General features: G+C 37.9%; 2 protein-coding genes across 2 annotated transcripts; both read left to right on the forward strand.

The window, feature by feature from the left end:
• The first annotated feature begins 29,927 nt into the window (after positions 1 to 29,927).
• LOC589814 (retinol dehydrogenase 12) lies at positions 29,928 to 39,379 on the forward strand. Its single transcript, XM_030982230.1, has 6 exons — positions 29,928 to 30,058; positions 33,794 to 33,940; positions 35,104 to 35,295; positions 35,708 to 35,986; positions 37,048 to 37,249; positions 38,199 to 39,379. Exons 1-6 carry the CDS (start codon positions 30,025 to 30,027, stop codon positions 38,296 to 38,298), a joined length of 954 nt encoding a protein of 317 aa, XP_030838090.1. The 5' UTR covers positions 29,928 to 30,024; the 3' UTR covers positions 38,299 to 39,379.
• Positions 39,380 to 42,223: 2,844 nt separating this feature from the next.
• Positions 42,224 to 51,699, forward strand: LOC764557 (retinol dehydrogenase 11). The gene is made up of 6 exons (XM_030982229.1): positions 42,224 to 42,486; positions 46,263 to 46,409; positions 48,417 to 48,608; positions 49,545 to 49,823; positions 50,183 to 50,384; positions 50,729 to 51,699. Exons 1-6 carry the CDS (start codon positions 42,447 to 42,449, stop codon positions 50,826 to 50,828), a joined length of 960 nt encoding a protein of 319 aa, XP_030838089.1. The 5' UTR covers positions 42,224 to 42,446; the 3' UTR covers positions 50,829 to 51,699.
• Positions 51,700 to 72,089: the final 20,390 nt, after the last annotated feature.

A 72,089-nucleotide genomic window follows, 5' to 3' on the forward strand; every position in this document is an offset into this window, starting at 1 on the left:
CCAGTCTGTAAACAACTTTACAACATGAATTCAATGATGGGCAAGGTTTTACTCCTCATATGAAAGCGCCCAAACTTCGCGAGATGAAACAAAGGGTCTAGCTTTCAATTCAAGTCTATTCAAGCCCAATATGGGCTAACAACTGGCCTGCATACCCGAGCAGAATCATTTTGTGCTCGACAAAGAGACACAGCCTTGGGTAAAGAGGTCCATTATTATTATTTTTTTTAGTTATATTTTTTCATTGACAGTATACTATTAAATATCAGGAATATTGGATGCTCTGTTTCAAATACAGTCCAGATTGCCGAGCAATGAATTATCTCATGCTTCTTGTCCTTAAACCATATCTAACTGGTTTTTAAAACGGTATCATTTTAATTTCCATTTCCCAGCATTATTTTGAACTGTCCCGAAATCGCTTTCCTTTTTTTAAATGAGACTACAGCCCCATTCTATCCTTTTTCTATTGGGATATTTAAAGTGCGTGTCCTCCATGCAGACAAGGAGAAAGACTTTCTCAGTACCTTTATGGACAATACATCAACATAATGCGGTCATTGTTGCAATGTCATGAATGCTATTATTACCTCTTATGTAATCCTCGCAATTGACAAAAATATTCCGTCAATGAAGGGAGGGTCGGGTTTTTTGCTTCAATGCATTAATTGATGCTGCAGGTGCAAGCTATTGAACACAGAATCGAATAGCCAAGCTTCCCTATTCATTTGTGCCCTGTTACAGAATTCGTAGCATATCCTAAATTGAATAGATCCGTGTTCTGTTCATTATGCTATGTCAGGGCAGTGGCCTATTGTCATATCACTTGAAGTTTAAGTCAGCAGATTGCAAAATAAATGAAAATAACATAAAACCTCACTATTATATCAGAAATATCAGTAACTGAAAGAAAACATTTACGGGCAATCTTGACAACATCGGACTGCAAAAATATGAATAATTATGCATCCCGAAATCGTTAAATCAGTAAATCAACATATTAAAGTCGTTAACATGCAGAAAGTGCTATAAGACCAAGAAGTGAGCCACTTAGTAGCAGTGAGGCAAAGTGGTCTTGCGGATAAGACTGATCGCTTCACAACGCAATGTATGTATGTACTCGGGTTCGACTCCCAGCTTCTTCTTTATACCTCATGTTATTTTTTTTTCTTTACCCCATGATATTGACGTGTCCATCTCCTTTTTTTAAAGGGGACACCCCCCCCCCCCACCTCCTCAACAAAGGAGAAAATAACATGTGATACTCTTTCTTTAACAAGCGACTCTCTGAATTAGTTAGAATACGTTTTTTGCTGCATCTACAAAAATAAGTATCAATATGAAAAAATACAAAAAGATTACCAGTGTGACACATTAGTCTAGTGGAGAGGCAAACGCCTGGCAACTGGAAGGTATCGGGTTCGACTCCCAGCTAGTGCTTTTTTTTTAAAATTTTTATAAATCTTTGAAAAAGAAAAACTGATGTTAGAACCCATTTTCATCTCACTCATAGTTTGGTGTGATAAAATAATTATTGTTGGTGTTGTTGATGTATGGGAAAGGGTTCCAAACCACAATATGTCAATGGATTCCTCAAAAAAAACTTGAAAAAGGGCCTATGGTGAGGGGGAGCAGCTGAGTGTAGGAAAAAAACTGTAATGGAGCCCCTTTGGGGGGGGGGGGTCTTTTTTTTGGGGGGGGGGGAGTCTTTTTTTTTTGGGGGGGGGGGGTCTTTTTTGGGGGGGGGTTTTTTTGGGGGGGGTCTTTTTTTTTGGGGGGGGGGGGTCTTTTTTTGGGGGGGTTTTTTTAGCTGGCGGTCGTCAGCGTAGCCGGTGGCCGGTAGCGTTAGCCCCAAAGCCATGTCCAATTTTTAAACTACATTCAAGAGTCCCTTATTGCCAGGTTAAACAAGTTTTTTACATTTTCAGTACTACTTACATCCATTTATTCAATCTGTACACTCCCATGCTATCCTTTTCCAGTCTTTTAACAACTTTACAACATGAATTCAATGATGGGCAAGGTTTTACTCCTCATATGAAAGCGCCCAAACTTCGCGAGATGAAACAAAGGGTCTTCCAATTCAAGTCTATTCAAGCCCAATATGGGCTAACTGGCCTGCATACCCGAGCAGAATCATTTTGTGCTCGACAAAGAGACACAGCCTTGGGTAAAGAGGTCCATTATTATTATTTTTTTAGTTATATTTTTTCATTGACAGTATACTATTAAATATCAGGAATATTGGATGCTCTGTTTCAAATACAGTCCAGATTGCCGAGCAATGAATTATCTCATGCTTCTTGTCCTTAAACCATATCTAACTGGTTTTTAAAACGGTATCATTTTAATTTCCATTTCCCAGCATTATTTTGAACTGTCCCGAAATCGCTTTCCTTTTTTTAAATGAGACTACAGCCCCATTCTATCCTTTTTCTATTGGGATATTTAAAGTGCGTGTCCTCCATGCAGACAAGGAGAAAGACTTTCTCAGTACCTTTATGGACAATACATCAACATAATGCGGTCATTGTTGCAATGTCATGAATGCTATTATTACCTCTTATGTAATCCTCGCAATTGACAAAAATATTCCGTCAATGAAGGGAGGGTCGGGTTTTTTTGCTTCAATGCATTAATTGATGCTGCAGGTGCAAGCTATTGAACACAGAATCGAATAGCCAAGCTTCCCTATTCATTTGTGCCCTGTTACAGAATTCGTAGCATATCCTAAATTGAATAGATCCGTGTTCTGTTCATTATGCTATGTCAGGGCAGTGGCCTATTGTCATATCACTTGAAGTTTAAGTCAGCAGATTGCAAAATAAATGAAAATAACATAAAACCTCACTATTATATCAGAAATATCAGTAACTGAAAGAAAACATTTACGGGCAATCTTGACAACATCGGACTGCAAAAATATGAATAATTATGCATCCCGAAATCGTTAAATCAGTAAATCAACATATTAAAGTCGTTAACATGCAGAAAGTGCTATAAGACCAAGAAGTGAGCCACTTAGTAGCAGTGAGGCAAAGTGGTCTTGCGGATAAGACTGATCGCTTCACAACGCAATGTATGTATGTACTCGGGTTCGACTCCCAGCTTCTTCTTTATACCTCATGTTATTTTTATTTTTTCTTTACCCATGATATTGACGTGTCCATCTCCTTTTTTTAAAGGGGACACCCCCCCCCCCCCCACCTCCTCAACAAAGGAGAAAATAACATGTGATACTCTTTCTTTAACAAGCGACTCTCTGAATTAGTTAGAATACGTTTTTTGCTACATCTACAAAAATAAGTATCAATATGAAAAAATACAAAAAGATTACCAGTGTGACACATTAGTCTAGTGGAGAGGCAAACGCCTGGCAACTGGAAGGTATCGGGTTCGACTCCCAGCTAGTGCTTTTTTTTAATTTTTTTATATAATCTTTGAAAAAGAAAAACTGATGTTAGAACCCATTTTCATCTCACTCATAGTTTGGTGTGATAAAATAATTATTGTTGGTGTTGTTGATGTATGGGAAAGGGTTCCAAACCACAATATGTCAATGGATTCCTCAAAAAAAACTTGAAAAAGGGCCTATGGTGAGGGGGAGCAGCTGAGTGTAGGAAAAAACTGTAATGGAGCCCCTTTGGGGGGGGGTCTTTTTTTTTGGGGGGGGGGAGTCTTTTTTTTTGGGGGGGGGGGTCTTTTTTGGGGGGCGGTCGTCAGCTAGCCGGCGGGTCGTCAGCTAGCCGGCGGGTCGTCAGCGTAGCCGGCGGCCGGTAGCGTTAGCCCCAAAGCCATGTCCAATTTTTAAACTACATTCAAGAGTCCCTTATGCTAGATTAAACAAGTTTTTTACATTTTCAGTACTACTTACATCCATTTATTCAATCTGTACACTCCCATGCTATCCTTTTCCAGTCTGTAAACAACTTTACAACATGAATTCAATGATGGGCAAGGTTTTACTCCTCATATGAAAGCGCCCAAACTTCGCGAGATGAAACAAAGGGTCTAGCTTTCAATTCAAGTCTATTCAAGCCCAATATGGGCTAACAACTGGCCTGCATACCCGAGCAGAATCATTTTGTGCTCGACAAAGAGACACAGCCTTGGGTAAAGAGGTCCATTATTATTATTTTTTTTAGTTATATTTTTTCATTGACAGTATACTATTAAATATCAGGAATATTGGATGCTCTGTTTCAAATACAGTCCAGATTGCCGAGCAATGAATTATCTCATGCTTCTTGTCCTTAAACCATATCTAACTGGTTTTTAAAACGGTATCATTTTAATTTCCATTTCCCAGCATTATTTTGAACTGTCCCGAAATCGCTTTCCTTTTTTTAAATGAGACTACAGCCCCATTCTATCCTTTTTCTATTGGGATATTTAAAGTGCGTGTCCTCCATGCAGACAAGGAGAAAGACTTTCTCAGTACCTTTATGGACAATACATCAACATAATGCGGTCATTGTTGCAATGTCATGAATGCTATTATTACCTCTTATGTAATCCTCGCAATTGACAAAAATATTCCGTCAATGAAGGGAGGGTCGGGTTTTTTGCTTCAATGCATTAATTGATGCTGCAGGTGCAAGCTATTGAACACAGAATCGAATAGCCAAGCTTCCCTATTCATTTGTGCCCTGTTACAGAATTCGTAGCATATCCTAAATTGAATAGATCCGTGTTCTGTTCATTATGCTATGTCAGGGCAGTGGCCTATTGTCATATCACTTGAAGTTTAAGTCAGCAGATTGCAAAATAAATGAAAATAACATAAAACCTCACTATTATATCAGAAATATCAGTAACTGAAAGAAAACATTTACGGGCAATCTTGACAACATCGGACTGCAAAAATATGAATAATTATGCATCCCGAAATCGTTAAATCAGTAAATCAACATATTAAAGTCGTTAACATGCAGAAAGTGCTATAAGACCAAGAAGTGAGCCACTTAGTAGCAGTGAGGCAAAGTGGTCTTGCGGATAAGACTGATCGCTTCACAACGCAATGTATGTATGTACTCGGGTTCGACTCCCAGCTTCTTCTTTATACCTCATGTTATTTTTTTTTCTTTACCCCATGATATTGACGTGTCCATCTCCTTTTTTTAAAGGGGACACCCCCCCCCCCCACCTCCTCAACAAAGGAGAAAATAACATGTGATACTCTTTCTTTAACAAGCGACTCTCTGAATTAGTTAGAATACGTTTTTTGCTACATCTACAAAAAAAGTATCAATATGAAAAAATACAAAAGATTACCAGTGTGACACATTAGTCTAGTGGAGAGGCAAACGCCTGGCAACTGGAAGGTATCGGGTTCGACTCCCAGCTAGTGCTTTTTTTTTTAAAATTTTTTATAAATCTTTGAAAAAGAAAAACTGATGTTAGAACCCATTTTCATCTCACTCATAGTTTGGTGTGATAAAATAATTATTGTTGGTGTTGTTGATGTATGGGAAAGGGTTCCAAACCACAATATGTCAATGGATTCCTCAAAAAAAACTTGAAAAAGGGCCTATGGTGAGGGGGAGCAGCTGAGTGTAGGAAAAAACTGTAATGGAGCCCCTTTGGGGGGGGGGGGTCTTTTTTTTTTTGGGGGGGGAGTCTTTTTTTTTTTTGGGGGGGGGGGTCTTTTTTTGGGGGGGGGGAGGGGTGGGGGGGTCTTTTTTTTTTTTTTGGGGGGTCTTTTTTTTGGGGGGGGGGGGGGGGTCTTTTTTTTTGGGGGTCTTTTTTTAGCTGGCGGTCGTCAGCGTAGCCGGTGGCCGGTAGCGTTAGCCCCAAAGCCATGTCCAATTTTTAAACTACATTCAAGAGTCCCTTATTGCCAGGTTAAACAAGTTTTTTACATTTTCAGTACTACTTACATCCATTTATTCAATCTGTACACTCCCATGCTATCCTTTTCCAGTCTTTAACAACTTTACAACATGAATTCAATGATGGGCAAGGTTTTACTCCTCATATGAAAGCGCCCAAACTTCGCGAGATGAAACAAAGGGTCTTCCAATTCAAGTCTATTCAAGCCCAATATGGGCTAACTGGCCTGCATACCCGAGCAGAATCATTTTGTGCTCGACAAAGAGACACAGCCTTGGGTAAAGAGGTCCATTATTATTATTTTTTTTAGTTATATTTTTTCATTGACAGTATACTATTAAATATCAGGAATATTGGATGCTCTGTTTCAAATACAGTCCAGATTGCCGAGCAATGAATTATCTCATGCTTCTTGTCCTTAAACCATATCTAACTGGTTTTTAAAACGGTATCATTTTAATTTCCATTTCCCAGCATTATTTTGAACTGTCCCGAAATCGCTTTCCTTTTTTTAAATGAGACTACAGCCCCATTCTATCCTTTTTCTATTGGGATATTTAAAGTGCGTGTCCTCCATGCAGACAAGGAGAAAGACTTTCTCAGTACCTTTATGGACAATACATCAACATAATGCGGTCATTGTTGCAATGTCATGAATGCTATTATTACCTCTTATGTAATCCTCGCAATTGACAAAAATATTCCGTCAATGAAGGGAGGGTCGGGTTTTTTTGCTTCAATGCATTAATTGATGCTGCAGGTGCAAGCTATTGAACACAGAATCGAATAGCCAAGCTTCCCTATTCATTTGTGCCCTGTTACAGAATTCGTAGCATATCCTAAATTGAATAGATCCGTGTTCTGTTCATTATGCTATGTCAGGGCAGTGGCCTATTGTCATATCACTTGAAGTTTAAGTCAGCAGATTGCAAAATAAATGAAAATAACATAAAACCTCACTATTATATCAGAAATATCAGTAACTGAAAGAAACATTTACGGGCAATCTTGACAACATCGGACTGCAAAAATATGAATAATTATGCATCCCGAAATCGTTAAATCAGTAAATCAACATATTAAAGTCGTTAACATGCAGAAAGTGCTATAAGACCAAGAAGTGAGCCACTTAGTAGCAGTGAGGCAAAGTGGTCTTGCGGATAAGACTGATCGCTTCACAACGCAATGTATGTATGTACTCGGGTTCGACTCCCAGCTTCTTCTTTATACCTCATGTTATTTTTTTTCTTTACCCCATGATATTGACGTGTCCATCTCCTTTTTTTAAAGGGGACACCCCCCCCCCACCTCCTCAACAAAGGAGAAAATAACATGTGATACTCTTTCTTTAACAAGCGACTCTCTGAATTAGTTAGAATACGTTTTTTGCTACATCTACAAAAATAAGTATCAATATGAAAAAATACAAAAAGATTACCAGTGTGACACATTAGTCTAGTGGAGAGGCAAACGCCTGGCAACTGGAAGGTATCGGGTTCGACTCCCAGCTAGTGCTTTTTTTTAAAAAATTTTTATAAATCTTTGAAAAAGAAAAACTGATGTTAGAACCCATTTTCATCTCACTCATAGTTTGGTGTGATAAATAATTATTGTTGGTGTTGTTGATGTATGGGAAAGGGTTCCAAACCACAATATGTCAATGGATTCCTCAAAAAAAACTTGAAAAAGGGCCTATGGTGAGGGGGAGCAGCTGAGTGTAGGAAAAACTGTAATGGAGCCCCTTTGGGGGGGGGGTCTTTTTTTTTTGGGGGGGGGAGTCTTTTTTTTTTGGGGGGGGGTCTTTTTTTTTGGGGGGGGGGGTCTTTTTTGGGGGGGGGGGGTCTTTTTTTTGGGGGGGGGTCTTTTTTTGGGGGGGTCTTTTTTTAGCTGGCGGTCGTCAGCGTAGCCGGTGGCCGGTAGCGTTAGCCCCAAAGCCATGTCCAATTTTTAAACTACATTCAAGAGTCCCTTATTGCCAGGTTAAACAAGTTTTTTACATTTTCAGTACTACTTACATCCATTTATTCAATCTGTACACTCCCATGCTATCCTTTTCCAGTCTGTAAACAACTTTACAACATGAATTCAATGATGGGCAAGGTTTTACTCCTCATATGAAAGCGCCCAAACTTCGCGAGATGAAACAAAGGTCTTCCAATTCAAGTCTATTCAAGCCCAATATGGGCTAACAACTGGCCTGCATACCCGAGCAGAATCATTTTGTGCTCGACAAAGAGACACAGCCTTGGGTAAAGAGGTCCATTATTATTATTTTTTTTAGTTATTTTTTTCATTGACAGTATACTATTAAATATCAGGAATATTGGATGCTCTGTTTCAAATACAGTCCAGATTGCCGAGCAATGAATTATCTCATGCTTCTTGTCCTTAAACCATATCTAACTGGTTTTTAAAACGGTATCATTTTAATTTCCATTTCCCATTATTTTGAACTGTCTTGAACTGAAGTTGTTTTCCTTTCTTATATTTAGATACCATTACGTCATATTTCATACGCCTTCCCGCATGCACCTCGAGCATTGTATACCTTTCTGTAGATCAATGTAATGTGCATAGATAGCAATGTACCATACTTGGAACACAAGCCACCTTCAAGTGTAGTTGACGCAAATTAGGCTCCGTCTCATTTCATCTCTCTCTGAGCTTCTGATACCGATCATGTCGAATTATGATGTTTGGTTATTTTGGCACATCTGCTCCTACTTCTATAATATCAAGTTTTCGTTATATACAAGGCTTATGTTTAGGAATGTCACTAGACGTGAAACTAAATGGGAGAGAGAGAGAGAGGGGGGGGGCGAGTTAGAGCGTGAGAGCATTATCACAATCTTTATTCCTAGATCGTGTAAGGGATTTCCTGACTACTTGCATATTTTGTAATGTTACTAATTTTTACATAAAGTTTTCACAATCTTTACTCTTTACCAATATATCAGATATAATGTATTATAAAGTACCGAAATGCCATGTCGTACTGGCCAAGTTATCAAGGTTGCTGGTTCCAAACAATCTTGTTCTAAAACAATCGTGTGATGATCACACAAGCCCCATACCTAGTATGTTTCATTTTGAAGAACTTCAGTTAGTGTTCTCGCTCATTAATTATTAACTCCATAATATCTCCTAGCATGATTTCATTTAAAATTGCCTAGCACCCCCTCCATTGAGCCTTAGAGTTATTAGCTCCATCTATCCCCTAGCATGATTTCATTTAAACTTGCACTAACTACATCCAGCCTAGCACCCTCTCCATCTAGCCTAGCACCCCCTCCATTGAGCCTTAGAAATATTAACTCCATTTCTAGCTAGTTTGCCATTAATGCTAGTTTTCAAAACTAATTTATGTATAATACACCTACGTGTTACTTTCAAGTTGCCTTTGATACCAGGTAAGGAAGTAATGTTCGATAATGTCAAAGTCTTCTGCAATATTTTATCGTAAGTATTGAGATAAGACTGAGTATATGCAGAGCGTCCATAAAAAAAGAAACTGAGAATTATCAATGTTTTATCATAACTTAATCACAATTGTAAACAAAGAAAATGCAATAATTTTTCAATAATTCATTGCATTTCACCCCGGTCCCCAACAGGAAAAATTCCTCTGTAGGGCTCTGCATTATGGTTCATGGAATGCCCACATAGAGGATACTTTTATGTTGGGGGTCGGGGCAAAATGCAATGAATTATTGATAATTAAATGCCTGAAACCCCTTAGCTTAGGCCTAAAAAAAAAATTGATGACTTGGCGTAACCCGCCCGACCCTATTTTTATCGCCGACCCTACGCTTTTTTTTTATTTTTTTTTTATTATTTTTTATTTTTTGATAAAAGATTCTGAAATACTGGAGACATTTTTTTTGTTTGTTATTACAGAGCCATTCACAATTGTAAATATTTTCACAAGTTGTAATTGGCTACTCTTTTCAACCCCTCATTCTTCAAGATTTTGGATACATGTTAACATGTTAACATGTTAACCTCTAGACAAGTTATAAAATGCTAGTCAATACATTGTGAAAATACTAATATTTGTGAACAGCCCCTTCTAAACCTACATATTCACCTGTTTATCCTGTTGAAGACAGTGTCTGAGATATCTCAGGCTGGGGTCTGTTGGAAACCTATTAATGCGTTCGTATGTTTGCATTTTATGTGCATGAGGGTGTATGTACATGTACATGTATGTATGTATGCAGGGGGGGGGCAGGTGTATGTATGCATCCCCCAGGTCCCAAGGTGATCAGGATTTCAACAATTTCTTGCTCACTTTGCTCACACAGTGTGTGTGTCCATATATGTGTGTGTCCATATATGTGTGTGTGTGTGCGTGGAGTTATTTGAACATAATTGTGGTCTACCCCTCTCATCAGATCATCCCCAAGGTCTAAGGACCTATCTACGCCACTGTATGTATGTATGTGTATGAATGGCTAATTTCATGTATGCAAATATAAGCAACAACAAAACAAAAAACAAAAAAAAAAATCGCCCTACCTACCCTAATTTTCAGTGACCCGTTACGCCAAGTCATAATTATTTTTTTTTTTAGGCCTTACTGGGAATCTGCCCTTGACCAGTGGCGGATCCAGAGGGAGCCCGGGGAAAAAAAATCATAGAATTAATGATAGATATGATTCTATTGATATATTATAGAGGTAGAAAATCTAATGATAAGCTTGCTCTAAATAATAAAATAAATGTTTTTTTCTACAGCGAGAAAGACATGTACAAAGTTCATTGGTGTATAAACCATTGAAAAGACTGGAGCGACCATGTAAAACACACCGTTACATCAATCTCCAGAAATATTGGCATACTGTATAGAATAAAATGTTTTGTTTTCGATAGAATATTAGTTATGCTATATAATAGTCTAATCTTACCACATATATCCTATTGTAATATTTTGTGGGCAACATCCAAGTGTGTGACTAATAATATTCTTTTGCTGCAAAAGAAATCAGTACAGTGGCGGATCCAGGGGTGGGCCGAAACGGCCGCGGCCCCCCCTATTGGCGGCGCAAAAAATTGAGAAGGAAAAGAGGAAGTAAAGAAGAAAAGAAATAAAAGGGGGAAAAGGGAAAAGATAAAAAGAAAAGAGAAGAAAAAAGAAAAGAAAAGAGAGAGAGTTAAAAAAAGAGCAAAGAAACAGAAGAGAGGAGCCGGGGAGAAAGAAAGACAACGAAATGGCACTATAAATTGGTGACAGTAACGACGAATAAGGGAAAGACAAGGGGAAGAGGGGGGGGGGGGGTGCGTGAAGGCGGATGTATTGAGGGGAAGGGGGTAGGGGTGACTGACCGTATTCTTATTTTTAGGTTATGCGAAACTGAGTCGGAATTATGCTTTTTTTCCCATTTTTTTTTAGCATGTATCAATTACAGGTCTCCTTGGGGCTGTCATGCTGGCCATATTGGCCAAATAAAAAATGGCCGCCATCCGAGTTAAAGGTCAAGCGTAGTTTCAAAAGGAAAAGGACCAGTATGATAAAAGTTGATGAATTCATGGGTTTCCGGGTCGGATAATCTGATTATGATGTTCTTTTATCAATTTTATTTCACCATCCTGTCCTAAGGCTACAATGAAGTCCATTTCCTGGTTGAAGAAGATGACGGAAGATGCGCCAAATTCACACTTGAGTGGGTTTAAATCTTGGCCTGCACCCATATGTTTCATCAATATGCAAACTTTCCTCTGTGAAATGCATAATAAATTCGTTTTTTGGATTGGCAAGGAAAATAGATAAACAGAAACAGACCATGAATAAAGAAATAAACAGCTTGTTCGATTTGTTTTGAAGCATTATATTCAAAGACCCGGACAGCTTTATCTTTATTATCAATAACGTCTATAATCACTCTCAGACGGGAGATAATATCAATACGAAATGCATTAAGCAACGTCTAGACATAAAGGTCGAATCTCAACTTTAGTTTTCTCATTCTAAGTTCTTTACATTTCGAAGCGTTGCATGGGATCTTAATCCTTTTTTCTACGTACATCAATGCCCCCATTTAAGCATACTTTGAATCCGGTCACGCTTCGAAAAATTCGTGGCCTAGCATTTTGCTTCTGTTGATGATCAAATAGAGAAAGCACTCTTTATAGATCAGGGAGAGTGTGAACAAAGCACGAAGTAGGAGCAGTGAAATTTAAATATCAAGGGATGGATTAGAGTTTATTTCTAAAAATGAAATGAAAGGGCTATTTTATTTTCAAGAGTCCTTTCACTTCATTGACACTTCATTGAAGAAATAACCTCTCTTTATATCTTAGAGACACTTTCTCTTGAAAGTCAATAAACTCGAGAGCATCCTGGGGCTCCGCCCTGGTACCCCCGGTAGGGGCTCTTCCAGGCCCCTAAAGCTGTGCCATATCGTACAAATCCATTAGAAAACAAAATAAGTCCAATAAATAATTCATATATATGTGTATACATACATATATATATATAGATATATATATAGTTCTTCTATGCAAACTTCCTCTGTGAAATGCATACTAAATTCGTTTTCGAGGGTTGGCAATGAAAATAGATAAACAGTAGAAACAGACCATGAATAAAGAAATAAACAGCTTGTTCGATTTGTTTTGACGCATTATCTTTAAAAACCCGGACAGCTTTATCTTTATTATCCTTAACAAATAACGTCTATAATCACTCTGAGATGGAATAAAATACCAAAACGAAATGCATTATGCAACGTCTAGACATAAAGGTTGAATCTCAACTTTATTTTCTTATTCTTCTTTTAAATTTCGAAGCGTTGCACGGGATCTTAATCCTTCTTTTCTACATATATCAATGCCCCCATTTAAAGGTAAAGACCAGTAATGGTCATGCGATTGCATTGTGAAAGAAACGTTGTGGAATCGATCAGAAAAGGTTGATCATCTAGCATCTAGCATCTGCAAGGTTCTGGAATCATCAAAATGATAAGAAATTTGGCCCATTCTTCGTAAAGTTACAAGCACTATACACAGAAAGATGTATATGGGACTACCCTATATCTCTCACACTACCATGAGAGAAACAAATTTACTAAATATATGAATTAGTAGGCGGTTTCCCGGCAAATTTTTATCATCATGTATTAGTCAAAACATATTCTTTCACATGATTGGTAATGAGAGCTTCCATTTCATTTTTTGAAATTGGGGCATTTCCAATACTGGTCTTTACCTTTAAGCATGCTTTGAATCTGGTCACGCTTCGAAAAGTTCGTGGCCTAGCATTTTGCTTCTGTTGATGATCAAATAGAGAAAGCACTCTTTATAGATCAGGGAGAGTGTGAACAAAGCACGAAGTAGGAGCAGTGCAATTTAAATATCAAGGGATGGAATAGAGTTTATTTCTAAAATGAAATGAAAGGGCTATTTTATTTTCAAGAGTCCTTTCACTTCATTGAAGAAATAATCTCTCTTTATATCTTAGAGACAATTTCTCTTGAAAGTCAAATAAACTCGAGAGCATCCTGGGGCTCCGCCCTGGAACCCCGGTAGGGGCTCTTCCAGGCCCCTAAAGCTGTGCCATATTGTACGGATCCATTAGAAAGCAAAATAAGCCCAATACATAATTTGTATATATATATATATATATATATATATATATATATATATATATAGTTCTCCTATGCAATATTCCTCTGTGAAATGCATAATAACTTCATTTTCGAGGGTTAGCAATGAAAATAGATAAACAGTAGAAACAGACTATGAACAAAGAAATAAACAGCTTGTTCGATTTGTTTTGAAGCGTTATCTTTAAGAACCCGGACAGCTTTATCTTTATTATCCTTAAAAAACGTCTATAATCACTTTGAGATGGCATCCTGGGGCTCCGTCCCGGAACCCCCGGTAGGGGCTCTTCGAGGCCCTAAAGCTGTGCCATATTGTACGGATCCATTAGAAAGCAAAATAGGCCCAATAAACAATTTGTATATATTATGTATACATACATATAAATATATATATATATATATATATATATAGTTCTCCTATGCAAACTTCGTCTGTGAAATGCATAATAAATTCGTTTTCGAGGGTTGGCAATGAAAATAGATAGACAGTAGAAACAGATCATGAATAAAGAAATAAACAGCTTTTTCGATTTGTTTTGAAGCATTATCTTTAAAAACCCGGACAGCTTTATCTTTATTTTCCTTAAAAAAATAACGTCTATAATCACTCTCAGACGGGAGATAATACCAATACGAAATGCATTAAGCAACGTCTAGACATAAAGGTCGAATCAGACGGGAGATAATACCAATACGAAATGCATTAAGCAACGTCTAGACATAAAGGTCGAATCTCAACTTTAGTTTTCTCATTCTAGTTCTTTTCATTTCGTAGCGCTGCATGGGATCTTAATCCTTTTTTTTCTACATACATCAATGCCCCCATTTAAGCATACTTTGAATCTGGTCACGCTTCGAAAAGTTTGTGGCCTAGCATTTCGCTTCTGTTGATGATCAAATAGAGAAAGCACTCTTTATAGATCAGGGAGAATTAGGAAAGCTTAGTTGCAATTTCCCGATTTGTACCCCTCCCCCCCCCCCCCCTTAGCAAAGAGAGAGAGAGAGAAGGAAGGAAAAGAAGGGAAAGGGAAAGAATAGAAAAGGAAGAAGAAAAAAAAAGGGGAAAAGAAGGAGATTGGGGGCCGGAAGGGCCTTGCCGCCCATGCTGTTGGCCCCCCCCCCCCGCAAAACAAGAGAGAAGGAAGGAAGGGAAACAAACAAAGAAGAAAAGAAAAGAAGGAATATCAGTTGCAATTTTTCTGCAAACAAGATGTGGATCGTGGAGAAAGGCCTTTGCCTCTTTCCCCCCCCCCCCAAAAAAAAAAAGAGAAAGAAGGGAAAGGGAAAGAGGAGAGCTAAAATGGAACACCAAAATCTCAGACGGGAGATAATACCAATACGAAATGCATTAAGCAACGTCTAGACATAAAGGTCGAATCTCAACTTTAGTTTTCTCATTCTAGTTCTTTTCATTTCGTAGCGCTGCATGGGATCTTAATCCTTTTTTTTCTACATACATCAATGCCCCCATTTAAGCATACTTTGAATCTGGTCACGCTTCGAAAAGTTTGTGGCCTAGCATTTCGCTTCTGTTGATGATCAAATAGAGAAAGCACTCTTTATAGATCAGGGAGAGTGTGAACAAAGCACGAAGTAGGAGCAGTGCAATTTAAATATCAAGGGATGGATTAGAGTTTATTTCTAAAATGAAATGAAAGGGCTATTTTATTTTCAAGAGTCCTTTCACTTCATTGAAGAAATAACCTCTCTTTATATCTTAGAGACACTTTCTCTTGAAAGTCAAATAAACTCGAGAGCATCCTGGGGCTCCGCCCCGGAACCCCCGATAGGGGCTCTTCCAGGCCCCTAAAGCTGTGCCATATTGTACGGATCCATTGGAAAGCATAGTTCTCCTATGCAAACTTCCTCTGTGAAATGCATAATAAATTCGTTTCCGAGGGTTGGCAATGAAATAGATAAATAGTAGAAACAACCATGAATAAAGAAATAAACAGCTTGTTCGATTTGTTTTGAAGCATTATCTTAAAAACCCAGACAGCTTTATCTTTATTATCCTTAAAAATAACGTCTATAATCACTCTGAGATGGAATAAATACCAATACGAATTGCATTATGCAACGTCTAGACATAAAGGTTGAGTCCCTGGGGACTTGGATCACGATAATGCCGATAATACTTTACCGATGACCAGATTTCAAGTAAAGTTTACTATAAAGAACCAATTCCGACATTCAGAAATGATTTTCGGTGACTGATGTGTCAGATGTGATCATTCACAAAGGAAAGGCCAGCACACAAACAAATTACAGTTTCTCTCTCAGCTCTCTTTATGTTCATGTGACCTTTGTAAAAGTTCGTTCCCGATTTTGGCGCATGCGGAGTGTGCAATTACGAACTCGCTTATGGATAAAAGAACATCATAATCAGATTATCCGACCCCGGAAACCCAATGAATTCATCAACTTTTATCATACTAGCCCAGGGCGAGAGGGTCTTGACCCCCAACCGCCAACAAAAAATGAATAGAGAGAGAGAGATAGAGAGAGAGTCAGAGAGAGAAAGAAGGTAAAGCGGAGAGTAAGGGAAAAGAGAGAAAGAAGGGAAAGGGAAAGAGGAGAGCTAAAATGGAACACCAAAATCGTGTGGATCGGGGGAGGGGCGAAAGGCCCCTGCCACCCTCAGCAAACTTAAATGAGAGAGACAGAGAGAGAGAGAAGTAAGGGAAGTGAAAGGAAAGAGGAGAGAAAGGGACAGAAAACAAGAGGAAGAAAAGAAAACGAATTAGGGAAGATCAGTTGCGATTTTCATTGGTTCTTCTATCATCATTTTACAATTATCATTGTACAAATGTATTTATATATTCATTTATTTATTCCTGTTTGATAACAAAAATATGAATATAAACTCATAAACTCATAAGCAGCAACAAAATTAAATTTAGGAGGAAACTATCTTGCTGGGAGCAAGAAGCGCAAAAATGATCATGCATTTGCATGTACATGTAAGTGTATCATTAATATAATTCATATTGTTTAATTACATCTTGTGAAATAGTATGCATTCAAGCTTTGGAGATTTTTTGTTGGTGTATTTGTATGAAAGAAAGCGTTTGGAGCTTATAATGCACATGTTGCAATTTCAGGTGCAACTTAGTGTTCAAATATGGGACACGCATGGTCAGGCACTAGTGTAGGAAATCTTCAAATGTTAATCAGGTATATGACTAAATTACTTGTCTGTTGCCTTACGAAAAAGTTTATATTTAGTCAGGCCTGAATTGAGTCGCAAAACAATTATTATGTTAAAAGGAAAAAAAAATATTTGATGACATTCGAAATTCCCCAATAACCAATACGATTGGAAAGGGAGTACTCGTTTTGTTTTTCTTCAAAACTTACTCATAGCTGGCCCGGATACTTGAGCCTCTCACAAAACGCAAGTATAGGCCTGATGTGTCGTCAGTGGCGTCGCTAGACCTTTTTTCAGTGGGGGTGGGGGGGGGGGTATAGAGGCCAACGATTCCCGCCAAAACAAGCCACCAATTAATTACCGACAAAATTAAATGTTCCAATATCTACAAATTTAACCCTATAAACCCGGGGCCAAAGCTAAATTGTTATGCGCAAATGGTCATTTTCGTCGACGACATAAATATTCAAATTATTTCTCAAACTTAGTAAGCATCATAGCTATATATTTTAATGCAGGTGCGTAGCTAGGATCTTATTTTAGGGAGGGGCGGTATTGAGCAAGCGAATCACTTAAAGAGCGCGCAAAGCTTTGTCCGATAAAAAGTCACAGTTCTAAGGGGGAAAATTGCTGGCCGACCGACATAATAAAATACCACCGACTTCAAACCCCCCCCCCCCCCCTTAGCGACGCCCCTGAATGTAGAGTGGCCTGAGCGGGTAGACACAGGGCGTGGTTCTAAACTTACAGAAACACTTTGATGAAGACACCCTTATTTCATGATTGCGTGTGTTGAACTGCCATGGGCTTTACAACTTTAAACCTCCAGGGTTTATTTTGCATATACATGTATAGGGATTTACATGTTCATTTATATAATAAAAGGAAATAATGAATATTCAAATATCATAGGTAGCAAATAAAGGATGACTAACAGAGGAATGAAAATAAACAGATAGGAGAGGATGATCAAGCATAATGATGTGCACCAATCTATAAATGTGAATTACTAAGTAGCCTATTCACACTACAGCTCTACAATAACAAAGCATTTGTAGACTTACTTTTAAGCAGTTGAAGAAATTAATAAAAGTAGGCCTACTTGAAGAAATCGTTGAATCATAAGATATTCAGTTTATTTTATTAAGTATGACAAAGTACTAGGTGTTAAAATAACACACATTTAACACCTTTGGAAAAAATAATACCCCAGGAACGTGAAAAACAAACTTTTATTGTCACACATGCCTATAATCGGACATATTTAAAAACTGAAATGTGGCACCACCCAAAAATATAATTCTGAGATCCTCCTTTGTCTTTAATTTGCACCTGAAAATAAATTCTTTGTTCCTCGTCTATGTCATCGCGGCGAAAAAATTCAGACTTTTCTTCTTTTCATGCAGCCTCAGACAAATGTGCCAAAGAAGTTTTGTCTTCTTGTGTTTCTGGAAACAAAGTTTTGGGCAATAGTTTTCAAGTTCAGTTTATCTGTACGAGATTTATATATGTGTAATATTAAGCTTTGGTTGAGCTTTCTTTGGGTCATTGTGCTTATCAGAGAAGTTTTGATCCGTTTCAAGACAGAGAATGTTCTCTCGCAAGTTGCCGTTGTAACCGGGATTGTAAGGTAAATGAGAAGAAGGATGTGCACCTCTGAGAATGATCTCTAATATAGATTGGACTGTTGTTGACAATCTCACAGATTGTTTTAATGTATTTGATAGGTTTACTCTCATCGTCAGACACGTCTTGGAGGCTTGTTACATGTAGCTGCCGAGTTAATGCTACAAAGTCAATATCTCCGGCATACACTTCCCTCAACTCATCAGCACGAACAAAATATTGGGAGGGGGCTCATGATAACCGAGCCCGGCCGAAATATTGGGGGGGGGGGCTCAATGATATCCGAGCCCCACACAAATATCGGGGGCTCCGTGATGTTATCCGAGCCCCACCAAAAACAATTGAGGGGGGGGGGCTTTGATATCTGAGCCCCACCAACATATGGGGGGGGGGGGGGGGCTCAATGATATCAGAGTCCCTCCAAAATATTTGGGGGTTTAAATGATATCCAAGATCCACCAAATATATTTTTGGGGTCTATGATATGCGAGATCCGATGTCTGAATTACAATTCAATGAAGTCTACTTTTTGAAACTTAAAGGGATTGGGTAACTTTGTCTTAGGTTCTGAAACAAAATCCTGGAATGATAGTTAGGGCTAGTTCTGATCGGAAAACGACCCAAATATCGGAGTATGGCTAGCTGACCTAGGGCGGTCCTATATACGGATCAGGGAAAAAATACTTTAAACATTTCGGGGTTACTTTAATGACTTTCGGGGCTCTTTTTTGGCATTTCGGGGGCTAATTTATCCTGATACGGATAAGTGAGTGCCCTGATGGGTCTACTTCTAACTCGTGTTTTTAGCCCTTCTTTCTTTACTTTTTCCTTTCCTTTCTTTTTTCTTTCCTTTCCTTTCTTATTTTTTCAAAGAGGGGGGGGGGGGGGGGGGGGGGGGGTGGGGGGGGGGCGGGTCCATCGCCCCCCCCCCCATATATCCGCGCCTGAGTGACACCCACACAAAATAACCTTATTTATTACCGAACAATAAAATGAAGAAAGAGCCGCTCGACACCATAGGTGTAAGTATTCAGCTAGTTTCTACCCCCCCCCCCCACCAATTTATTGGTTCTAATTTGATACCAGTGATATACAGATGTTGCTGAAATGGTCTAATTTTCGGGATTTTTCATCACTTTTTAGTAAATTATACTTTTTATGCGTTTGTTGGAGAATGACATATCTCACAATTTACAGTCAGGCAAGAAATGTGCTTATTTACTATTTAGAAGCCGACATGTCAGGTCCCGCGGAACGGTGGGCTTGGGGGCTCAAGTATATTAAAGAGAATTAAATAGAAAGAAATAGAAAAGAAAGTATGCTCATGTAACCGTAATTAAATGCCCATACCCCTGAGCTAATTCCGGGGGCTCTGCCCCCTGGACCCCATCTTGGGCCCTAAGGCTGGCCCCTGGATGCTAATCTGACCTTAATTGTAATGCCTAAACCCCCTGCGCTTTCGGGGGCTCCGCCCCTTGGACCATACGCCAATTAGTGACCTGCCAGTGTCATGAATAAGGTATTAAAATATGCTCATCTGACCTTAATTAAATGCCCCTACCTCCTGAGCATCCGCCAATTTTGTGCTACGCTCTACCTTATCTTAATACTCTAGCCTCCCCCATTCACTTTCAACCCCATTTTTAATCAATTTTATTTCCCATTTAACTTCTTCACAGGGGCGGTCGAGCGACTTCCAAAGTGGGGGGGCACCAACAAAAAGGGCACTTTCTGAAGAAAAAAGGGCACCTACAGTGGGAAATCTCAAAGCGAAAATATACAATTTTTTAGACATTGGTACATACCCTGCATTGTGATTACATTATCAGGGATGATTTCAATATTTGTTTCTCTTCATACATCATACAAGATATCGCTTAAGCATCATACTTTACAGTTGGGTGGATGTCTGAATATGCATTTACGAGCGAGCGAAGCGAGCGAGAAAAATTTTAAAGATCTGCGAGGTCGCAGTGCGAAAAATTACATCTTATAAAGAGGAAAAAAGCCAATCGTGATGGGGTTATAAGCACATTCTCTTAACGGAAGACTGAAAAGACCTTTGATAACTAACATAATTATATCATCTTTAAATGCGAGCGAGCGCAGTGAGCGAACTTTGGGGGAATTGCTCTTAGTCGCTTTAAATAAGGGCATGTTTAATGATTTCATGAAAAGGGGACAATTATCGAAAGGGATAAGACACTTATTAGAAAAGAAAAGGAGCACGTGTCAAAGTACAAAGGATAATTATAAGAGGTGAACATGAGGCATTTTTTTCACCTGAAAAGAGGCACTCACCTGATGAAAAAGAGGCGTTTACGAAAATGGGAAATAGGCATTTGTTGACGGAAAAAGGGCACCCATCAGATTTTGATAGGGGCATTTATAAGAGGTGAAAAGGGGACAGGTCCCTTATTAGAAAGGAAAAGGGGCACGTATCATTATTAAAAAGGGAATTATCAGAGGTGAAAAGAGGCACTGACCAGATATGAAAAGGGCACTTATGAAAATGTAAAAGGGGCACTTATAATAAAGGAAAATGTGCATTTGTTGAATGAAAAGGGGGCACCGTTCAAATTTTAAAAAAGGGCCGTTATGAGAAGGGGAGGGAGCTTTTTCTTTTTAATGGGGGCACTTATCATAAGGAAAAGGGGCACTTATTAGAAAGGGAAAGCGGTAGTTATGAGAAGGGGAAGGAGCTCTCTCTTTTTAATGGGGGCACTTATCATAAGGAAAAGGGGCACTTATTAGAAGAAAAAAAGGGCACATGTTAAAATTAAAGGTGTGCTCATCCGAGTTTAAAAAAGGGGTAGTTATTAAAAGGAGAAGGGGCACTTCTTACAAAGGAAAAAAGGGGCAGTTGTCAAAGTAAAAGGAGCACCTCTCAGTTTGAATAGGGCAATTATCAGAGGTGAAGGGGGCACTTATCAAAAGTGAAAAGGGCACTTCTCGTACCTGAAAAGAGGCACTTACTAGAGATTAAAAAGGGCACTTATTAAAGATAATTTCAAGATTTATGAGAATGGAAAATGGACACTTATTGCAAAGGAAAATGGGAACATGTCGAAGGAAAAGGGGCACGTGTCAAAAATAAAAAGGGCACTCGTCAGAGGTGAAAAGGGGGAAGGGGCACTTTTATTTAGTAATAGGGGCACTTGTCAAAGTAAAAGGGGCACTTTTCCTATGTAAAAGGGGCACTTCTTACAAAATAAAAGGGGCACTTTTCCTATGTAAAAAGGGGCACTTTTGGGGTATCTGAAAAAGTGGGGGGGGGGCACTGTGCCCCCCCTGCCCCCCGGGAGAACCGCCTCTGCTTCTTCATTAACCTCGAAACGCCCCAAATACTTGGGGCGGGGCCTGTATCACGAGTATATACTAGTAGTGAGTTGGTTGAAGTACGCAGCCACGATTACAATCGATTACAACAGTAATTGTGGGGCCGATATCACGAGTATGCCTTCATAGAATAAAGGTTTTTAAAGAAAATATTCACTTCTACTTTCAAAAGGACTGGCCCTTTGCTTTAAAAAAATTGTAGAGAGTTATTTTTATGTAATTTCTAGTAAAAATGCTAACCACATGATTTACAATGAGTCTAAATACATTGATTTGCCGAGTTGCTTCCTTTTATCAAATATACACGTAAAACAATGGGGGGACAGACTGCGCGGATAGCAAACCGCACGGATCGTCCCTTGGACGATCCGTGCGAGCAGAAAACCTGCATATTATGTCCGACTGACAAACGAAACTGGTAGGACAAACGGCGTGGTCACACCGGCCGGCCATACGTAAATGGCAGTGATGGTAACGATGATATGGAGGAAGGTGTGCATACGTGAACTGCAAGCGTATTGGGGATGATCATACTATCATTTTAGGGTGTGCAATCTGGGTCGGAATCCAGCATAAATTCATAAAAAAGATTTCACATAAAGCACTCATGATAAAGCCGCGCCCGCCACTATACAACATCATTTTGGATTTTTAGATGATGGGGCGGGTGGCAGGGGTAGGGGGAAAAGTTACCCCCACTTTTCAAGTACCCCCAAAGGGCCACTTTTACTTTGTAAGAAGTGCCCCTGCCCCTTCCCCTTTTTAGAGCTACCCTTTTTAACTCGGATAAGCGTACATTTTATCAACACATGTGCCCCCTCTCCTATCTGATAAGGCTGTTTAGAAAAATGAGGCGCTTCATAAATAGAAAGTGTCCCTTTTCATTCTCATAAGTACCCTTTTTCATCTCTGGTAAATGACCTTTTTCATATACGAAAAGTTAATTCTTTTCACTTCAGTGCGCTCTTCACCTCCGTTGCCCCTATTCAAATCTGAGAGATGCTCGTTTTAACTTTGAAAAGTACCCTTCCCCTCCTGATAAGTACACTTTTTCATCTATGATGGGTGCCCATTTTCACCTCTGCTAACTGCCCTTTTATTTTGAATCGTGCCCCTTTTCCTTTCTAATAAGGGACCTATCCCCTTTTCACCTCTGATAAATCAATTTCTGATGGATGCCCCTTTTCCGTCGACAAATGCCCATTTCCCATACTTATAAGTGCCCTATCTCATTTCTGGTGAGTGCCTCCTTTCAGGTGTAAGAAGTGCCCCGTTTGAACCTTTGATAATTACTCTTTGTACATTGACACATGCTACTTTTCTTTTCTAATAAGTGTCTTTATCCCTTTCGATAAGTGTCCCCTTTACCTCTCATCATTAGTCTTGCACCTAATTTAAAGCGACTAAGAGTAATTTCCCCTAAAGCTCGCTCGCTCGCATTTATAGATGATACAATTATATGTCACTTAACAGAGGTCTTTTCAGTCTTCCGTTATGAGAATGTGCTTATAACCCCATCATGATTTGTTTTTTCCCTCTTTATAAGATGTAATTTTTCATTCTGCGACCTCACAGATCTTACATTTTTTTTCTCGCTCGCAAATGAATATTCAGACAGTCACACCCAGCCGAAAGTGTGATGCTTAAGCAATCATCATCAATAGTGATCTGTCAGTTCATGACAGGTTCAGTGACCCATTAAAAATTCCATATTAAGTGTCTCTCCAAGCCCCTCTCCAAATTCTTGTATAATATATAAAGAAAAACAAATATTGAAATCGTTCCTGATAATTGAATCACAATGAAGGGGTATATACCAATGTCTAAAAAATGTATATTTTCGCTTTAAGATTTCGCTTTGTAGGTGCCGTTTTTTTTTGTGGTGCTTTCCACTTTAGAAAAGCTCCGCCGTCCCTGCTTACACTGTATGCATTAGCGCCAGGACGAGCCAGCGTTAATCTCGCGCTTGCGCGCACAGGGTGACTGTGGGGGGGGGGGGGGGGGGGGGGGTGTCCTCTCTAGCTCTGAAGCTGAATTTTTTTAACTGGATTCGTGCGATTCGGTTAATACTTTTAGAGGGAGTCTGAGGGGGATGTGCCCCCCCCCCCCCCCTCTGAAGCTGACATTTTTTTGGATTTTGAAACTGGATTCGTGCGTTTTGGTTATTATTTTTTGAGGAGTCTGATTTCATTTCAAAACACCTGCAGTTAATGCGGGATGGGTGTGCAGCCTCTCTTTCCCCTAAAATTTAAAAATTACCAATATGCATTTTTTATATCTTATCTCGTATATTTTGGTAACAAATAACACTTTAACAACATACATATGCTCAAATTTCCGCTCGCTCGCCAAATTATGAAACAAGAAAATAGATATTGTGGCAAGAGGCTTCAGCCCTACTGATGGAAATGTCAAAAAGATTGCGCGCGAGCATAACTTAAAAACGGGGAATGTTGATATCGGACAAGAGACGTGACGTGAGCATGTCCCCTTTCCATGTAGGTACCAGTAAGTTGAAATAACGGTCTGCGCGATTTTCGAATTTCCGGCCCCCCCTATTGGAAAATCCTGGATCCGCGCCTGCAGTACGCTATTTTGTACCCGAGTTGGTTATCGTGACCATGCTACCCCACCTGAAATGCTTAAAGGTTGATGATATTTACTTCCTCCAATTTCCATATTCATGTCCCGGGGGTCTCAGTCATGTAGAAATACTGTAAGCATGCATGACCACAGGTCTTCCAGACACCCCGGAAACGAGGCTCTTTAAAGGTATAGACCAGTTTTGGAAACGCCCCCTCTCGAAAAATGAAATGGAAAGAAGCTCTTACTACCAATCATGTGAAAGAACATGTTTTTTACTAATACGTGGTCATACAAATTTTGCCAGAAACCGCCTACTAATTGATATATTTGGTAAATTATTTTATCTATTTGGACCTGATAGATATAACACACGTGTCGCGCACGTGTGCGTAGTCCCATTAACATCTTTCTGTGTACAGTGCTTATAACATTACCAAGACTGGGCCAATATTTCTTATCATTTGATGATTCCTGAACTTTGGAGGACACACCAATACTTAGCCTATATGCTTGATGATCAACCTTTTCTGATCGATTCCACCACGCCTCTTTCATAATGCAATCGCATGACCATAACTGGTCTTTATCTTTAAGTGATTCGCACGCTTCGCTTACTCACCACCGCCCCCAAAATAAGAATCTAGCTACGTGCCTGCAGTTAAATATATAGCTCAAGCCCGTATAAGCTTTTAAGGAGGGGGGGGGGGGGGTTCTTATAGGGTTGCCACTTTTGAGCCAGAGGTGAGAGTGAATCATTGCGAGGGTGTAATGAGCACTTAATTTTTTTTTCGTGAGAAAAAGTTTATCCGCGAATTAGCCGGCGAAAAGGTGGGGGGGGGGGGGGTTGTGGGGGAGGTGGTAATATAATTTTGTACGGGTGTAGCTACGATTTTGACTAAGTTAACGAAATAAATCTTAATATATTTATGTTGTCGAGGAAAATGACCTTGTGCCCATATCGCAAGTAGGCCTACTATACAGTGCGTCCCAGAAAAAACGAAACCGAGAATTAATCACAATTATAATTAATAAATGACACATATTTGTAAAGCATAGATCCTCCTCTTTCATTTGATGTAACTCATATGATGCATATTTCACGCGCGAGTGATTAAAAACAAATTGAAGAGAGGGTACCAAAAGTCATTTGGCGGGCGTTATCTGAATTTCAAAGAGAAAATCACATTTCTAGAAAGTTTATTTTCTGCCCTTTCATACGACACCTCAATCAGAAATACAAAGTTCTGTTTGTTTAAATTAATGCTTGCATTTCCATAATTTGATGAAACGAATTGGTTTTTACTGGTTGCCTGCCATAGCAACGAGCAGACTCGACAAAAGACTTAACTACGTTTCGTTGACAATCAGCCATGCACAAAGAGGTCGAAAGAGCCCCCAGAAGCTTAGGGGTTTTGGGCATTAAATTTCCATCAGATTAGCATCCAGTGGACCGCCTTAGGGCCCTAGATAGGGTCCAGGGGGGGGGGGGGGCAAAGCCACCGGATGTTCAGGGGTCTTGTTATGCCGACATGTTTTGATCGAGTTATGAAATAAAATTATTTGAATTTAATTGAATTGAATGACAATACCCATTCGAAGACTCGAATCATATCACTTCCCCAAAACGACAGAACATAACTTTAGAGTCGATTTGATATTCGCAGAGAAATTTATTTTTAATTTTTAAAGATAACCAGATATAATGATTTAAAAAAAAATATTGGCTGCCATCAAAGCTGAATCGTGAGACACACTGTGCTTAAATGTGCTAAATATTACTTTGATATGTATACAAAAATCATACTTTCCGTGCGCCACTCAAATGTCTGACGGACAATCTGTGCGGAAGAGGTCTCGCACCAATAGTCCGCCTGCCGCACCGAATGTCCGTACTCTAGTCCACACGTATACATATTCAATACAAGTATAATTATACTTAATGAATGAAACGACTGGATAACCCATATTAAGTTATGCCAGCTAGCTAGGGATGACACTACAGGTCTTCCCGGCGCGGATCCAGGGGTGGGGGGGGGGGGCGAGAGGGCCTTGACCCCCAACCGCCAACAAAAAATGAAGAGAGAGAGAGAGAAGGTAAAGCGGAGAGTAAGGGAAAGAAAGAAGAGGAAGAAGAAAAGAAAAGGTGATCGGGGGGCGAAAGGCCTTTGCCTCCAGGCTGTTGCCCCCCCAGGCTGTTGCCCCCCCCCCCCCCCCCAGCAAAAGAAAAAGAGAAGGAAGAGAAGGTAAAGAAAAAAGGGAAAAGAGGAGATAAAAGGAAGGAAAGAAAAAAGAGGGATATCAGTTGCAGTTTTCCCCGCGAACAAGTTGGGGATCGGGGGGGGGGGCGGCAAATGGCTCTTGCCTCCCCCTTCTACAGCAAACTTCAAAGAGAGAGAAAGGAAAAGAAGGAAAAGGGAAAGAAAAGAGAGGTACGGGAGATCAATTGTGTTTTTTCCCTCCAACGCGGTGTGGATCGGGGGCAAAAGGCCTTCGCCTACCCTCCCCTGCCCCTCAGCAAACAAAAGAGAGAGAAAGAGAGAGAGAAGGAGAGAAAAGAAGGGAAAGGGAAAGAAGAGAGAAGAGGAAAGGAAGAAGAAAGGAAAAAGGGGAAAAGAAGGAGATCGGTGGGGGGGTCGAAAGGGTCTTGCCGCCCATGCTGTTGCCTCCCCCCGCAAAACAAGTGAGAAGGAAGGAAAGGGAAAGAACCAAAAGAAAAAAGAAAAGAAGGGATATCAGTTGCAATTTTCATGCACACAAGATGTGGATCGCGGAGAAAGGCCCTTGCCTCTGCCCCCCCCGACCACCCCCCCCCCTCCCCGCCAAAAAAAAAAGAGAGAAAGAAGGGAAAGGGAAGAGGAGAGCTAAAATGGAACACAAAAGAGGAAGAAGTAAAGAAAAGGGTAAAAAGAAGCAGAGATCAGTTGCAATTAATCCCACCAACATCATATGGATCGGGGGAGGGGGCGCAAGGCCCCTGCCTCCATCATTAAAGTTAAATGAGAGAGAGAGAGAGAAGTTAGGGAAGGGAAGGGGAAAAAAGAGGAAGAAGAAAGGTAGGGGAGATCAGTTGCAATTTTTCCCGATGTGTACCCCTCCCCCCCCCCCCCCCCCCCCCTCAGCAAAGAGAGAGAGAGAAAGAAAGGGAAAGAGGAGAGAAAGGGACAGAAAACAAAGAGGAAGAAAAGAAAAGGGGAAAAGAATTAGGGAAGATCAGTTGCGATTTTCATTGGTTCTTCTATCATCATTGTACAACTATCGTACAAATCGTATTGTACAAATGTATTTATATATTCATTTATTTATTCCTGTTTGATAACAAAAATATGAATATAAACTCATAACAGCAACAAAATTAAATGCAGAAGGAAACTATCACAAAAATGATCATGCGAAGGCTAAATTGTTATGCGCAAATGGTCATTTTCGTCGACGACATAAATATACAAATTATTTCGTCAACTTAGTTAGCATCATAGCTATATATTTAAACGCAGGTGCGTAGCTAGGATCTTATTTTAGGGAGGGGCGGTATTGAGCAAGCGAATCACTTAAATAGCGCGCGTGGGGGAGGGGATGGGTGAAAGGCCTCCCGCGCGAAGCGCGGTAACTTAGACGTTTCATTAAATTATTATGAAAAGAAGACGATTTGTTTGTACCGTTCTCGACTATTAATCCTTGTCTGAATTCAGTTTCCCCATCCCACGCGCAGCGCGGAAGCTTAGACGTTTCATTAAGTTATTATAGAAAGAAGACGATTTGTTGTGTACCGTTCTCTACTCTTAACCCTAATTGTCTGAATTCAGTTTCTCCCCCTCTCGCGCGAAGTGCGGGAGCTTCAACGTTTCCTTAAATTATTAGAAAAAGAAGACTATTCATTGTACTGACTCTAAATCATTGTCTGAATTTTCAAAAATGTTTCTTTGTCCGATAAAAAGTCACAGCTCGAAGGGGAAAAACTTGCTGGCCGACCGACATAACAAAAATCCCACCGACTTCAACCCCACACCCCCCCCCCCCCCCCTTTTAGCGACGCCCCTGAATGTAGAGTGGCCTGAGCGGGTAGGCACAGGGCTTGGTTCTAAACCTACAGAGACACTTCGATGAAGACATCCTTATTTCATGATTGCGTGTGTTGAACTGCCCTGGACTTTACAACTTTAAACCTCCAGGGTTTATTTTGCATATATAGGTATTTATCAAATATCATAGGTAGCAAATAAAGGATGACTAAAAGAGGAATGAAATCAAACAGATAGGAGAGGATGATCGAGCATAATGATGTGCACCAATCTATAATGATAATGATAACCGAGCCCGGCCAAAATATGGGGGGGGGGGGGGCTCAATGATATCCGAGCCTCTCACAAAATATCGGGGGGCTCCGTGATGTTATCCGAGCCCCACACAAATATCGGGGGGCTCCGTGATGTTATCCGAGCCCCACAAACATATGGGAGGGGGAAGGGGGGGGGGGGGGGCTCAAAGATATCTGAGCCCCACCAAAATATGGGGGGGGGGGGCGCTCAATGATATCAGAGTCCCGCCAAAATATTTGGGGGTTTCAATGATAATTATCTGAGATCCACCAAATATATTTTTGGGGGTCAATGGTATGCGAGATCCGATGTCTGAGCCCCCCCCCCCCTCCTCCCCAAATAAATATTTATAAAATGTTTATATTTGAATGGTAAGCCTGTAGATTATAGGTATACATGAGTTTCATGCCTAGAATATAATGATTGGGGAGGAGGGGGGGGGGGTTTTAATGATATCCGAGCCCCGCAATAAGTATCGGGGGCGGCTCAATGATATCTGAGCACCGCTTAAATATTGGGGGCTCAATGGTATCTTAGCCCCTAAGGACTCAATGATATCTAAGCCCCACCGACAAACTGGGGGCTTAATGATATCTATAAGCCCCGCAAAATATTTTGCGGGGCTCAATGATATCTGAGCCCCCCAAGCCCCCCCCCCCCCGGTCCCTTAGCCTTTGTACTTGTCAATGAAGTCTACTTTTTGAAACTTAAAGGGATTGGGTAACTTTGTCTCAGGTTCTGAAACAAAATCCTGGAATGATAGTAAGGGCTAGTTCTGACCGGAAAACGACCCAAATATCGGATTATGGCAAGCTGCCCCAGGGCCTTGTCCTATATACGGATCAGGAAAACAATACTTGTCAGGACCTGTGGAACGGCGGGCTTGGGGGCTCAAGCCCCCCCCCCCCCCACACTTTTGAAAAAGTATATTAAAGATAATTAAATAGAAAGAAATAGAAAAGAAAGTATGCTCATCTGACCGTAATAAATGCCCCTACACCCTGAGCATCCGCCAATTTGTGCTACGCTCTACCTTATCTTAAATACTCTAGCCTCCCCCACTCACTTTCAACCACATTTTCAATCACTTTTATTTTCCTGGATCACGAGTATATACTAGTAGTGAGTTGGTTGAAGAACGAAGCCACGTACAAAAGTATAATCGATTACAACAGTTTTGGGGCCGATATTCATAGAATAAAGGTTTTAAATACTGGCCCATTTGCTTTAAAAAAATTGTAGAGAGTTATTATTATGTAATATCTAGAAAAAATGTCTACCACATGATTTACCGAGTTACTTCCTTTTATCAAATATACACGTAAAACAAAATGAGGACAGACTGTGCGGATAGCAAACCGCACGGATCGTCCCTCGGACGATCCGTGCGAGTCACGGACGATCGATGCGAGCAGAAAACCCGCATGTTATGTCCGACGGACAAACGAAACTGGTAGGACAAACGGTGCGGTCACACCGCCCCCCAGGTCTGCAGTTACAACGCTTTACGGGGCCGGTGTCATTACAACATTTGCGAGCTCACACTTAGCATAGATTTGATCCAGGAATCATGGAAGCATTTAGCATCTTTATTGCTGTTGTTGGTAAGAGACACATTTCCGTATTCTAAGTTTCGATATGAAAAGTGCTGTGTGATGATATGCTCGAATTGATCTAACATTTGATTACATTTGTACTTTATAGCTTTTCAGGGAGGACCTTTAGTTCTACTTCTAATAAGGAATTATTACACAATGAAGCTTGAAGTGTACACGCCAATTATCAATACGAACTACCACCACTATGTACAGGGGCTACACTACCAGTACCAGTGCACTGGCAGTGCAGTGGCGGTGCATGCAAGGGACAATTGAGTTGAGTTCTTGTTTAACTTAGACCAGGCTCAAAAGAGCTCAAATGCCTTCAAAGTGCGCATATGGTTATTGCTCTTATTTAATTTATGACATTTCTATAGTGATAGTCCTTACTTACTTACTTAATGTACTTTGGTTTACTTTGGTGTCGATGCTTGAAGCTTCAGCTTATGTGCCCCTCTTTACTGCATTGGATTCGCGTTGGTATGGGTAGTATTTCAGTGGATGGTGCTTCCAATGATTTTCAAGTTCTGACTTGAATTTATTGATTGATGAACCTAAAATTGCTATGAACATGATGAATATGATGAAGGTAATTTTTTACCCCAAAATATGTGAAAGATTAAACCCGATCATACCCAATTCAGCTCCAATTGATTCAAAGAAATATGGTGAGCGTTATTTATTTAATTAATTAATTAATTAATAATAACAATACACGGGCCGGCTGGTTGTGCATATTATAACCAATAAGAAAAAAGCCAACATTGGCATTGGCTACAATAAGATGTAAACTAAAGGCGCTATCTCTATCTCGTTTCGACTACCGGAAGTGGTTCAAAATTATCGAATATTTGTGGGGCCCCACAAATATGGGAATGGTTATAATTTATGGATATTTGAGCTGTGTCTGTAGGCCCCTACCGATTTTGATTTTGTAATTTTAATTGTATATGCTCTTTCAAATTTGACAATCAGTATTATCTCACAAAAAGTTCATGTATTGAACATTTTTGATTTGCAGGGTCATGAATTTGAATTGTCTGGGCTGCCATGCCTGCCAGGCGGCACGTAGCAGCTTATTGTTTGCCATATGAAAAAGCTTGGCAAACAATGACACCGCACTTTTGGCAATACCTGCATATTGTCTAGAGCTAGCAGAATTGTTTGCCCTCAAACTATTTTGAGCTGAAGTGCTTGCACATAATAGACGGTCTTTCAGCAAATATTAAATAACACAAGATAAATACAAAACACGTTAACTGTAATTTTAGCCTAGGTAGATGATGTTGGGATATCAAATTAAATTTTGTAATTTGTTTTATTTAGCATTCCTGAAATGAATGATCTTCTCATGGTTATCATGTTCTTATGAATTTGTCTTCTATGAGTAAAGTGCTAGTATCAATTAATTACTTTACATCATGGCATGGGTCTATCTCATTGTAATATGTTTCATACAGTGTACAATAAAATAGCTAAGATATTATTATATAATCATATTCATTAATATTATTGTCATCATTATCATCATCATCATAGGAGTAACGTCATAATTAGTATAGTAGCAAATTGTAAGTCTAGTGTCAAACTTTGCTTACAGCTGCATCGACATGATTATGTACAGTCTATTGTAAGGGACAGAAATAGCTCAAATGCCTTCAGAGTACATATGGTTATTGCTCTTATTTAATTTATGACATTTCTATAGTGATAGTCCTCTTTTAGAACCTAAAATTGCTATGAAGGTAATTTTAAACCCCAAATTATGTGAAAGTTAGATGAAACCCGATCATACCCAATTCAGCTCCAATTCAAAGAAATATGGTGAGGCCGTGAGCATTATTTATTTAATTAATGAATTAATTAATAATAAACAAATACGAAAAAAGCCAACATTGGCATTGGCTGTAATAAGACGTAAACTAAAGGCGCTATCTCTCTCTAGTTTTTTCAACAACCGGTAGTGGTTCAAAATTATTGAATATTTGTGGGGCCCCACCAGTGGCGTACGCAGGATTTTTTCAAGGGGGGGTTTTAAAATCGGGCCCAAAATTTCGCAACGACTCAGCCAGCCGCTAAGTAAGGTCTCGAAATTTGACAATTTGACATTTTGTTCTGTTGGGGGGGGGGGGGGGTTCCAAAAAAAAACATACACATAAAAAAACTCAAGGGGGGGGGGGGGTTAACCCCAACCCCCCCCCCCCCCCCCCCCCCCCGCGTACGCGCCTGGGCCCCACAAATATCGAAATGGTTATAATTTATGGATAGTTGAGCCGTGTCTGTAGGCCCCTACCAATTTTGATTTTGTAATTCTAATTGTATTTGCTCTTTCAAATTTGACAATCAGTATTATCTCACAAAAAATCTTTCAGCTATAGCCCATAAATCTATTTTGAAAAATCGAAAATAAAGCTTGTTAAAGTGTATTTAATGTTGAATGTATTTTGGCTGCCTATTTTACGTCTATTTTGAGATAACATTGAGAGATCACAAAGAGCACACCCCCCCCCCCTGTCCGCCTCTTTAAGACAAATAAGGGAATTTTGTTTTTCCCTGAGAAACGTTTGTAATAGTGCTGTAACATCACGGATATCTCCAATTCCGTTTAACCGCCTGTCAAAACCGGACGGTTTTCGGTTAAACGATTTATTTAAAAAATAAAAAAAATAAAAAAAAAAAAAAAAAAAAAAAAAAAAAAAAAAAAAAAAAAAAAAAAAATCGTTTTTTTTTTTTTTTTTAGCCGTGTGAAAAAGCAGGAAGGTGATTTAACTGAAGGCGCCGATTTGTGCTTGTGAACTAGCCACAAATAATAGTAACAATGTCTTTTTAGAATAATGTGTAAGATCATTAAAGTAAATTAAAAACAGTAGAGGACCTAGGATAGAACCTTGTGGTACACCATGTGTTAAACTTGGATGAATATATATTGAGATCTATTACAAAGATTACTTTCAAACCAAGATGACAGACAAATTGGAGTGTTGTTCTAGTTTCCAAGTGGTAAGTCATCACACCGATTACTGAGCTGGGAGACATTGCCAGGCATAGTGCCAGGTGGAGGGGCATAAATCGAAACTTAAAAAAAAAAAAAAAAAAAAAAAAAAAAAAAAAAAAAAATTATTTTTTTTTTTTTTTTTTTAAAACGGGAAAACGAAACCGTCCAATTGAAAACGGAATCCGCCATGGGCGGTCGGATACCGGACGGTTAAACGTTTTGACTACAGCACTAGTTTGTAACGTACCATATTGAGCGGGTTTGTCAGGATAACGCCACCTCCCCCACCCCCCCCCCCCCCCCCCCCCACACAAAAAGGACAAGGATCGGTAATCTAACATCATTATCTCCCCCCCTTTTTTTTTTTTTTTTTAAGAAAAAGAAGAAATATACATATACACGCATAATTAGTAAGTGTTTATACGTTAATTTGAATTCAAAAGAAATTTGGTATAGTATTCGGCATTACTGACTTACCTGAATTAAACAACAACAACAAGTTTTGTAAGTATTCAATTTTTTTTTCTTCCCCAATTTACATTCCTTGAGAATGTGACATGAATAAAGTTTCCATTTAAAAGTAATCAACAAAGACCCTAATTCAACCAGTCCACCTTTCATTCTTGAGTTACGAAGACCACAAAAAGCATCAAATTTTAATACAACGTGTTTGAGTTAAATAAAAACTGTACCAATGCATGTTCCACTCATTTATTTTTCTGTTGGTATTCTTGTTTTTTCTCCAGTTGCTGTCGTAGGATGGATGCTACTGAGAAAGTGGATTCGTGGAGGTCGTTGCCATAGTAAAGCTCGGATGGATGGCAAGACAGTCATCATTACAGGGAGCAATACTGGCATTGGCAAGGAGACTGCCAAGGATCTTGCAAGACGAGGTACATATTATTTATCTGTTTGTTGCTGATACTTTTTCTTGTAAGTTGGTTTCTTGTGTTAAAGATAAAGGTGAGTTCTGGTAATGCGATTGCATTGTGAAAGAAAAGGTGTGGAATGGATCAGAAAAGTTGATCATATAGCATGTAAGTATTGGTGTGTAATGCAAGCTAGTTCTGGAGTCATCAAAATCATCATAAGTTTGGTCCATTCTTGGTAAAGTAACAATCACTTACACAGAAAGATATATATGGGACAACACACATGGTGTCGGGGCTAACTACTACCTTGATTTCCTTATCTTTCTATGCTCATTACTCAGCCAGTATACATTTTCTTCCAAAATTGTTTGGCACATGACATTTATTTGTAATCCTGAACATTCAGTGTAAGTTTTGTTAGATTCTGTGAGAATTAATTTTTTTTTTTTTACCAGAACTCAAATTTATCTTCAACTTTAGTCTTTAAGATTTTTAAAAGTTAAGACCAAGCCTATATTGTAAATTAATCTATGTATTTTTTTTTACTTATCAATATGGTTCAACCACAAATATTTGCCATATCACTCAGAATATTGAAGGGAAAATATTTCTACAGACATAGAACTGATAAGAAATTGCACTTCAGTTTTACCCATTGAACCAAAACTGGCACCGGTATTATATTATAACGTATTTTTAAAAAAGTTAACTTCCTTCTGGCTCTGAAGATATGATATGTCAATAATGGTATGATATCATCTGGTAATAATAAAATAATAATAAAATTGAACATTTGTGATGCCCCATGTCTGTCATAATTGAAACTCCTGTGTTACAGTTGTGAGATAATTGGCTGCATAAATCTATAAAGTCATTCAAGAAAAGTAAGAAAACTACAGTATATATCAATTTTAACATGCTTCATGACATAATTTTGCAATAACATAGTTAAAACATCAGTTTCAACGTAAAATCAAGGTTACATCCGCTTTATAATATACAGGTATGAATTCAGACATATATATATGTAGGATTTGGAGGTACTTTAAATAGCCAATACAGAGTAAATTACAGTAATGCAAGTTATATTAGGGTGGTACAGACTGAGTTCAGGTCTATTAAAGATGTTGGGAACAACAAAATCTTTTTAACTGAGAATATCTATTCTTTATTCCACTTCCAAGGAGCCAGAGTGATCATGGCATGCAGGAATGTTGAGAAGGCGAGGGAAGCTCTACTGGATGTCATCAAAGAATCTGGAAGCTCCAACGTGGTGGTCAAGAAACTGGACCTTGCTTCTATGAAGTCCATCCGAGAGTTTGCAGAGGAGATTAAGAGAGAGGAAAAATCACTTCATGTGCTACTCAACAATGCTGGTAACTATTTATCGAAAATATTCTGTGAAGATTAAACATTTTACAGAACAGTTGCATTTTTGGGGTACAGTTTACAGTTACACAGATATATCTCCATATGAAGGATATTGTCCAGATTCAAAATTATTACATTTTCCTCTCAAAATTATTCCTTTCTGAGATATACAATATTCTGCTAGTGATTACTAATTTTCAAGCATATGATAAATCAGAAAGTTGTTTGTTTGATTTATATGAGTTGTAGTTGATATAGAATTAGGTTTGACTTCTCAGTTATAAAGTATATTTTATATCTGTACCCCCCCCCCTCTCTCTCTCTCTGTTTCTCTCTGTCTGTCTCTTTCTCCCCTCTCTCCCTCTCTCTCACTCTCTCTCTCACTCTCTCTCTCTCTCACACTCTCTAATGTAACAGGTGTTATGATGTGTCCTCAATGGAAGACTGAAGATGGTTTTGAGATGCAGCTTGGAACCAACCACTTGGGCCACTTCCTCTTGACCCTCCTCCTCCTTGACCTAATCAAGGCGTCGGCTCCGGGTCGCATCGTCAACGTCTCCTCCCTTGCCCATCAATTTGGGAAGATGAATTTTGATGATATCATGTCAACAAAGAACTATGATTATATCAAAGCATATAGTCAGAGCAAGCTTGCTAATGTTCTCTTCACCCGTGAGCTAGCCAAGCGTCTTAACGGTAAGCCTGTCTCCTGCAAGAAGAAATTAAATTTACCAGACTTGTCAGCTCTGTTCATTTTATCCAACAATTTTTGGTTTGCATCAAGGACAATGAAGAACAGTCCTTCACTTGGTGTTCCAACGTATCGTCTGTTTAATTTGGAGCGAGGAGGGTGTCAACTTGTATACTTAAACACAGAGTTAATGCCCTTCTTGCTCCAAATTACATACAAATTATGCTCTGGGAAGTGGCAAGAACAGCTCTGGGCTTTATTTTGTTAAAGTTATATCGGGTTAGGGTTAGGATTTAATCCTAGTCACTAGTTAGGATTACCAAAATATTACATCTTAACATTTTAGTGGTTAAAAGCCCCTATGAAAGATGGTATAAAGGGCATGAGGGTAAATATTAAATTCTTATCCAATCAAAATTAAATACCCTTGACTTTTACTATATGAGCTTTTAAGTTTAAGCGAATAATGAAATGAAATAAAGGGGAAACAAAATGAAATACCTTATGAAAAGATTTGTTACTTAGGTTGCGTTTATCGACCAGATTTTTGGCTAGAATCAGGTTTCTCAAACGTCTTTCAGGCAAATTTAGAAGGTGATAAACGCAAAGCCTTTTTTAAAGGACTTTAGATATGGGCATATCTAAAGACGCAAAAAGGTGTGTTTTGTATGTGACATACAGCTAGAATCATGTTTCTGAGAGATCGATAAACGCAAAGCTGTTTTGAACCTCACATACAAATAGGACCACCCAGGTGTTGTGTACAAGCATGTGTGTGAAGTTGACCTCCGAGAAACTGTCTGCTTCCCGGGTCAAAACAGCTGGGCAGACACAAGGCCTTTATTTTGAATCGTGAAGGGACGATAAACGCGACATCCCACAAATCACGATCGTATAGTGAGGTATGATAGTGGGGTTCAATAGTGGGTACGATATGTACATATCTAGTGGCAAGCCCTGATAAACGCGCCCTTAGACACCACCCTTGCAGATACCCACTATACACTCCTGTGATTATTATTTGGTGAAATTTTAATGAAATAGTTTTCTGCTTTTCTTGATTCAGGGACTGGTGTGACCTCATATGCCGTGCATCCCGGCGGTGTGGCAACGGATCTTCAGCGTCACCAAGACTCGTACAACCCATTTGTGAAGTTTGGAGTCTCATCCATACGTCCGCTCTTTAAGACCGCCGAGGAGGGTGCCCAGACCAACATCCACTGCTGTGTGGATGAGAAGGCAGGCCAAGAAAGTGGACTGTACTATAGGTGAGTGGTAAAAACTACACAGCCCTATGTTTACTATTGGTCTAATCTTAAAGTGATTGTTTAACAATGTTAAATCTGAGATGCACGGCCCTACGTGTTATCAGTGTCTGTGATATGGTGTTATATTGAAGCCCTTAAAAAATGATCAAGAAGTGCCTTAAAAAAAGTAAAAACCTTTGAGTGACCGGTTTTACCATACTCGTTTTCCCCAATAGACTGTAGTGTTTTGAAAACCGTTTGGCAAACGCAAAATTTGATTTTCGATTTTCAATCATAAATATCTTGATAATCAGACAGGCAATCGGCTTGTAAAAGTCATGGGGTTCCTGACTGCTCTAAAAGTTTATAATTATCATTGCAGCATGAGCTAAATCAAGGATTTGTTTTAAGGATCTAAGACAAAGTTAGCGGATCCCTTTAATGGAATATAGCCTTACTGCATCTCTTGGGGATGACGACCAAAGCAATATAGCATTGTTGAAAGTTTGCAGTTGCATTGAATTGGTTTGTTATTGTTTGAGCGGTCCAAATGCGTATGGAGCACATTGTGAAGCACATTGTGAAGCACTGTGTAGCTGCACGTGAAAGGTTCCACATTTCTAGACAGAATGCTAACTTATGTTGTCGCTGACTCAGAAATGTTGTCCTTCTTTACTTTTAAGTCCGTATCTGGCATCATAAACACTAAACCAGTTCCTTAAAGCCCCGCTGTCCTACTTGTAGCTACTTGCTCCCTCTATATAGAAAACTTCCCCAATCGGTGCCTGTTGGTCCCCCATGATCCTCTTTTTCTTATGTTAGTTGAGAGCTGAGTTAATGAGATAGCCACCTGTCATTGACCTCGCTGTGTGGTCTAATCCCTTCTGGCTCAGTAGTATTGGCGGTCTTTAAGATTCCTGAAGTTTCTCTCTTTTCACTGTAACCATATTATGTGTATGTTTTGATGCAGTGACTGTGCTGTGAAGCTAGCAGCTAAACAAGGCAGAGATGATGAAGCTGCAAGGAAGCTATGGGATCTCAGCCTCAAACTGGTCGGACTGGAGGAGTAGCCAGGCAGCTTTTGGATCTTGATCTTGAACCAAATCAACTGGATTTTTAAACATCATATCAGTAGTAACTTTCCCAATATGTTTTCGATGACTGATTAAACTTTCTTTTACAGTTTTTGTGCAAATTAATCACTGTTTTCCTAGCTGAATAGTATTATATGGGAATTCCATAAACATGTAGTTAAATGAACATGTATTCATAAGGATTCCCCTGCTAAAATTCTTTCCTTCATTTCCATTCAGGTAAACATATATTTTCCAATTTGTTTTAATATGTTCAAATATGTACAGTGAAAATAATTTTTAGGTGGTGATGTCTCTTGAATAAAATAATATATGCTTGTGGTCAGAGACTCAGAGTGCCTTAAACAATTTTGTTTAAAGTCAAAACATTTTACATACAAATTATACATACCTGAAGGCAAACAAAATTAATAACAGCATGATAGAACTAGGACATACAAACACAAACACACAAAGGACAGACAAAACAAGAAGAAGCACGGACAGAAGAATCCATAGAACACCAGTCACACACACAAAACCTAAATACTTGTTTCTTAAATCTTGAATTTTAAACAGTTGACAGACAGAGATCTTTAGCATATGATGATAAGCAGTTCCCAATTGATTTAACAAAGTACATTCAATGACACAAATTGTGTGCACTGTTTTCAAATACCATAGTAACCATACTGTAGCAAGGTGTATAAATGGGTGGTCGCATACATGTAAAGGGTAGCTATGTTGAAGAAAGCCTTCAGCACTTATAGTGTTTTGCTATTCATAGTGTTTATATTACTTTTGATTGAATGTCTAGTTTTCATTGATGTGGGGTTGTAAATTGAGTACTAAACCAATAATATATTCCACTTGTTTCTTGTATCCAATCAAGTGAAGTGTCATGTAAAACTGCACCTTTTTCACAAAGGACTGCATTTCAAATCAACATTTTTCTCTCCCCCATCTTGGAACTTTCTAATCAAGGCAGACATCTCAAAAAATGAATACATAGAACTTTATGTACAGTATGCCTATTTTAAGATTATATTAGGAGAACTAAATATTGTGCTGTTTTGTGTGTGAAGTCACCATGTTAATTTGGAAAAGGTTAACCTTGCAGTCAATCACAAAATATTTTGCATGATAGCCCTTGCCTCCCGATCTCCACCCAATACCGGTAGTTGAAACGGTCTAGATAATGATATTGATGAAGATATCACACAAATAAGAGGGAGAGGGGGGGGGGGGGGGGGGGGGGGGGGGGGGGTGGGGGGGGGGGGGGGGGGGGGGGTATTGCGTCTTCTCAGGTGCCTTTAGGGGCTAAAATTGTTGCAAACAATGCAAGGGGGCACAATAAAGGGTACCTACATTGTTTTGTATGAAGATACACTTGAGCCCCGTCTTACAACGAGTTGATATCAATCGAAACTTATTGTCGATTAATATCAATCGCAACTAGACTATGTACATAAGAGATAGGACACTGCAAACTTGTGATTGATTGGAGGACTTGTGATTGATTTGGATCAATTGCAACTCTTTGTAAGACGGAGCCCAGATTTAGTTTTTGTGCCTCAGCCCCCTCACCCTAGCTTCCCCCAATGATGCTGTAATGATGTTTATCGATCCCACCGGTGCCACCATGTATTTTCTTCTCATAGTCGACTTCATGAATTGAAATGATTGCTTACTATTTCCCTTGAGCTTAATTTCATCATCATCAACACATTATCAAACCTTTGATTTACTTTATGTCTTTCAATTATATATGTACTATCTGAATATTGTAGGTGTTTTGTCAGTGATGGTGTATTTTAACACACGGTTGATCCAACATGCCAATGAGTTGTACTAATTTATATCAATTAAAGGTATATTAATCAAACTGCTTGATCATGTTTTATTGTATTCATAGTGTAAATTATCTATTTTTAAATGACAGTGGTTATGTGGTGGTGGTTATTTTACCTGACTGCTAAGAGAGCATAAATGCTTGTAAGTAAGCAACCAGACGACTGATGGCTTCAGGTCCTCTCCGAGGGACCTGGTAATGAGGATTAATGCCTTACCAAAGGGCACTAGCGCATCGCCTTGGTTTCGAACCCGGGTCACCGGATTACAAGACCACTGCTCTACTGACTGAGCTATCGCGCCTCGCCTACATTAAACCTCTTTAAAAGTTTTACCAACTAATAAATATCTATAAATGTCAAATACTCATGTTGAATAATAATATTGTCGACTAATATCTGTGCTAATCGCTAGAAGCTGGAAACTCCTTGCTATTGTAATGCATTGATGGAATCATGAACGTAGTAGATCTATGATGGCATAAACTGTCAACTAATAAAGTTGGAATAATTTTTTCTTGTCCCTTTTCATGAAATGAATGTAACAATATGGTTTATTATATACAATGTTATTTTCTCAAAACTTTATTGATCAACATCTGTGACCTTTTAGATTGATCAAAATTCTGAGAATTAGATAGGCCTATATCAACTTCATCTATCAAGAATAAATCATATTTTCACAATCATTTCATGAAATGAGGGCAAACGGTATGGGCAACACTGCAACAATTCAAAATCATGTACAGACTGGGGAGGGGGGGGGGGTACTCGTATTTGGTTTGGACGGGGATGTGCAGCTGAAGGGTCTTAACCCATACCTATTGTTAAAGATAAACTTTAGTACTGGTAATGCGATTGCATTTTGAAAGGAAAGGTGTGGAAAGGATCAGAAACAGTTGATCATGTAGCATGTAAGTAATGGTGTGTAATGCAAGGTTCTGTAGTCATCTAAATCATCACAAATTTGGCAGAGTCTTGGTAAAGTAACAATCACTTATACAGAAAGATGTATATGGGACAGCACGCGTGTTGTCGAGGCTGGTACTACGTACCCTGATTTCCTTATCTTTCTATGCTCATTACTCAGGCAGTATACATTTTCTTCCAAAATTTTTTGGCACATGACATTTATTTGTAATCTTGAACATTCAGTGTAAGTTTCGTTCGATTCTGTGAGAATTCATTTTCTTTTTTTTTTACCAGAACTCAAGTTTATCTTTAAGGGTCATTTTGGCAGAAAATGGTACCTCTTATTTAGGGACTTCCATTCAAAACACAACCCATATTCCACTTGCATGAAAGCCCACTCCAAAAACGATTTGGTTTTAATAGATGCAGAAAAACAAGAGAGACGGAGCAAAGCAGATTTTAGTAAAATCGGATAGCTATAAATCACTACACAAATTGGCAATTTGGTTACCAGTTTATCACGTCGTTGCCTCGATGCTTTGAATATTTTTATCTCATTTATTTCTCTTTTTATCCCCAAGAACTTGATTTCCCAAAGCCTTTGCCCAGTTCATATGATTTGTATCATATTGCGTGCATGACATTTCACATAGTAATCTTTTATGAACTTTTATCAAAATTCACATTTTTCATGATTTAACTGAAAAAAAATTAGTGGCCAAGATCTGAAAAGTGGGGGCACTTTTAGGGAACAAAATCGCACCCCGTGTTTAGGGATTTTTTGCAAAAAAGTAACCCATTAGAGCAGTACATCCCCGTATACCGTATTAGGCGAGTACCCCCACCCCCGCCAACCGCCCTTGCCATGTGTGGAGTGATATCGAAATCCCCCAAATCGAAATACACGAGCGGTAGAAGAAGTAAGCCAAGAAAGTGGGCGTGGCAGGTAGTCTGAAAAATAAAGGCCCGAAAATAGCAGGAGCTCGGAGAATTTTTTAAAATCATATTATGGCTTATAATGTGCAGCTTGGCCTTCTAGACCTAGACTCTACCCCTCATTTGTTAACGCACAAGTATGAATATTGCTTTATTAAATTATAGATTTTTATTTCAAAATGAGGTTACTGAAATAAAATGAAGACGCACGGTAATCCACAGTAGGCCGGGTTAGCGGTGTTCAAACAATTTTAAACGGCTTAGAAAAAGACTAAGCGTGTTTCTGTTTACATTGTCTGCTTCTGACGGCGACCTCAAGGACTTTGAGCTGATCTTCTTTGGGGTTATCTACCTCCTTCACTTCACAGTTGAAGATTCTTAATCATCGAGCACCGTCATTCTTTTTTAGTTTGCGATTGGCCATATAAGTTCTTCGGTTCTTCAACCATGGTGAATGTTGTGACAATTACTGCCGGCGGTGCTTTAGGTAAGAAAAATGAAAACCCATAAGGCCATATTTATTGATATGATTAATTGCGGTTCTCAGCATGAAGAGCCGCTGCTATAGACCCAGTCATGCGCGGCATCCATCCCAGCAGCTTGGCCTGTGCTCGTGTCCTGCACATGTAGGCTAGCTATCCTCCCAGAAGGAAAAACCAGTTACCACCAGTTGAAATTTCCAACTGGTTCCAGTTAACTTCAACTGGAACCAGTTAGATTCAACTGGTTCCAGTTGATTCTAACTGGTCCATGATGCACATCAAGCGGATATTTGGTGTGACTGCATTTCATTTAACTGGAACCAGTCCTTATAATGACCAGTTACACCAGTTGATAACTGGTCTGTTTGCATACTTCCAGTTGCACCAGTTGATAACTGGTCTAGATGTGCATGGCATATTTCCAGTTGTGCCAGTTGATAACTGGTCTGTGGGCATATTTCCAGTTGCAACAGTTGATAACTGGTCTGTGGGCATATTTCCAGTTGATAACTGGTCTGTTAATTCCAACTGGACCAGTTAGAATTTGACCAGTTGAATTCTAACTGGACCAGTTAGAATTTGACCAGTTGAATTCTAACTGGACCAGTTAAAAATCTGACCAGTTGAATTCCAACTGGACCAGTTAGAATTTGACCAGTTGAATTCCAACTGGACCTGTTAGAATTCAACTGGTCAAATTCTAACTGGTCCGGGTGTATATTTCCAGTTGACACCAGCTAATTTGCATAATGGATATAGGGTGCGTGCATATCTATGTTTCAATACAATTTATCTGAATTTACAGCATATTCCTTAATTACTGCTGATTTAGTTATGTGCAATCCATTTCGAAAATACTACAAATACAAATTGCCAATTATGAGGACATTTCATTACTTCGTGTAAATAACATTTAATTAAACATGAATTTAGGAAAACATTAACTATGAACTAAAATAGATTCGATAAAATACAAGTATATTCAAAATATTTAGTTAACAAGTCTACCTATTACCAATGCCTTTACATTGGAAATTGCAGACGATCTAGTTATACTGGGTTGTTGCCAATTGGCAAAATTAATTAGTACAAGTGCTACTTATGCCTTTAATTACTAATTACGTTTTCAATTGGTAGTTGATTGGTCCAGTTAGACCAGTTAAATCCAACTGGTAACCCTGGAAATTGAAATGGGCCAGTTGAATTCTAACTGGTCTGAATGGTCCAGTTAGATCCAGTTAAATGGTAACCCTGGAAATTGAAATGAGCCAGTTGAATTCTAACTGGACCAGTTAGAATCTGACCAGTTGAATTCCAACTGGACCAGTTAGAATCTGACCAGTTGAATTCTAACTGGTCCAGTTGGATTTCAACTGGTCGAATTCTAACTGGTCCAGTTAAAATTCAACTGGTCTGGTTCAACTGGCCCTTTTCAATTTCCAGGGTTACCAGTTGGCTTTAACTGGTTTAACTGGACCAGTTGCAACTGGTTTTTTCTTCTGGGCTATAGAATCTAGATATATAACCGGCTAGGCAGGCCCATATAGCTCAGCTCAGTGCACTTTCATCAAATAAACGAGGTACCAAATTAAACTACCGATATAATAAATATATGTATTGGAACATTGATTCGTGGAGAAACCTATTATTATCAGTGACGTATCTATTCTAGGGCCTCCCATCACCCCTGGCAAAAAAAAAATTAAATTAAAGAAAGATGGTCACCTATATAGCCACAATTTTACTTTTTTCTTTTTTTTTTTTGCTCAAGGTTGGGGGGGGGGGGGTGTTGAGTTAAAAAGAAATGCTCACTACCTCCCATGTTGAGCAAAAAAAACATTAAAAAAATTAGTGCTCATGCTCATTACCCCCGGCCCCCCCCCCCCCTTTCTTGAAAAAAATTAGTACACTTAAAATTCAGAATTCCATGTTTTATTTAACTAAATCATCAAAGGATTCAAAGCCCATTCTTAATTGTGAAAGATTTTTATAGTGAAAAGTCAAGAACTTGAGTTATAGTTATTGGATTTGCATGAAATTTTGCAGAATTGTGTATAGCCTGAAGATCGAGTACAATAAAATGATGATTAAATTATTTGCATGCACCCTAAACGTGAAGTTGTGTATGAAAGTCTTTTCTGAATTTCTCATTATCTTGTTTGTGGTTATATACAGGGAATAATTTTCCTCAAATTTTTTGATTAGCAATTTCAGCCGATGGATAAATATTTCAAATGAAATTCTGTACATTTCTATGGAAGAAAACTGCTACACAAAAGATATTTTGTATAGCAGTCATGCAAAAATGCATAGCAAATTGCGATGCGATACCAGGAAAATTATTCCCTGATATATATATGTGTAATTCAATAATTTTTACATTTCTATTCTTAATATTTTTAATAGTCATCATAGATTCATCATAAAGAAGTCAGGAATTAAACTAAGCCATCAAAACGTAAATTTCACTCCACGTTGTGAAGCTATGACCTTAAAAAGTTCATGCATTGAACATTTTTTATTTGCAGGGTCATGAATTTGAATTGTCTGGGCTGCCATGCCTGCCAGGCGGCACGTAGCAGCTTATTGTTTGCCATATATGAAAAAGCTTGGCAAACAATGACACAGCACTTTTGGCAATACCTGCATATTGTCCAGAGCAGAATTGTTTCCCCTCAAAATATTTTGAGCTGAAGTGCTTGCACATACATGTAATAGATGGTCTTTCAGCAAATATCAAATAACACAAGATAAATACAAAACATGTTAACTGTAATTTTAGCCTAGGTAGAAGATGTTGCGATATCAAATTTAAATTTTGTAATTTGTTTTATTTAGCATTCCTGAAATGAATTAGATGCTGATCTTCTCATGGTTATCATGTTCTTATGAATTTGTCTTCTATGAGTAAAGTGCTAGTATCAATTAATTACTTTACATCATGGGTCTATCTCATTGTAATATGTTTCATACAGTGTACAATAAAATTATATAATCATATTCATTATTATTATTGTCATCATTATCATCATCATCATAGCAAAAACATCGTAATTAGTATAGTAGCAGGCACGGCAGAGCATCTTTCAAAGTGGGGGGGGGGCACCTACAAAGGGTTACCTCACAAAGGGTTACTTCAAAGCAAAAAATTACAATCTTTAGACATTGTATAATATGATTACTACATTGTTTTGAATACATCAAAATTTTCTCTATATGTGGTCCAAAAAATGCTTCAGCACCATATTTTGCTGTTTTATGTGATGGTCTATATATCACATGGAAAGGGCACTTCTTAAATGGCCAAAATTAATGCACTTATTACAAAAAAAGAGGGCACCTATAAGTTTTGGTGGTGGTGGGGGGGGGGGTGGTGGTGGGGATGATGATGTGAAATGCATAAATAATACAAATTAATTACAACAGGGGGCGAAACAAGACGCTAGGAACTTTATTTACTTTCCCTATTATGATTCAGGGCAGATTCAGCATTCTGTGAAAAGGGGATCAGTGGCTGGGTCACTGTGCCCCAAATCACTCTCTAACAGAGAGAGAGAGAGAGAGAGAGATTACATTGTCAAGTTCATTTTGAGTTGTTTTAAAGGGGGCCACACACCAAAATTCATTTGAGTACTTTGAGTGCATACATGATTTGGTTTTAAAAGTGGGGGCATGGGGCAGTTGTGCCTCCCTAATTAAGTCAGGCATTTATTGGTATTAAGTGTAAAAAATTGTATACTTATTTCATTACTATTATCAATATATTATACACTCCTAACAGGTGTGTGTGTTGGAGGGGTGTTGCTAAGGCAATGGCTCAAAGGGGGTCGTTGCTATAGTGAAGCTCAGATGGATGGAAAGACAGTTATCATTACAGGCTGCAATACAGGGATTGGCAAAGAGACTGCAAAGGACCTAGCAAAAAGAGGTACGAACCGAACTTCAAGAATTGCTTTCATATACAGTGCGTCCCAGAAAAAACAAAACCGAGAAGTATCAATGTTCTATCATAACTTAATCACAACTATAATTCATGAATGATACATATTTGGAAAGCTTAGAGTCTCCTCTTTCATGTGATGCTACTCAGATAATGCATATTTCACGCATGAGTGATTAAAAGCAATTTGAAGGAAGGAAACCAAAAAGACATTTTGTGAAGAAAGTTCATTTTCTGCTCTTTCATATGATACCTCAATCAAGAAAAATGAGCCAGGAATAACAAAGTTCTGTTTGTTTAAAGTAGTGCTTGCATTTCCATAATTTTATTAAACGAATTCGTTTTCACTGGCTGCCTGCCGTATCAATAAACGAAATTAATGACAATCAGCCATGCATGAAGACTCTCGTCTACGGCCGATTGTCAACGAAACGGAGTTAAGTCTTTTGTCAAATCTACTTTTCGCCACAGCAGGCACCCAGTGAAAACGAATTCGTTTTGTTAAAATTATGAAAATGTAAGGGCTACTTTAAAGAACTTTGTTATTCTAGCTGGCTCATTTTTCTTGATTGAGGTATCATATGAAAGAGCAGAAAATGAACTTTCTTCGCAAAATGTCTTTTTGGTTTCCTTCCTTCAAATTGCTTTTAATCACTCATGCGTGAAATATGCATCACTTGAGTAGCATCAACTAAAAGAGGAGACTCTAAGCTTCCCAAATAATGTATCATTCATTAATTATGGTTGTGATTAAGTTATGATAAAACATCGATACTTCTCGGTTTCGTTTTTTCTGGGACGCACTGTATTTATTCCTGTTTCCACCAATACTGTAATTGAATTCCTAAACTGCCCACATTGTATTTGACACCCTGTACATAATATGAATGTGAACTGTACGTAGCAGCTAGAGTCCATGGCACTGTCCCATTTGTTGATCATAGCAGATAAAGAGTTAAACCTATCCATACAGTCAGCCATTCATGTAGACTATACACATCGAAAGTCACCTATGTTGGCCCTTCTAAACAGTACGTTCCACATCACAGAGTTTACTCTGGGGGAAACGATAACCTGTTACGGTATAATTATACTGAATCCTCAAATAGTACATATTTCGACTTACACAATCAATTTGCAAAGAAAATTTTGCCTAAATGTGATGGCCAACGCTTTGTCAGATATGGTTGGCGATGAAGACTGCTTGACTGTATATCTCCCCCATTAGTTCCAGGATGAAGCCGATTATCGAAGGTGAACATTTCTCAAGGGTCATATGAAGAACTTAATAATAATAATAATTACATTTATAGGGCGCTTTATACAGATGATTCTAAGCGCACAGGTGGTACTGTCTAACTTTTAATTATTCAACATGTTTAATACCTTAAAAGCAACAAAGTAAAATGAAATATTACTAATACAATGCAATACAATACTTGTGTGTGCCTCCAGTAAACTATAACTGATTAAAAAGGTGGGTTTTGAGAAGGGTTTTGAATGATTCGATGGATGGGGCATTTTGAATATGGGGTGGGAGTTTGTTCCAGAGGGCGGGGGCAATCGATAAAAAGGCACGGTCACCATAACAGGTTTTTGTTCGTGGGCCTTGAATTAATTGCATGGAGGAAGATGAACGGAGGGATCTGGCAGAAGAGGAGGATCGAAGGGAGACTAGGTCAAGAAGATATTTAGGGACAAGGTTATGTGTTATTTTGTACGAAAGAAGTAGGATTTTGAAAGTAATGCGAGAATGAACCGGTAGCCAATGATGAAGTGAGCGATGAACGGGTGATATATGGTCATATTTCCTACTTAATGTGATCAATCTAGCTGCTGAATTTTGGATGCGCTGGAGAGGAGATATATATGAGCTTCTGGCTTATAATTATATTGATTTTAGTATCAATAATGCAGTTAAGTACAATTTTGCCCGTTTTATTGAAGAGGCACATAGTAACATTATCTTTGATGATGTCTTTTTCCTTTTGCTAGGAGCCCGAGTGATCATGGCATGCAGGAACGTTGAGAAGGCGAAGGAAGCTCAACTAGATGTCATCAAAGAATCTGGAAGCTCCAACGTGGTGGTCAAGAAACTGGACCTTGCTTCTATGAAGTCCATCCGAGAGTTTGTAGAGGAGTTAAAGAAAGAGGAAAAATCACTTGATGTGCTGGTCAACAATGCCGGTAAGAATCGCTAATGCAAAATTACAGTCAATTCATATTGTGAAAACAATACTTTAGAAATTATGGATTATATGTTCAATTAGATTCTGACGAATCCGTAATTATCGCCATGAAAGCATGACACTTCAAAATCACCAATGCTCAGTTCAGCGCATGCAAATCAGTTAAGTTCGCGAACAAGATGCTGAGTAAATCTTCACTGTAAGCCTCATTAGCATATATGCGCTGAGGTCTGAGCTCTTTGAGTCATATTCTACCTTTTTATGCCATCTGTGAAAAAGACAAATATAATGGCATGAAACCAAAGTGTAATTTTATGTATCTTGAGGAAATTTCCAATAAGAACTATGATACCAACATTATATTGTTAGGTTGTATTTGAAAATGTTAGCCATATTAATGAAGAGAAATAGTACATATCGATGAGTGACACTGTTGAATTTGGGGACTGCTAAGCAACTTTGTCTTCTTTACCATTCACTCTCTCTAATTATCTTTCTCTCTACTCCCACCTTCGCTTCCACTACTTTCTATTCCTCTCCAATCTCTACTCTCTTTCTCTGTCTATCCCACCCCCCCCCCCCCCCTCCTCTTCCACTTTTTGATCTCACTGTATTTTCCCCTATGTCATTATCCCTGTCTGCATGTCCCATCTGTTTCTTAATTAATTCCTCATATTCCCTTTTCTTCCCCCCCTCTCTCTCTCTCTATCCCTCCCTCCCTCGATCTCTCTCTATCTCTTTCTCTCTCTTCATTTCTCTTCTCTCCACTCTCTCTATCTCTCTTCTCTTCCCTACTCTCTGTCTCTCTATCTCTCTTTTTCTTTCACTCATCCCACCATCTTGCTGTCTTTCATACTCTCTTTTATCTCTCTCTCTCTCTCACTCTCTCTCCCTCTCTCCCTCTCTCTCTCTCTCTCTTTCTCCAATGTAACAGGTGTTATGATGTGCCCTCGCTGGGAGACAGAGGATGGTTTTGAGATGCAGTTTGGAACCAACCACTTGGGCCACTTCCTCTTGACCCTCCTCCTCCTTGACCTAATCAAGGCGTCGGCTCCGAGCCGCATCGTCAACGTCTCCTCCCTCGCCCATCAATTTGGCAAGATCAATTTTGATGATATCATGTCCAAAGAGAAGTACAGTGACATGGATGCTTACGGTCAGAGCAAGCTCGCTAACGTCCTCTTCACACGTGAGCTTGCAACGCGTCTCAAAGGTAAGCTTGTATTTGAAGCCTATGTTTGGTTTAATTTACTAAGCCCTTCCCTCATTTCATAACCGTATCTGAAATTCCTTAACTGCATATCGTGGGGTCAGTGACGCAAAGACGTAACTCCATTTTGGCCATTTTGAGAAAAAGTGGTTTATGTGTCACTGAGCACTTGGGCCTTTAGGAGTTAAGTCTATGTTTCACTAGCAGGGGTGTTGGGTGGAGTTCAGTCTTTGTGTTTCCTGGAAAGTCCACATTTTTCTGAACACTTTTATATCAAATACTCATTTTGGCAAAATATCGAGTTACGTCTTTGTGTCACTGAACCCTCAATATTTACTCCTCTCATTGATACGTACATGCAGGATCTGGTGTGACTTCTTACGCCGTCCATCCTGGAGGTGTTGACACCGACCTTGCACGCCACCGTGATTCCTACCCCTTCTACCTGAGGGTCCTCTTGCCTCTCATGGTGCCTTTCATCAAGACATCTGAAGAGGGCGCTCAAACCAACATCTACTGCAGCGTAGATGAGAAGGCAGGCCAAGAGACTGGACTCTACTATAGGTAGGTGGCACAAGTTCAAAGCTCAAATGTCACAATTAATAAGAAAATATCAAGCACAGTTTACTTACATCCAATAACAAAGTCAAAATGAGGAATATTTTCAGAACAAAGATGCAGCATGTATTTCCAACTGATGAAAATCCCAAATTTAAATCAAAATCGCAAGAGGTAGCTCAAATCACGCCTTGACATAACAAAAGCGCCCTCTCTAGCTAATTCCCTGGCACACTTTTATTACATTTTTTGTGATTTCTTTTTTTGCAATCAAAACTAAAAATAATACAACCAGATAGATAAAGATTGTAAAAATAATGTAATTTCTAAACTCTATTTTGTGTTCTCAGTGACTGTGCAGTGAAGCAGGCAGCTAAACAAGGCAGAGATGATGAAGCTGCAAGGAAGCTTTGGGATCTCAGCCTCAAACTGGTCGGACTGGAGGAGTAGCCAGGCAGCTTTGAGATCTGGGCTCAGAGGTTGTTAGATTCTCTCTTCAGTGCTATATAGCCTCACGTTTGGGTGTAAAGTTTCTCTACGGGTTAGCAATGTTAAAATTGTATTAATGAAATTAATTTGTTATACCCGGTAAATAAAATATTATAATTGTATTAACGAAAAAGATATACAGTGAAACCTGTATATAAAGACCACTCAAGGGAGACAAGAAAAGTGGTCTTAATAGGAAGGTGGCCTTTATGTGCAGGTGGTAATAAATATTCATGAGATTTCAAATTATTATATAGGGTATGAATACCACTCATAATAAAAGAACAAAATTATGCAGATGATTGTAATCATGATATAGAAGTATAATCATAACTTTATTATAATTATATATTATATCTGTTCCTTAGTCAGTAGTGATAAGTGAGTAGTGATAACGTATGGTGTATTGTACAATTTTAAAGTATTATTAGGTTGGTTATATTGTAATTATATTGAATCAATGAGAGATAAAATAATCAAAGTTGTTAGGTTGATTTAATTGTATGAATAGAAATATGATGCATTTACTGAATAGATGAAAAACTGAAATAATAAATGTCTAAACTAAGCTCTTTTAGCAATGTTAAAGTTATGAATTGTTTTTTAGGAAATCATGTTGAAAATTAGTTCAAATGTTAAATGGAAAGCAAAATTTATATTAAGCAGCTGGTTTCCTGTTAGTGATGTTGACTTGAGTAAAAGTTAATGACAAAGTAAGTGTTAGGCGCTATATAAGCACTGTAATTATTATTATTATTATTATCTGAAATATTTAATTTATCACTGAAATGAAAGCAGTTATTGAGCTGATAAAATGCCTGTGTTTGATTTAGAACTTTGTTGCTTTTGTCTGATGTATTTTAATGTGCATTTATAACTTATTGGCCACTCTTTGCCGTTGGAATGAACTTTGCAAAATCAACTTGAATGTGCCATGTGTTATAATTAAGATATAGACATTTTAAGCTTATTACAGTTTACGTAAAATCTTTCAAGAGACTTTGATGTTTCATGCTGCATGCATTATAATTACCTCAAAACCTTTGCCAGTGCCCAGTGCATGTACAAATACTTTTTTATCCAAATTGAATATCTTACAAAAAGATCTATTTTACAGTGATTAACAATCAACTAGAAATTTATATACGGTACAGTACATGTGTAGCGACAAATGTTACAGTGCATTCATTTATAATTCACTGGTATACATATTGTGTTTTTAATCCAAAATGGCCGCTTTAGAAGTCATTGAGAGTTCGAGGATTTGGTATTACGCCATGTCCTCAGAACTGGTTTTAACTCGATTTATTATATAACGATGTTTATTCATTAGTATTTTGATCACATGACCAATTAACATAGATGTACGCGTATTTATTCATAAGTATTTAGATCACGTGCCTTAATAACATACATGTGCGCTTGTTTTGAACCAATCGCGCTGTAGTTGATTGGCGCTCTTCTGATTTTCCTGTGTGGGAATTAGTGAGCTGTTTTAATATTGGTATACACACATGCTGTTATTGTGTTGATATTTGTACCTAGAAAATTGTATCCAACGAGGATTGAACTGCTACGTCCCCGGACCATTCCCGGTGGACGTGCTCACCTATTTACATTTTGTACGTTTTGCAAGATATATTTTGACTCTCTCGATGTTCAACATTGACGACACTTTAATTCACCAGCAGTGAGAATAGAACATTTAATATGATCTAACGTTTTTCTCACCTGCATTATTGTTTGACAACCTTTTATCATCGACTTCATATATATTGTCTCGACATTTGATTCTTCGACCTGCATCGCAAGTCACTGAAGTTGATCTATTGACATTGACTGCATCATCATTGTATTCATCTGTTAACTGATTCATCATCGTTGTCTTCATCACCGTTGTCTTCATCATCGCTGTCTTCACCAGCGTCGTCTTCATCGTCGACTTCATCATCGCTGTCTTCACCAGCGTCGTCTTCATCATTGTTGTCATCATCATTGTCTTCAACATCGTCTTCATCATCGTGGTATTCACCTAGCGTCGATCATCGTCTGCATATCCTACGCGATCGACAACCAGCTCGTCGACCACTGTTTTCGACTAGCTAGTTTCTACATCTACCTAGAACTTGAAGAAGATCTACTTTGAATTCAACTCCAATGACTCACGTAACGTTAATTATATTGTGATTTATGCTTTGCATTGTTTATCATTGTGAGGCCTTATTTTGACTGACTGAGTGCCTGTTGTTGAGTGCGTACGCTTACTAACACATATTTTACATGTTTATAATTGCACTAGTTCTAGGCCTATGCCTGGTCTACTGATCTAGATCTGCTATAGTCTAGATCCACCGATATATTGTTGTATTCTCGTGTTGTGCATTCCGTACACATACACAAGTAGAGATTTGTTTAGTGGTTTCTTGAACCACAATATTTCGTGCCTATGTAAGTAAATCTAAACGCTGGCTAGCTTAGATTTGAGTAGTATTTTCTTGACTGTTATTATTCATGCAGTGTGAATGATATTTAACTGACTTGTTTTAGTACTGTTTTAAGTTGTACTGAACAGCTAGACTCCTGATATTTCGAGACTTGTATTCAGCGGTAATCATTAATACCATAGTGACTAAGTTGAGTCTCCTTTACATTAATGTGCTGTTGGAAGTTATCTATGTTGGATTATTAATAGTAACTACCAAAGTACCAAGGGCCTAGTGATAGTTTAATTGTCTGTCACTGTTGAGATAGACAGAAGAGGTTTCTGATAATTCTGTAATCATTGTATCTTGTGTGAAATTATAGAATATAGAACCAGTTTTTAACCATAATCAATTTGTCTGGATGTGATCATTTATTAAGTGTTTTCTTGTCTGGAGGGATACTGCTTTTTAGTAGTTTAATTAAAAAAGGGAATTATGTGGGATTACTAGTTAACACGCAACATAGTCCATACCCCATGTAGTTTTCTAAACATGTATTGAAAATAAATATACTTTCCATAGTTTTTCAAGAGCAGGAGCTCTTGTTTATATCTTCATATGAAAAGTGTGTGTACATATATGTTTTTGTTAGAATTCACATTATGATTCCTATATTCTATGCAGTACTCGCTAGTTCAGATTTGTGTGGTTATTAAATAGATCATACATGTGTTTATCAAATCTCTGTAAGGTAACATTTTAGCTGATTTGGTGTGTCTATATATGCTGGTGCAACTTGAAGTTAGAATAAACATATAAATGTGCCATTTTCCCACTGGGATCTGTTTATATACGTTTTATGATAGTTCATGTAGATCGTGATATATGAATCATTTTATAAATTAATAAATTACAATCTGATCAACAGTTTTTCAAGCACCACTCATTGATTCATTTCTTCTTCTTTTTTACTTCTTTCGTAATTAAAATGAGAAATAAATTGGTAAATAGTACATTAAATTGATACATTTTTAATGCAAGGAATCAGTAGAATTGGCAAAGATTCTGTTGATGAAAATAGCAAATATAACTCTAGAGGGATTCATATTACAGTAATGAACAAAATTAATGCCCTCAAAAATATTGCGTTTGAAATACAAGAAAGCACTAGCTATTTTTGCAAGTCCAATGTATTTTATCCCATTTATTACCACAAAAAGATGTTGAGGTAAAGACCAGTTTTGGAAATGCCCCCCTCTCAAAAAAATATGGAAGCTCTTATTACCAATCATGTGATAGAATATGTTTTGACTAATACGTGATCATACAAATTTTGCAGAGAAACCGCCTACTATCTATTTGGACCTGATAGATATCGCGCACGTGTCGGTAGTCCCATATACACCTTTCTGTGTACATGAACTTTACCAAGACTGGGCCAAATTTCTTATCATTTTGATGATTCCAGAATCTTGCAGTACACACCAATATTTATATGCTAGATGATCAACCTTTTCTGATCAGATCAAATCCACAACGTTTTGGGTTTTGTCTTTAAAGGGTCTTGGTAACATTGTTCAGATGAAATAAAATGGTGCTAGGATAGTAATTTTAATGACAGATGTACAATTAAAGATAATCTTAAAGTTTGAGTGAAAACAGACCAATATTAATTATAAAATTTGGTAAAAACTGATCTGATCGATTCCTTAATTCTCCCAACTATTCCAATTGAATTACAGGTTTTAGGTGAATTTAAAAGCGTCGGAAGGCGATGACTTGGATAAATATACCATTCCACCTCAGTTTAGCAATATTACACTATGAACATTTCGTACCTGAAATACCCTTTCAATACTCGTCGAAAAAGGCTGACCTCCTTGGTAGTTTCCTGTGAGTTCAGGATTACAAAGTCTTACAAAACTTGTGTAATTTAGTTGAAAAAATGTTGACAAAAACCGACCATCAGATTTGGGAGGAGTTTGGTTGCTAAGGACAGTCATAAACGAAACTTACAAAATATTCAACCTTTATTTCTACAGCTTTCATTCTTACGATCGCCATTACCTGTCAAGTCGTAAACCCATCAAAGGGATGAAGCAAGGGTGAAAATTGGATCAAGACTGTTCGAGTTTGTGTATTTGCCCGTTAGACCTTGGAGCCCTGGCTCGATAGGCAAACCGTAAATAGTCGTTAGGCAGCATAGCTGAAGGAGCTTCCCCACTAAAATAAGCTTCAGCAGCTTAGTTTGGTATAGGCCTACATAGATAGAATATAGTGAATGCTGCACATCACCCTGTAGTAAATAGTCATTTTGTGAGTAGATAATATTAATATAGGTTCTTATGTTATACGTTTCACTGACGATATAATCGGGTGAAAAACAATTGAGGTACTCTAGACTTTAAAAAAGTATTTATTAATATATTTTCAGGGGATATACAGTATGCTCCCTAATTTTGATGAAAATTCGTTTTAGAAGCTCTTAACAGGGTAAAAAATACTTATATTTCTAAGGTAGCTCTTAAAGAAAACCATGTGGACAAAATGGCTTTAGTAATAAATAAAAAAAAAGTAGCTATTTCGGTAGACAATACATACAATTAACCTACTAATAAGGCGAGGGTAGTCATGGTCTATTAGTCTAGGGAGTGCCTCCCTTATTGCGCAGATAATATGGAAATGTTTGCACATCCAAATTGTGTGTATTAATCTAGGCCTACTTACAAAGTTGATTTTAAACAATGTATAAACAAATCAATCATGAATTAAAAAAAAAAATTGGATTATGCCAGATGATCAGAAACGAGTAAGAGACAACAAGTGGAACCAGAGGAATTTTCAGAAAATGGGCAGAAATGGAGAGAAAATGAGGAAAATAAGAAATGTCAAAGGCGAAAACGACTGTCAAGCCGAAAAAGAAGATCAATGAAAAATATATTCTTTATAATTATAAACCAGTTGAAAGGCTTTACTCTATTAAGCTTCACAAGCTAAAATGCCGGAAGACACTAAGGAAAAACTCATTCAGCCAGAGAATAATCAATGTGTGGAATGGTCTTCCAGGCGATGTTGTGGAGAGTACCACTATCAATCGTTTCAAATCTGGGCTTGAGAAATGGTGGAAAGATGCCCCAGATAAATATGATGACAACCCCAACCAGACGAAACCATGGATAGGAACAATAGTCTAAAGACTGAATAATCCTGGATCAAGTGAGTTACAAGTGAGTTAATTGTATGCACATTATTTTGACTTATGTGATTGATCAATGTAAATATTACCATAAATGTAGAGGTTTGAGGGGAAGGAAAACAGCAAATAGAATTAAAGAAGAACATGTTTTTAAAAAACGAAGACGATGAACAAGGAAATGAAAACAATTTAAGGGATTAAGTAGAATTTTAGATTTTAGTATTTTAGAATAATTATTATTATAACATATATACGAATTATAATATTATTTTGCCAATGATTATTCTTCTTTTTTTAAAGAAAAATATAAACAATAAGAAGGTAGAGCTTGTCATTATTTTTTCATGCAGTCAAAAAGAAGTGGTTTAGCCATGCGTTTGATAATTTGGAAACTTCTATGATAATTTTGAATTGTTGACAACAGACCATCGCGTATCACACCCCCCACTGTCGGCACGTCTACATCGCGACGAGGAGCTGCTTTGCCCACAAATACTGCAAACGAAAGGGAAACACTAGAACGTGCCGACAATTTTGGTAACCTCTTTTTGGCACACAAGAAATATCATCAACAATTATTACAAATAAAAAAACTTGTAACGTTGTATTTAAATGTAGTAGCCCTCATTTGGACACCCTATAGAATTTCGATGAAATTCCATGGATAAGCTCTGAGATGTGATGGTAACCCTCTCCAGAATCTTAGAGCAAACGGACCTTTAGTTTTGAAATGAAAAGTGAAAAAGATTTGTTTTTCTCTTTTCTTTGAAGTGAGCAGTTATTGGCTCGTGGAGGGTTAGTTATTAAACTTCAAAGAAAATGAAAGAAATATAGTAATTTCTCATTAGAAAACTACTGTTCAGTTTGCTCTAAAATTTGAAAAGGGTTATAATCATGCCTAAGAGCTTCTACCCATGGAAATTCATCAAAGTTGAGATGGGTGCGCAAAATGAGGGATACTACCTTTAATGATATCTTCGGTATCTCAAGGAGACCGAAATCATTGTTCTATTTGTATTCCAGTCTTAGAATGAACTGCTACAGGGTGCTATACATTAAGTGACGACGTACGGATAGTAATATCTGCCCCAAACTCGAAATAGCGGCAGTTTCCATCGAGCTGAAGATTTCGGGTACGAGACGCACATCATTTTTATGCCGCAATTTTACAATTATGATCCACCTCGCAGCATTATATCAAGATAGTGGTCGTCAAATATGTTGATGTCATGATTGTTTGTAAATGTTTTCAAATGTTTATTAGTTTTGGGGAATCGATGAAATTTGTTCTTTGAGCGCGAATATGTGGAAAAATTGAGGAACCCACAAGAGCGATTTTTGAATATTTCCCTTTTTTTTCGCTCCCTTTATTTGGTTTACGGTAGCAATTCTGTCGAGTTGAGGAGCGAATCGCTCGTCGCTCCCGTATATTTTTTACCCTGGCACTTCGGCATGATAACCTTTTTCAACGGATCATTAATTTGGAGAAGAGCAGTGAATATATTTATTCTATTTTTCTTAAAGTCTGATTAGTAATCCGGATCGACAATCATTGTACACTCTATTTACTTCTCATTTCAAAATTACTGGTCCACGCGCTCTAAATTAAAAAGAGGGTATGCACATGTCTGAGAGGGCTACTACTTTTAAAGTTATTGGATAGTTTGGGAAATTCTGGAGGTGGTGTGGGCCTCCATGATTTTGTTAAATCGGGAGGATGAATTTTATTGTGGTTGAAGTTCAACCTCTCTTGTCGAATGATCATCAATATTTATTGAACACCATAATTCGATAAATCTGTGCCTGATTTTCCGCGGTATGTCGTTTCTAGTTTCTAGCCAATTTAATTTGCCTTTACGTCTCTGATTGCTGGAGAGACTGGACTGAGTCAATAATCAGTGATTCACCTTCTCGAGAAAAACAAGGTAGTGCTTGCACGAGTTAAAAAATAATAGCCCTAATTTGCGCACCCTCCCCAATGTCGATAAAATTCTATGCGTAGGAGCTCTTAGGCATGATAATAAACGGACCAGTAGTTTTCAAATGATGAATGAAAAGAATCTTTTTTTTTCTTTGAATTGAACATATTTATGTTTCGTGGAGGGTTAGTTATCAATCTACCTTTAAAAGCGTCCCCAAAATTTGATGGCAAAATTTAACCAAAATGTTTTAATGTTATGAAAGAGGATGTCATTTAACACACGCTTCTGCAATGATTTAAAAACCAAATGTTTCTGAAGACGAATATCAATAAACGTATACAAAATGTGGGTTTTCTGCCATCAATGTTCGTCTTCAAACACATTCGTTGTTAAAATAATTGCAGGTGTGTGTGTTGAAAGACATTCTCTTTCGCATCATTAAACAATTTAAGGAAAATTTTGCCATTACATTTCTGGAAAATGTTGGGCTCCCAGCAGTTAAAACTTCACCCACAGTTTTTGTTACACGAGTTTGAAGAAAATCAAAGCTTCATTGAAACTAGCTGAGATGACACTACTTTGTAATTAGCATGATTGTTGAAGGGCGGCCCATCCTACTGCTTACAATATTCCAGAGCTACTGATATCGATGGCAACACATACGCCTGAACCACCAAAATGTATCCGATGCCATAAACATTTACCGCGATCAGCATGAACAGGTAGATTCGTTTTGAGCTTTCGACAACTCGATCTGTAAATTTAACAAGTCACAAACAAATTAACCAGCTAGGATATGAATCTACATGTACTGCTTATTGGGCACGGACACTACCATCAGGCCACCACTGGTTGTCAATTTGTTGCTGTGGCTAACCCACTTGGATCATACTACAATATAATATTGAAAATTTACTGTTGCATTCGGCTACCTTATTGGCTACTCCTAACATTATCAACCTTCGGCTACTCCAGTCAAAACATTGGGCTGAGACATTTATGACCTCAGTACCAGCTGCCACCTGCAAATATATTGTACTGAACAATAACTAGGTCAACCTGGGTCTGGCCTTTATCAGAGTCGTCATGTGCACAACAGTTTGGTCACATTCCAATTTTGGATGTAAAAAGAATAAGGTATGTTCACATCGAAGAATTAAACTGGGACATGTGCATGTCACAGTTGATCTAAACTAATTTTCCTTGTGAATAGGTTACAACCTGGAGAACAAAAAAAAAAAAAAAAAACATGTGATGAGCTGAATAAAGAATGTCAAGAACATATACACTTATGAACAGGCCGGCATGATCTTGCCAAGGTCTTCAATTCCAGCGAAATTTTCTTGAAACAGTCTACATTTTGTCGCGGACAAACTGACTTATTCTTATCTTATGGCAAATTTTACAGATTGAAGATAATTTTAAGATTAATGTTCGACTGTTCGTATACTACATGGGCCTATGACGACGGTCGTGTGCCTTATTTTAGTCTGACAGTTTTTTTACGGTCATAATTCAATGCAACACGACGAAAAACTATCTTAATTTTGACTCGGTGGAAGGCAGCAGTCAGAAGACCCGACCACTGACTGGATTATGTTTTCATACCGTTGCACTATCTATTGATTTTACTTTCTCTCTTTCTAAAGAATAGTTAAACCAAAAACTCGAAATCATCAATATTAAATGTACTAAGTACTAATAAAAGATATTAATTAAGCTTGCTTCCATAATTTGTTTGTAAATATTGCAGTGCATGCATCTATGTGATGTTTCTATTAAGGGTCTGGGCAAAGAGATACCAGCTATCCTCCTTGGTCCGGGCAAACAACAGTTATGCCTCGAAACCGCGAATTCCTCCTAACATTTGGTTGTCCTCGATTGCTTTACTGGAGAAGGGGCGGGCGGGCGGATTTTTTTGTTTGTTTTAATTTCATTTTGGGGGGTCTTTTTTTGATTTTTTTTTTTTTCCCCCATATTTTTTAAAATTTTGTTTAAATAAATTTAAAAAAATCCATAAAAAAAACAAAAATTCCTTGGGATGTCAAGCATTTAAACAAACGAAGTCAATGAAACACTTATAATGGTAAAGATTATTTTAATGTACAATGAATGTCAAGACCAACACAGAAAGTATTTTTGGCTTTGAAATACAGCACCTTTTAAATCCCACTGTACTACTTATAGCTACTTGCGCCCTCTATATAGCAAACAATGCCTAATCGGTGACCATTAGTCCCCCATGATCCTCTTTATCTTATGTTAACTGAGAACTGATTTGATGAGATAACCACCTGTCCAGTGACCTTGCAGGCTGGTCTAATTCCTCCTGTAAACTAGTACAGATGGGCTTCAGAGTGAGTTTAAAAATGCTCAGAACCCGATTTGAATGAACGGCATTTTGACATGGTATTAAAATAAAAATGGCAAGTTTAATAAATACAGAATTGCGAACTGAAAAGATCAAACTGGCAACGGGACGGATTGTGATCCTTGCAAATAATACGAGCGGCCCGAAAATGACGAGCGGGCGGTCGAGGACAACCAAATGATTTTTTTTTTTTTTTTTTTGCCTAATGGACAGACAAGGTCACGCGCTGGCTGAGAGGTAAATATTACCAAATTATTATTGTTTTTATGACTTTTGTAAAGAATTTTGCTAATCTTGCTTGAAATATGATTAAAATGAAAAATTTAAGCTGAAACAAACTTCGAACGAAAGGAATCGACCAACGTTAAGTCAGTTTTCTGCATGGGGAAAATAGTCTCATGTCAAGACGTCGATTACTATGACCTAAAGAAAATGAGTACAACCAACCTTACCAAACATTGTCATTCACTTGCGTTGTACAGAATAAAACAAGCCAACCACCTTACAGTAATTATACGAATGCATTCATTTCAAATTTTATAACGTATTTTCAGCCATACACTAATACCATAAAGTTGGAATAATTTCGTTACACTGACCAAAGTTTAAGAAAATTGAAAAAACATAAACCACAGTTTGTAAAGATTATTGTGGTTTGATTGTCATTATGAGGAAATTGATCATTAAAGTTTTGAGAAAACAATAAGTGTTATCGAAGACTTTATGAACAGAACAACAGCGTATATCGCATGCTCATTATTTACAAACCGGAAATAATAAACGAGAAGCTCAAAAGAAAAGAAAATTTAATAAATGCATAAGGAAATATAGAAAAAGAAGATGAATCAAATGACAAGGCAATAAAACAGAAAAAATGGAAAGAGAAAGAAGGGAGAAACAAATAAATATATTAGGAAAGAAAGTAGATGAAAGAAGGATAAACTCAGAAATACATCAGAAAAGACATAAAGAGAAAGAACGGACGAAACAAAGAAATAATAAAATTATGGAAAGAGAGATCTATAGAGAAATGAGAGAAAAACATTGAAAATATATCAGAACAGAAAGAAACAGAAAAGCAAATATATAAGAAATAGAAGATGAAGGCAGTAAAAAGAAAGAAATCCATTAATGATCACACAAAAAGTGAAATTAGGGGAGAACAAAGAAATATAATAAGGAAAATATATGAGGAAAAAGGAAAGACAGCACATCTAGGGCACAGGATTAATTCAATATTTTCTTCTGAGAAAAATGTAATTTATGTAATGTTTAGTACAAAACAAACAGGAGAGCTCCTCGCGAGTGACGTCACATATTTGCCAATTTCCGTTTGATCGATTTCAAATTTGAAAATAAATATCTTGTCCGTTATCGGATTCCCACCAACCTTTCACTAAATATGTTATTTCAAATTGTATTAAATCAACTTAATATCGAAGTGGACTTTCCATTTAGTAAAGAAAACAAAAGTTAATAGAACAATATGGATATAGATCGCTAGAAATGCTGCGAAGACACATTTTACTGTCACTTAATAGCGTTCACTCGCCCTGGGCTGTGCTAATCAAGGTAATAACTAATAGTTTGCTTTATCAGAGATAAATCACCGGTGCTCAATTTCAGACTCCCTGGGGTATCAGGTGTCCTTATCTGACCTCGCTTGGGCTGATTCTACAAGGTGATGAACTAAAATACAGTGCTATATAATATAGGACCCCAACTCGTTGCGAACTGCGATCACGGATGATGGCCTACTGTAAGGAGAGAGTAATAGGCTGATTCGGAGAGTGGACTTTCTTGTTCTTGGATATAATATTTAACGAGCATTTGGTGTGAATTTGCGTATTTTGTCGAGTATTGTTTGCTGAAGTACGTCGCTAATGTGTATGTGTAAAACGGGATTTTGCAATGCGTGTGGTTGTACATTTGAACTGACTGAGGCATCTCATTTCTTATCCCCCGGTTATTTTCCAGTAAATTTTCTGTCATTCCAAAACAAATTACACCGGTATAATTGTTTATTGATTGTGTATGTTGATTTTGGAGATCTAAATATAATCATTATATAGAATAGAATATACAATACCTGCCTTCTCGGCCCGATGATGAAATAACATTATTATATAACAACTAAGGAAAGAACATAAATACATCTACTAAACTGACACTGAAATGAATACAAAGCAATAAGTTTGTTTACCACAATTGAAAAGAACCTTCCAATAATGTGTCAGAAATTCCAAGAAAGAAGAACGATCGCACTGATACAATTTCGTTAAATATTCACTAAAAAATAGAATGGAAAAAATGGAAAAAATAAATCCGGTATTCGAGACAAATAAAGACATGATTCTTCCTTTTCCCATCCCATATACTGATAAGTAGGAATGGTCTTATTAAAGTAAAGACCAGTATTGGAAACGCCCCAATTTCAAAAAATGAAATGGAAGCTCTCATTACCAATCATGTGAAAGAATATGTTTTGACTAATACATGATGAAAAAAAAATTGCCGGGAAACCGCCTACTACTTCATATATTTGGTAAATTTGTTTCTCTCATGGTCTGTGAGAGATATAGGGGCCCATAAACATCTTTCTGTGTATAGTGCTTGTAACTTTACGAAGAATGGGCCAAATTTCTTATCATTTTGATGATTCCAGAACCTTGCAGATGCTAGATGCTAGATGATCAACCTTTTCTGATCGAATCCACAACGTTTCTTTCACAATGCAATCGCATGACCATAACTGGTCTTTACCTTTAAATTATGGTGCCAAAAAATCCATCAAAGAACAACAAGTTACGTCGATGAAATTTCCTTATACCGGTACTTTCAAAAAACAAAAAACAATTGAAGAAACAAATTAATCACTCCAAATAAAACCCAGGTTCTCCCATCTCCTATTTAGGCAACCATTTTTGGCATTTTCGTGATACCAGTTATTCTATTAAAGTGTAAAATCAAATTTGCTATTTATTTCTCAAAATTCTGGAATAAAGGTACAGTTTACGATTGAAATACATTCAACAATATACAAGGGGAAATCACTCACTTGAGGTTATTCACTCGGCCCATAATTTTTTATTTTTTTTTTGGGGGGGGGGGCGTGTGTGGACAGATTAATTTCACTAGACTTCGAGATTCGCATCGCGATCCAATTCGCAGTAATTCTTGGGATTTTTCAGAATAATCGCGATGGTTTGCCGGGCGCTGTGTGTGCGATTGGTATTGAGAATCAAAAGTCGATTTATTTCATCCCAGGATTACAAGCGCGTATTCATCGTTGAGATTCACGCATGCGCATTTCGAACGTTCTTGCCGTCGAGCGAGAATTCTCCCTGTGTGTGAATGGGTCGCCCCCACGAAAATCTACTTCAACTTCTACGTCGGTACTTGACAAGTTGACAGGATCCATCAGTCAGGATATAACGTCAAGGTTATCTTTCTATCGCGATCCAATTCGCACTAAATATTGACTATGTGAACGGTCACAAAAAATAAACTTTGCATCACGATCCAAATCCCCGGTCCAAATCACACTAATTCTTATGTGTGAACGGGCCTACTAACTCAGAGGAGGAAGCTTCGCAAGTCATGAATGAATAGACCTAAATTCCTTCCTCTGTTTATGTCTGGTTACTAGGCAACACATACTGCAGTCAATCAAAATGTCCGATTCATTTGTGGCTGTTTTCAAGTGATTCAGATTAGCCTAATTCAAATATTCAACAATCATTTTTGAAATAAATATATTATAAAGTGAAATACACCAGTTTATGGTAATGGGCGCCATTATAATCTACGAGTAAACACACCATTGACGTCAAGAGGTCAGTGGTTTACGCGCCCCTACCCATTTTAAAGGATCATTTTTCTCGAAGTAAAGACCATTTTTCACAATTTCCGTGTGTTTGCCAGGCAAACACCAGAAAATGTTGGAAATTAAAAAAACTGGACCTACATGTTTATGATTTTTGTTGAAAAAGTGACCCATTAGAGTGACACCCCCCGTATGCCTTCATATGTGAGCCCCCCCCCCCCCCCCCCCCCCCCCCCCCCCCCATTACGGTAGATAACTTCAAACAGGCGCGCGCCCGCCCGCAACCCACCATCGGTATTTACTTGTATTGTGCAGCGGTTTTCCGTGAAACCTGTGAAAAAGTGTATAGTAATATCAACGTTTTTCCGAAAAATACTCCAAAAATAACAAGAAAATTGACACGAAACAGGTAATAAACATAATCTTTATTTAGACATAATAAATATTTAATTCATTTTGGGTATGTTTTAGTAGGGTATCTCCAGATCCAGGCCGGAGTTATGGGTCAAATTTCGGATAGGTTTCTGAACAAGCGCCATTTTTTTCTTTTTTTTCGGGAATACTAAATTAGAGTTTTGACTTATGATAATAGTCGATTATCGCCCTTTCAACTGCAATGTATACGAATGAGTGAAAATGTAACCCTTGTGTGTGCCACAATTCACAGCATAAACATGTTTGTAATTCCATTATTGCAGACCATGCCTGGGTAAATTAATTTTTGCAGTGATTGCCATGAAAAAGGCTCAACAAAGGATAATCTGATTATATTGCAAAATATAATTGGCTAGACGGCCAGTTGGCAACCACTCAAAATCGACTATTACAGTTAGAGTAACATAACGCAACAACGTCACTTCAAAGAGATAATAACACGAATGGTATTATTATGAGTACAGTGATCTGGTGAAAGAGACATATTTAATTACATACACATATACATATTGTTTCATAATCTGGTTGAGCCAGGGGCGTATATAAATACAAAACAGCCTTGGCGATAAATACTTTGCTCGAGACTATCGCAATATATTCTGTGTCTATGGAAAGGAAGAATTTTTTTACCTGCACAACTGATGGCACTCGAGCTGGAGTGATGCTGTACACGTGATTCATCTCATGTTTCTCAGCATCACTCCACCATTTAATATCATTACAGGAATGGATACCAGGAATACTGTAGCACCGAACATGCATCCAACATAAAGGACTGATAAGCCAGTCATTGAAATCGGTAGTCATATTCCACATAATTGTTTCCTTTTGGCAATATTTGGGGCTAAATTACAGCACAATGATGGGAAGATACGGCGCGCCAAGTCCGACAAAAACCCCGCGAAACGTTTGAACAGGTTTGAAGCACAGTCTTTCCGGTAACATGAGCAAGGGATTGAAAAACGCCTTGAAATAACTAGTCTGCAGGCACAGTCTCTGATCTGAAACTTTTAACAGATATACATGTACATGTATTATGTTTGGAACAAGCGTCTATTATAGTACCTGAGCAGCTACCGTATGCACAAACTGTCGTTTTAGATCATGCAAAATATAAATACTATCACAAACAATGTTATCAATATCATACTTTTTTTTTCCTTCTGATGAATTCTAGACTAATGGGAATAACATAGATTTCTACCAACAAAAGGGAAATCCAGTCATGATTACCAAACATGCAGAGTATTATAAAATAAAAGATGTAATTTACTTTAGTAACTCAACCCGTGTCTGTCAGCCGAATTAACGGATATGAATCAAACTGACCTATTACAAATAATTATGTTGATTATCTATTTAATACGTGATTTATCTTGAGAAAAATATTTCATAATTCTTACATAAACATTGCTTTCGCTGAAATACATGCAGAATTGCAAGTACAAATTGAAGGATATAATGATTTGGTAGAAATGTCTCTGAATGTACTTATTAATTTTACTTCGAAACCAAATTTAAATTTGCATAATCATACTCTGAACAAGGGCCACTCATGCTCTATTTTGTATTTTATGATTACAAGTCCCTGATTATAACACAGAACAAAATATAAACAGAGAAACAATTACTTCAGTATTTTAGTTGTTTAATGAATATATTGATTTGCAGAGTGTGTGGGCATTCATTCTCAAGCAGTGCACATAAAATAGACACATGCCAGGTCCATCAGGGGTCAAGGGATTGACCCCTTGCCACATTCCCCGGATATAGGTCCGCACTTTAGGAATATGGCAGCTAGGGGTCAATTCATTGACCTCCAATGGACATGGCATATTATGTATCATAGTAGTACATTAAGTAGGTACACCGTACACTAATGTATAAGCATGGACCTACGTATGAGCGTGTATTCTCATTGCAAGGCTATAATCGCATCGCTTGATATGGGGCTAATATATAAAATGGAGAAGATGCTTACAATGTATATTCATTCTATAAGTATTATCAGTATCATGGTTTACTGGAGATCGTTGTTCAATTGTCAATTGACAGAAGGCCCCTGATGTTGCAAACATTGCACAACCAAACATCAACTCGGAGTCTTAGCCCGAGTCTTATAGAGGACACATCAAAAATGCTGATTCAACACCGGCATGGAAATTGGAATTCAACTGGTTTCCATTTACTACATTGTTCCCACACCAAAAATGAGTGTTAAAGAAACACGAACAAGGAAATTATAGAAAGTGATGGAATTTGTAATAAAATCGTTTTAATTCTGTATCGCCGTTGTTGAAACATCTGTCCGGTGTCGTTTATAATTATGTACCTTTATAGATACCAAGGTAGTTTACCCTGTTGTATATGTTTTTGCAAAACAAAGTAGAGAATCATCCATTATAACACTATTCTCTCCTGGCACCAGCGGTGTAGGTAATTAAGAGCATGTGTGGCCTCCCCGTCCAGTTGAACGGTATAACAATTAACAACAATGAAAAGAAAGACATGAAAGAGAGAGAAAATGAACATGGTACCATCTTACCCCCTGTCATAATTGTATCCCTCATATTTCAATCCTACGAACCGCGAACCATGACGAACCACCCCACCCCCTATATATACTCGAAGACTTTATAATTATGAGGCATTTTGTTGTTGTTTTGAATGGGTAGGCTACTGTCGAGCTTTCAAAGTTACACATGCACTCTTTAAAAAAAGAGAAATACGGTATATAGGTCTCGATCTTTACGCTTCCAAAATTTGTTCTTTACGCTTCTAAATACCAAATGGAAATCGATTACCACGGACTTCACACATGTGGTTAGAGTCGGGAATGTAAATAGATGTCGTGACAAATGACATAGTGCTTTCCTGGGGCCCGAGTCAACGCCCTTGCATCCCAAGTGATTATACCCCTTGATTACGTCAAGTGTCTGAATTTGACATCCATTTAGAAAGTAAACGAATGATGACTCAATAATAAATTTAGTCTTTAATTCTATACATTGTTGAATGAAATGTCATCAAAGAATTCCATTTTTGTTGGAAAACCAGAAATAGAATAAATATATAATAATATGTATGCAACATATTATGACACTAAATTCTAACTGAAATATAGTGCAATCGCCTGAGGTGCACAAAACACAGTTGCACTAGGATTGCGCCTGTTCTTTTTGACCGTATATATACACAATATAGATTAAATCTTCCACAGCTCTGTACATAATTATATATCTGCACAACTTCATGTAAAGAACATGCAGAGCTAGATAAGAAAGAGCATAGACGGAAAGAGCATGACCGTTATTACGTGCCTAAATCCCCTAGCTTCCGGGGGCTCTGTCCCCTGAACCCTATTAGGGGCCCTGGACCCCACGCCAATGTACGCTCCACTCTACCTGGTTGTAAATACTTAAGCCCCTCCCCCTCCAACTTTGAAAAACGTTCCGCGGGGCCTGCAGGCATGTAACATGTAAGATTGATTGATTGATTTTTATTCGACAAGCTTCCAATATACAACAATATACAATAATAACAGATCAAAAATAAGTCAGCTTGAACAGGATAACCCACGAAAGCTCGAGAGCTTATTTCCAGTGGGGTCCCTTACAGACATGTATACAATTAATAAATTAAAATAGTAATATTTACAGACAGATAAGAAAATTAAAAGAACTACTTATTAAAGATAATAATAACAACATTTAATAAACTGATGATAGAAATGATATTAAGTACAAGAAGAAAAAGAAGAAGGAGAAGAAGAAAAAGAGGAGAAGGAAGAAGAGGAAAATAATGATGAATTTGTAGAATTTCTATAACGTACGAAAACATAAGTATATACAACATGAAAAAGAATGAACCGACAGAAGAATAACAATTTCAATCATATAACATGTCATTCACTTCTCTTCTCTGACTGTCAAGTATTAGGTATTCCTTTAATTTCCTCTTAAAATGATCATAGTTTCCTATTTCTTTTACACCATTGGGAAGGGAATTCCAATGTTTTATGGCATTGTAATAAAACGAATTTCCAATACTACCTACTCTTTCTGGTAAGTTAAAGTTGAATCGTCTATTTCTTGTATTATAATCATGTACGTCAGTAACAAGATCGAAGTTGGATCGAATATAATGATTCGCCCTAGTATGATATATTTTATGCACGTGATGCAATGCGAGTTGTTTTGATCTTTGGTCGACTTCAAGAAAACCAGCTTGAGTCCGATGGTGATGCAAATTTTTGTTCTGCCCCCCCCCCCCCAAAAAAAAAAAAAGTTTTTGCTCATTACGCCACTTCATAACAATGAATCAAACATTATTTTTGAACATTCAGAAAAGGATTAAAAGTAGAGATCGGTACAACGAATCGTCTTCAGTTTATCTAATAATTTAATGAAACTTCAAAGCTGCAGCGCTTCGCGCGGGAGGGCGCTTCACGCATTCTGTAAGTGATTCGCCCCCCCCCCTAAAATAAATAAAATAAATAAATAAAAATCTAGCTACGCGCTTGTTTATAATTATATAGGGCCCAAGAAAGCACTGACAAATAATAAATAATACCCGCATAGTTACAAAAGAAAATTCAAAGATGAGCTTTTGAGGAGAGTGAAATCAAAAGTATCACAATACACTCCATGCGGGGAGCCCTGCCTCAATACATTATATCATAGGTTTTCAAAACATATAATTTTAGTTTCTGCACTTTAGGGGAAAACTTTCCGTAAAATAAACTGAAGGCCTACATCAATATCTTTTAAAATAAAGAGTAAATCCATAAAAATGTGAGGATTGGGTCTCCATTCTGTCACGCTGGAGTTACCTATAGACCTACTAATAAATTGAATATATTATGATGGAGCATATAAGCATGGACCTACTTCATGATATAAGACTAGTTGACTTTAAAAACTAAATTAAAACAAAATATGTGGTCCTTTGACAAAATAATACATAGTTAGAAGAGTAAATTAATGATAGAGGGCGTAGCAAAATATAAAATGAATCAATTAAAAAAAATATAAAAACAATGTTTAATTTTATAAAAATGTAACAGTAATGTTTTAATACTTATTAGGATTCAGATCATTAAATTTCAGCACGATAGGATTTGGGCTTATCAATTAACAGTAGTTTGTTATATAGGCATCAAAACACTCTCTTTCAAGAAAGGTTTGCAACACAAACTCATTTTCATGGCGATGGTAAACTTTTTGATACGGCATTTGTTGAAGTATTCCCAAAGTGGCTTTTCAATTGATGTCCGAATGATGTAAATAACAACTTTCATCATATCATGGGAAATAAATTTGTAATGAATAACATTTAATTATAATATTAATGTTACCAGCAGGGTCGATACCAAACATGCGTTGCGTTCTCCCCCAAACTCCTGGGGACCACTCACGGGATCCTAAAGAGATACAGCATCGGGCCTACACAAGACTCTGAAACATTATAGAATGACTTTGATATTTTTGAGTGAAATTTAATGTATATGCTTTAAATATAGATTATAGATAGAAATAGACTGTAAAATATTAGTGAGAGCATTAAATAGAGAATTTGACTTTGTAAAAGTACAAATTTCGAGACAAAAATTGGGTTGCATTCTCCTCCTAACTCCGGGGGCCAACTCCATGCACTCAGAGATTCCCCATGAAATCCATCTTAGGGTCTATACACAAGACCTGAGACATGCTTTTAGAATGACTTTGATATTTTTGAGTGAAATTTAATGTATATGCCTTAAATATAGATTATAGATAGGAATAGACTGTACAATATTATTGAGAGCATTAAATAGATAATTTGACTTTGTAAAAGTACAAATTTCGAGACGAAAACTGGGTTGCATTCTCCCCCTAACTCCCGGGGACCACTCCATGCACTCAGAGATTCCCCAAGAAATCCATCTTAGGGCCTACACAAGACCTGATACATGCTTTTAGAATGACTTTGATATTTTTGAGTGAAATTTAATGTATATGCTTTTTATATAGATTACAGATAGAAATAGACTGTACAATGTTAGTTAGAGCAATAAAAAGCGAATTTGACTGTGTAAAAGTACAAATTTCGAGACGAAAACTGGGTTGCATTCTTCCCCTAACTCCGGGGGACCACTCAATGCACTCAGAGATTCCCCAAGAAATCCATCTTTGGGCCTACACAAGACCTGATACATGCTTTTAGAATGACTTTGATATTTTTGAGTGAAATTTAATGTATATGCTTTTTATATAGATTACAGATAGAAATAGACTGTACAATGTTAGTTAGAGCAATAAAAAGCGAATTTGACTTTGTAAAAGTACAAATTTCGAGACGAAAACTGGGTTGCATTCTCCCCCTAACTCCCGGGGACCACTCAATGCACTCAGAGATTCCCCAAGAAATCCATCTTTGGGCCTACACAAGACCTGAGGCATGCTTTTAGAATGACTTTGATATTTTTGAGTGAAATTTAATGTATATGCTTTAAATATAGATTACAGATAGAAATAGACTGTACAATATTAGTGAGAGCAATAAAAAGCGAATTTGACTGTGTAAAAGTACAAATTTCGAGACGAAAACTGGGTTGCATTCTTCCCCTAACTCCCGGGGACCACTCCATGCACTCAGAGATTCCCCTAGAAATCCATCTTAGGGCCTACACAAGACCTGAGACATGTTTTTAGAATGACTTTGATATTTTTGAGTGAAATTTAATGTATATGCTTTATATATAGATTAAAGATAGAAATAGACTGTACAATGTTAGTGAGAGCAATAAATAGCGAATTTGACCGTGTAAAAGTACAAATTTCGAGACGAAAACTGGGTTGCATTCTTTCCCTAACTCCGGGGGACCACTCAATGCACTCAGAGATTCCCCAAGAAATCCATCTTTGGGCCTACACAAGACCTGAGACATGCTTTTAGAATGACTTTGATATTTTTGAGAGAAATTTAATGTATATGCTTTATATATAGATTACAGAGAGAAATAGACTGTACAATATTAGTGAGAGCATTAAATAGAGAATTTGACTTTG

The sequence above is a fragment of the Strongylocentrotus purpuratus genome, unplaced genomic scaffold (genome assembly GCF_000002235.5).
Source record: "Strongylocentrotus purpuratus isolate Spur 01 unplaced genomic scaffold, Spur_5.0 spur5_scaffold_12, whole genome shotgun sequence".
In the NCBI taxonomy this organism is placed as follows: domain Eukaryota; kingdom Metazoa; phylum Echinodermata; class Echinoidea; order Camarodonta; family Strongylocentrotidae; genus Strongylocentrotus; species Strongylocentrotus purpuratus.

Coding starts and splice junctions, on each gene's coding strand:
- LOC764557 (XM_030982229.1), top strand. CDS start 42,447: ATGGTGAATGTTGTGACAATTACTGCCGGCGGTGCTTTAG. Junction 48,609..49,544: donor TGTGCTGGTCAACAATGCCG/GTAAGAATCGCT, acceptor CCAATGTAACAG/GTGTTATGATGTGCCCTCGC. Junction 50,385..50,728: donor GAGACTGGACTCTACTATAG/GTAGGTGGCACA, acceptor TTGTGTTCTCAG/TGACTGTGCAGTGAAGCAGG.
- LOC589814 (XM_030982230.1), top strand. CDS start 30,025: ATGGAAGCATTTAGCATCTTTATTGCTGTTGTTG. Junction 30,059..33,793: donor CATCTTTATTGCTGTTGTTG/GTAAGAGACACA, acceptor TTTTTTCTCCAG/TTGCTGTCGTAGGATGGATG. Junction 33,941..35,103: donor CAAGGATCTTGCAAGACGAG/GTACATATTATT, acceptor TCCACTTCCAAG/GAGCCAGAGTGATCATGGCA.